We start from the raw sequence: 72089 nt of genomic DNA, 5'->3' as shown, positions 1-72089 counted from the left end.
AAATTTCTTTAAAAATTCAAAGATTGCCTTTATCATATATACAAACTATAATATTGCCACATGTGATTAATACTATAAAGCTAATATTACATTTATATAATATAAAATTTATTTTTTTTGTACGACAAATGTAATATTAGCCTAATAATATTGTTCAATACACACAAATTGGCATACCGAGGATGCAATATATTATATTATACATGCAATATTATAATAGAAGAAATAAGGAATAAAAAATTTCAACCTATCAGAAATCAGATACATTAGAGTACATAGTTTCTGATAGACTGAAATTTCTTACTTCTTATTCCTTCTATTGTGGCTGTCTAATGTAACTTGCTAGCAAGTGACAGTCATCATGTCATTGTTTAATATTTGTAGACAACAAGAATGATTTACTGTTATACTGTACTATATGTCTCTTGCTGAAAAGCACTCTAAAATTACAGTAAGTATATACTACACTTTGTTCATTATACATATAGATTTTCAATATTGGCAATGTATATTTGAATTCGATTCACGTACATCAAATTATATTCAGAAACAGTATACTTTTTTTGACTTGGAAAAAAATCTCTTGAATAAATATATCATTAAAATAAGAAATAAAATAATTGATTTTGAATATTTAAAGTATAACTAGAAAAAATGTAAAAATAACCTATAAAATGTCAAAAGTACGCTTCATCTTCTGTATTTCTTTTAATATTTAGATTTATAAAAAGTAAACCTTTCTTCTTACTGGTGTCATGTCTTACTTACCGATGACTCTGACGAGCCTCTTTCATACGGTTTAGACCTGCGATACCCACTACTGGTCGACGGTTCAGAGGGATCATTATAACCTTTATCTCCTTCTTGCTTAGACATTTTGTCTTTAATGATGAAAGCAGAAACCTATTAAATTTGAATATATTTGCAAAATAATTCCCCTGATTTATCACATAGTTTATCAATCTTACTTTAAACTAGGCAGGATCTTTTGGTAAAAAAAATGCTTGATTTAACATCAACTTTGGCTCTCACAAACATCAACGTTTCAATATTCACTGAAAATCTACACATCTATAGCACATATTATAAATTACTGGCAATAAACATTGGAATGTTCAAAAACTGGGCTCAGATAACTTAGGTAAATCTAATCTGCACTTGTGCTAAAATATACAATGTAGGACGGTTTTCATCTCCATCAATGTAACCTCAATTTTGACTTGAATTACTCTTCACCTTTTTCTAGTCCTAAATTAGAAAAAGATGAAGAGTAAATTGAACTAAAATTGAAGTTAATTTACATTGGTGGAAATGGATATCAGTGATGCAAGTCGGCACCGGTATCGTTATCTTTGTTACTTATGGAATGCCAAGATGGAATGACTACATTTGTGTTGATGAGTGTCACGAAATAAAAGGCACCCATAAACTATAGTCTAAAATTAAGAAATTAAAACTGCAGGAAGATATCACCGAAGATGTTTTGTAGTAATTGTTTAGTTAGTAGAAAATAAGATACTTAAAATTTATGATGGAAATTTACAATTTTATCGGATTATTCAGAGTATCTCGTAAATTTTCATTAAAAAATAATGCTATATTTCCAATGTATTAAAATTCGTCTCAAAATGTGGAGCATTTCGAAAAAAACGAGTACGTCGTGTTTTTACAAGACTCAGAAATGTACAATTAGTATACTCCGTATAGGAACATGTTATTATAAAATTATTATTAATACGATCTCTTTCGATGTAACTGAAGGTCAACATTCAAATTTCTCGATTCTATGTTTAATGTTACATAGCTAATATAAACGTAGCCATGATGTGTGGACATGTCAGTACCCGTTAATTAATCGCACAATATGTTTTTCATAGATGAATTAAAATGTACTTTTGTAAGTTACAGGTATTTGATATTTACGATTTTCTAAAGAGAGAAGGAAAATTCTAGGAATGAAAAAAGAAGCCCTAATACAGGCTTCTTCGCGTCGGTTGAAAACCGAAAATATTTTATTAAAAAACGAGATAAATACATATTAGAAAGTGAGAGGGGAGGGGGAGAGAGATTTCGAATACAAAAACTGTTAAGTACAAAAATCTGTTGACTGTGAGAAGACTCAGAGAAACACCAAGCTTTTCCTTTTATTTATTTAATTCGTGCTGATCCAAATTTCACTTCCTTCGTTAACGCGGCTAAAAATTTCCTGTTAAGCTCCGAGAATTTTAATACGGCCTTACTTTTATTTACCTCGTACTTACCTCTGCACGTGTCCAGATCAATTATTTTTCACAAAGCCACACGAACTCCACGCGACCACGCGTCGGAGGACTCTAGATAGACGAGTTCAAATCGAGATGACGAATGACGCCAAAATTTCTGAGAAATCAATATTAATCTACCGATGGCGCGCGGTACAAAATAACTTAACGGTTATTACAGTTGCGTCATTATAAGTTGCGTCTATCTATCCAATCACGATTTGCGTATGACACAGAAACGGCACGATTGGTCTCTCGTTTGAACGCCTGAAAAACCATGTGGTGCGTCCCTATTTACAGACTTTATATTACAAACGCCAACGCGGTCTCAAGAACCGAGTCGATTCACGTCGAGCACGATCGACGTCAGTTTTAGGATTTCAGGAAGTACAGATATCGGTACACCACAAAAATTAACGAGATGCGTCATGAAAAAATGCTGTCAATCGTATCAGCGACTCAACGTACAGAACTGAAGCCCGAACTGATTGAACTGATCGAAGATCGAAGGACTATAAAGAAACGACGCGGTAAAATGGTACGCTGTGGTACGCGAAACAAAACTCGAAACGGCCAATCAGGGAGTAACATTAGCATTCCCCTGGTAAGCGATATGTCTCCCTCTCTCACCCACGTGGTACGTCTTACTTAATGCTACTCGCTAGCAACCAAAGGCTGCGCATGAAAAATCATTTTATCCTTGTTTAACACGACAACTTTATCTTTATGCGCTTTATGCGTGACGAATTGCAGCGCTTCTATGTGGCTGCTATTAGCAACACTCATGAAATCACCACATCCTTGTTGCGTTTATCAAATGTTAAATAGGGATAAGTATAAATATTTACAAGATAAGCTTCTTGTTATCTGGCCGAATTTCCGATTCCTAAAACGCGGATCGTTTATCCTTGTTGCCCATCAAATATTAAACAAGGACAATCGATGCATTATGCGCATTTCTCAGCTGAATAAGGAACGTCCCTATAAAAAATGGCAACAATGCACCATTAATGTGGCAGCCTTGTACCCTGGAATGTCCGAGACATTGGATGCCTGGCAACCCTGTCAATTTCCAGGACGTCTCGGGAAGTCGGGAGAGAGCCGATGTTTTTATCGGGAATGTATGTTTTTTTGCTTGTCAGCATATTAGACTCTACGACACATTCCAGACGAGTCAACGACTATTCGAGCCCTCTCGAAACCATCCTACAATCAGTGTTATGAAATACGTTAATTATACGAGACAACAAATTTCGACAGGCACTGAAGTAGCGAAATTAAAAATTCTATTTTAACATGAATTTAGTAATTTTATTCTATAACACACTCTCTCTTTCTCTGAGTTATTTCGATCCAACTTTAATTGATTCACTCGATCGATAGAATCACGTCTTAAAATCTTTAATATACGATTCATTTTTCTTAATCTTTTTTTCGATATATTAAATCAATTTTGTTATATATCCCAGTATCCGGGAATGGATTGGATTTTGTCTATTCGAATTCGTATTTTAAATAGCGAATACTTTTTTGTGGGTTCAATTGAATTCAATTGGATTCAATTAGATTCAATTGGATACAACTGGATTGAAAAACTGCGTTTCCTATTCTAAACTATGAACTACTCACTAATAAGTATATTCAGGTATATATACTTCCGAGTCTAGCAGCTGGCTATTGTAAATACCTTACAGTATATCACCTGATACGAAATTTGTATATACTCTTCTCTATAGATCTACTGCTAATGCTATTATTCTAAACTGCACAGGCAATAAAATATAACAGATATTCGACAGAAATAAACAATAAAGAGAATAAACAAAGAAACCAGAGAATAGAGGAGATAATAACGGCCACTTTTTTTTAAGCAGTAACATTGACGATAATTTTATGTTTACATTGTGTGTATATATATATATATACACAATATATTCATAGAAACAAATAACAGTTTATATTGATAAAAAAACACATACTCATTTAGTTTCAATAGAATTTACAAAAACTTTGTGGAAAAATAATATGAATTACGTTATAATATTAAATTTTGTTAAATATATATAAATATGGTGGAGTAAGAGTACGCTTAAGAGAGATAATTATTATTTTCCGTCTATATAATTTTGTATTCTTTATTTTTACATTGTTTTGATTTGAGTTTTGGAATCGTGATTGAATTGATATTTAAATAACGTGTATCGAGACAGTTTCCATATAATTCCATGCTAATTAAAAGTAATTATATATATAAATTACTTTAATTCTTTTCTACTTATATTTATATATATTTATACAGATAACGTTAATTTCATTATATATACTTACTATATTTTTACTAAGAATTTCAGATTAGCCAAAGATCTATTACATGATACAAAATGCAGGAAAGCCTATATAAATAAACAATAATTACAAATAAAATTGGAAAATATGAAGAATAATCTTTTTACAGCTTCTTTATTAAAAAACAAAATATTAATTAAACTAATGTTAATATTTATGGGATTATAATTTATTGAAGTAAAATATAGATATGTGTGTGTTTGTGTGCATATACAGTGGTTTATTTGACCAAATTCACTAGACTAAAAATATCTTAAAATTTTTCAGTGAAAAATTGCTCGGTTATTAGAAGGAAAGAAAATAGCCTTAGTTTACTTTGAGATGTTCTCAGAATGGTAAGGATAAGGTTACCTAAAATTTTTTTAATGCAATCGTATACATTTTTTTTACATAATATAATTTCTCTAATTATTTTGCACATAAAAATATTAAAATAAAGCTGTCAAACATAGTTACGAGAAATTTTATATTTTATTCTGGCATATATATTGACATGAAATATTTAATATCTCGTAAATTGGTTTTCTAACATCTCTATACTTTAATACTTTAATGACTTCATCAAACATTGATATCGCCTTTTAATTGCTTAGTATTTAACTTAGTTATTCGTTTCTATGAAAATATATGTACAATATGTATAAACATAAAATTATCGTCGATGTTATTGCTTAGAAACAAACTGGCCGTTATTATCTCCTCTATTATATATATTCTCTGGTTTCTTTGTTTATTCTCTTCCCATTCCTGTCGAATATCTTTATATTTTATTGCCTGCAGCTTAGGATAATAACATTAGCAGGGCTGCGTTCAGAATCATCATCTGAGTGCACCCAAGTGTCGTGTTATCCTTGTTTATCATTCGTGAATAACAAAGATAAAACAACATCTGGGTGCATCCGGACGACGATTCTGAACACACCCCAGTAGATCTTGCATGATACAAATTAATAGCTTCTTTTGTATCATGCAATTTTCTTATGAATTTTTTTTAGATTTAAGGTGGTAGTTATTGAGATACCTTGTATATCTTAGGGATAATTCCAAATTTTAACTCTTCGTACCACTTTATAACGTGTCTTAAATTTTGTTCCAAATAAAGGACATGATTATAAATTATCTCTCTTTTAAGTGAAAAAATAATAAATAGGAAATAATAAATGAAAATAATAAGTGTGAAATATAATTTTCAATTAATATATAAAGAATTTTATGATTTTTTACTTACGAATACCCAATATTATTCTTTCATAAAACGCATTCAGTAGAAAGTATAAATAATTTTAAATAATAGAATGTAATCTTGCAACTTAAATAACACATTTATGTTGTATCTTTAATATATAAAGTATAAACGTCTTTTAGATATCTTATGCAACCTGCATGTTATATCTGGAAACTTGACGTAATTTTTGTTGTGATCTCATGTGATGTTATACATTAAGTTATTAATTATTTACAAATATAATATAATAATATAACATTGTTTGTGTTTTGTTAACAATCATTTTAAAAATATGATCTATTAAATTTTAATTACAATTATAATAATATTACATTTTTTAAATGTCTCTTTTCTTAAGGAGTTGTTTATCTTACTATATATATGTATAAATATATATGTATAAAGTTAAATTAATATAGGAAAATTAATAGTCGATTTAACATACACACGTATATTTCAAACATTAAGATACATCATCAGGATTAAAACGTCAGCAGAATATTGACACATCACAAATCAAAAACTAAAAATGAAATAAACTTTTTTTCGATGGATTTACTATTCAGAATAAGTATGTATGTGTATGTGTGATGCGCTATTGTGAGTATATTGTTATAATTGACACACTGCTATATACTAGAGACATACAATTTTTTACCGTTGAGTTTATTCCAGACATGTCATAAAAGGGAGTATTGTGTATGCGTGGTGTATACATGTATGCATTTGTGAACATCGCACATTTTCTCTCAATAATCAGTAACTTTATTGCCAAATCATTAATTATTTTTAACAATTTTATACTTACAGGACTAAAAATTGGAATTTTTAAATACATTTAATTTTTAAAAGAAATTATAACATAGGACTTTGCTACAATAATTTGAGAAAACTTGAGATATTTTAGATTATAATATTCAGAGAGAGAGAAAATATGCAATGGAATATTATATATATATATACATATATGTATAGTTTAGTTTAACAAATGTAAGAATGGATCGCAAATACTTAAAGTTAATTCTTAAAAATAGAAGGACACTGCGATATATAAAACAAAGAATGGCCCTATTAGGGATTAACATCGTATGGAAAATTTGCTTATGAAAATATGAAACTTCTATGAGTAAAAACCGCAATTCCTAGGAGATACTTTTTAATAACAAGTACATTGAAGAGATTTACTAAGCTAGTGAGATATTACTATCTTATGATATTAAACGGATAAAAGTGGTATCATAGAAGTTTACATAAAACTAATTGTTTTTAAAGCTATCGTTATATTTCCAAACACATTTATATTATAGTCTGTATTTATCGCAGGTTTAGGACCAGATATGGCTGTATGATTTTCAGCTCATGATATTAATGATATTATCTTGTGGGAGCAAAAAGGAACAAAAACTTTGAATCAGACGGCCATATTTTGTTCTGAACAAGACACCAGATAGAAATATAGATCAAATATTCTTTGTATATATTTTACCTTCTATATTTAAGCCAATAAATTCTTCCCCACAATTATTATATCAAATATTTTCTACAAGCACTTACTCCATTACTTACAAAATTTTTACTAGTATTATAAGAATGGGATGCAAAAAGGTATATTTTTTCTTCAGTTATATGAAGTTGATTGTATAAATAATGTATATACTATATGCACATATACATGTATAAAAATGCCAAATACTCATATATTTTATACATGTATAAAATATGTGAATATCTTATATTTTTGCATCCTTTCTTATAAATTCTTATTACAACAAATATTTCCAAAAAATAATGTTGAATTTAGGAAATTAAAATATGATAGTCTGCAAGAACAAAATGTCTTCTATATGGCTGCATTCAAAAAGCTATCAACAATGTCATTCTATCATTGTCGTTTATTAAATGTAAAACAAGGATAGAATAACTCTGCTAGCAATTATTTGAACGCAGTCTACGTATAACATGTAAAAATTGAGCGAGATATCGATTTTGGTAATTATAATTGAGCACAGAGCATATAAATACAGAATGATTCAGTTAAACCATAGGAGTCGGCACGTACATATTCCTCATGAAAAAGTGAGTTGAAAATATTAATTTTGTGTGTGTGTGTGTGTGTGTGTGTGTGTGTGTGTGTGCGCGCGTATGTGCCAAATTTGTGACCATACTTGCGAGTAACTTCGTCGCGTCTTCTGTAACTTTAATTATGCGATAGCTTTCAATTACGATAAAAGTTACTTTAGGGGGAGTATAAAGTGCGGTTCGTCTTTAAATTCATCGTTCACTTAATCGATTGGGTTATTCGGCAACTTACTCTTAATCAACAATGATCTCAATTGTTCTCTTAATTCAATTTGGGCGCCAGGCACGAGAGTGCGTACCGATTCCTACGGTTAAATTGAATCACCCCGTATATTCTATAATCCAGTTTAAATAAATGTTGTTTAAGTCTCATTGACTTGTATATAATAAATAAAACATCGTAAAATATAAATATAGAAATATACATATATTAAATTAAGCACATTTAATTTGATCGGTTTATAAGAAAACTATTAAAAATTTTCATTAGAGATATACTTAGAAAGACACATCTCATATGTTTCTAATATCATTTTAAAAATAAGGGATACATCTATATATGTCCAATTAAAAAATATCTAATATATTAGTATTATTTGAAAGGAATATGGCTGAGTTAAATACAATAAAGTGATAAAATATATACAGGTATGTACAAAAGGTTCGTGCACTCGGTTCACCAAAAATCCAAATTAAATTATGTATTGTAATCTGTAAGGGGATATGGTCATCCTCGAAGTACTCTTCCCCTGACAGAATGCACTTGGTCTAACGCTTCTTCCAATCCTGAAAGCAGTGTCTTTCTTTGTCAGTTCCTTTAAGAGCTTCATCGTTTCTCGTTTTATGATATTAACATCCACAAAAGTTCACCTCGTATGATATTTTTTACTTTAGGGAATAAGTAGAAGTCACAAATGCTATATTAGATGAATAGGAAGGGTGGTCCAGAAGGGCGGTAGCGATGTTGTTTTTGGCCAAAAACTCGCGCGTAACGAGCGCGGTGTCCGAAGATGCATTGTCTTGATGTAGGATTAATGCGTTCTCCGCCCACAATTCGGGTTGTATACGTCGTACATGTTCACGTAGACGCTCTTCAAGACTTCAACATAGAATTTTGCGTTAACTGGTTCACCTTCTTGAACCTGTTCATGATGAACAACTCCACGAGTACCGAAATAAACTAGGAGCATAGTCTTGATTTTTGAACGACTCTTGCGCGCTTTTCTGGTGCAAGACGAACCACTCCTTACTCTGCCTTATTTCGGGATCATACTCGTAAATCCAGGATTCGTCTCCAGTTATCACCTTTTTGAGAAAATTGGAATCTTGGGCACTCTCGATCTAGTCATTGTAACAGTCAACACATCTTCGAGTTTTTGCTCGTCAGTCAAAACTTTCGGAACAATTTTGCACACAGTTTTCGCATGTTCAAATCTTCTTTTAAAATTGTCTGAACACTACCGTTACTTATTTCAAGTTTTTTCCCAATCATTTAGTGATAATCCGATGGTCTGCCTTCACCAAATTGTAAACACGTTGAATGTTCTCATCGACACGTGATGTTGAAGGAAGTTTCCTTCTCGGTCTACCCATTTATACACAGTTCTACGCTTCATGGTAGACTCATCATACTCCATTTTTCAACATTTAAAGAATTTGCTGGCCGTTTTTGCCAAGTGAAATTTAATGTTGGTTCCAAAAGTATCAAAAGTACGTTAATAAAATAATATGAAAAACAAAGATCTCTTGACCATGATCAAACTTTTATTAAGAACACGTGAGACTTCCCCTAAGACGTTGCACAAGCTTACAGCGTTGTCCCGTGGACAGAATAAAATTCAGTGCACGAACTTTTTGTACATACTTCGTATAATATGTAATACAGAATCGCTTTCTTTATGTTACGTTATTTTTATTACATTTAACTGTATTATTTACAACAAAATCAAGATATGTCAATAATGAAACGAAGGAAGAAAATCGATACTGAATAAAAAAATAAAATGTTAGTTACATATGTTATACTTTACAATAAAATATATATCTAATTATACATATAATATAATATACATATAGATTGTATGTATATAAAATTAAAAACAATATTTATTGTACTTTTATATTACAAAACAAACAAGATTTTAAAACAAAACGCAGTTATGTTCTAATAACACTTATGATAAAGTATAATAATTATTATTTACTGGATGTATATTATGTAAAAGTTGTGGAAGAATATATTACTAATGTGAATAAACTTGAAGTTTCATTTTTTTTATCAGAATATTTTGTTGATGCCGTAAATATATAATATTTTCTTTGTGATATCAACGAAAATTATAAAAACTAAAAATCGAAGAAATTCGATTTATCAAATACATATTATGTTTATATATGATTTTGACTTTCCATGCGAACATGTCATATTATAATAAAAACTTGTATTACAATTATAATCGTTGTTATAAATGGACATTTTACTGTAACATCAATCTGGTATTATTAATTCAAAAGAAATTATGTAACTACATAATATCTCTATAATTTTTGTTATTTGTGTGTGTATGTGTGTGTGTGTGTGTATGTGTGTGTGTATATGTGTGTACCATGTAATATTTTTAATCTGATCGGTTGCTGCGTACATATATTTTAAATATACGTACATACATATATTTTAAGCTTTAACTCTATTATGTCAAAATTTGCAGGAAATGCTTTCTTAGGATATTTTTCACATTTTGTCTTGTATTCATGCCCATTTTATGTTTTGTTAAATTTTTTAAAAATCGTGTCTTTCCTTAATAGTAATATCGCTTCAATACTGTGTAACGATATCCTGATTAAGTTAGAGTTGATTGAAGATACAAAAGGCTTAAATGATTGAGAAGAGCCGATGTGCCCGAAATACTAATGTATTCTTGGTAGGAATTCTTTTTTAGAAATTTTATTATTAAAAAATTTATAAGATTTACTTTCTTTTTCTTGTCCTGGTGAAACAACGTACATATTTTTTTCATTCTTTACTCCTAATAATTTTTCAGTCTTGGGACATAACTGTATCCCTGTTTCATTCATGTTATAGATAAGAGAAGAGTCACTTTAAAATATCAGAAGTATTTTTTTTTCTAAATAGGCTCTTAATTCTGCAAACCAATAAAACCAGCTCTAGTAAATCTTGTTAGGAAATACTTGCATGTCTACTTGAAATTTCATTCTTGAAGAATTTGCATGTTAATATACCAGATAAAATGGCGTCCACTGCCTCTAAACAATTCTAGGTAGTCAAGTTTCTATTAATTATTTCGTACACATAACAATTTTATATTAAGGTATTTAAAAAGGAGCAATTTTTTATAAAAACAAAAATTGTATAATTAAAATATTAGAATAAAAAAACAACAGTTTTGTGATATGTATAACGATATTAGAGAAAAAGAAGAATACGTAACACACACTTAAAGACAAGTTAATTAAATAACTTTTATAGTTAAAAAATATTTCAGAAGTATTTTAGAAAAAGAAAAAAATTGCTTGATATTTTTTCTTAAATTGGTACCTAAAACTTCTATAAAACACTTTTATTTGATGTATTTATTTAAAACAAAAAAAAATGTTATTTAAACTTAACTTGTTTTAAGTTCAAAATTTAAACTCTTTCTCTCTTGCTCTATATTATTTCTATTATTAAACTGATTAGAGCTATATACATATTCTGGCAAGAAACAGTGAAGTGTATCAAAAAGTGCAATCATAAAAACAAACTCATTTTTTAAACTATCATATATACATATATATTTATTTCATTTAGAAAGAATTTCATATCACAAAACTACTGACATAAATGAATTATCTTTCATAAGACAATTCAAGAGTAATATATGTTTTTCACAAATTTCTTTCTTCCATAACTATAATATCTACATCTTATAAAACAAATATTTTAATAATGTAGTAGTGAAATTATGTATAAAACACAATTTCTTTTTTAACATCTATTCATTGATATTCAAACAAATAATTACAATTATTTCTTTAATAAAATATTCACAGCATGCAACAACTACTATATTGGTAACTTGCATAAAAAATTATTATAATAAAAAAAACTCATTATTCTTTCAATAGTAATCACTTATATGGCTTTTCATATTAAATCATATATATATATATTACTTAAATCAAAATAGCAAAGAGAAATATATGCAGTGCCGTAACTAGAGTGGTGCCGTCGCACCGGGCGTAAGCGTAATCAGGGCGGCACAATCGCGACCATGAATAATCTTTTTATGAAAAATAAATTTTTTTTAAACATAAAAAAAAATTTGTTTTAATTTGGGAAAAAATACTTGCCAACGTATATTTATTAAAATATATTTGCCAACGTATTTATATCTGTTCAGGATTACTTATACATCGCGATTAACGCGTTAAAAATGTCTGCAGGCGGTTCCGCCATTCGAATTCAAATTCGCACCAGTATCGCCGAATTGAGACGGGAATAAACGAGAGTCAGACGGTCATGTGGGATTCAAGTCTACGCATTAAGTTAAGCTTAACTACAAATTAACCAGATAATGAAAAACCGGGCCTTATTATGGCAAAATAATCTACATCTATTTATAATATTTAGGAGAATGGAAACCTAAGAAGGTGGGGAGAGGGCGCAAAATTTTGAACTCGCACCGGGCATAAAGATAGCTAGTTATGGCACTGAATATATGTCATACGTAAATGTAACGCTTCCCAGCAAACGAGAAATTTTTGAAATTTTTTCATTAAAGTAACGTCGAATCAAGTTTTGGAAATTTTAAAATCCATTTTTATCCGTAATTTGCTTCAATCAGTAATTATGGATTAGTTAATTGCTTTCTATATCTCACCCAATGTGCATAGAAATGAAATATGCTACCAATCTAGTTGAATCCGTAATTACGTATTGGTAATTTATTTTACCTAATAGTCAACGCAATGAATGTGCGACTTAATTTATTTGAATTTAACGTGAAGAATTAACAAGAGACCCACCAACTGCTAGCTGCTGATCAGCAAGTGATGTATCGTTGAAAAGCATGCACCAAAGTGATATACATAAAAATTAATAAAAAACAAAAGTTACGAGCCAATAAATACAATTACAAATTTTTTAACAAGAACTTGTTAAAAACAATTATATAAATAGATCTGCGAAACAAATGTATTTAATAACAAATTTTTAATTTTAAACAAAACAAACGTTACCTCACACGAGGTTGTTTTCAATGTGTTGTAACGTCAGAAAGAATTAAAATTATAACACATACAAAGAAAGAAGTTACTTGTAACTTGATGTATATGCAGAGCTAATTGTGTGATATTTTTTCGAGAACAGCAACATAGTATCATGTTCCTCTATTGGTGATTGTAGCGCAATAATCAGTAGATTGCGGTTAGTATTGTTGCGATGGTAGTGTGCATCTCAACTTTTTTATAAAAATCAAATCGTATGGAACATGACTAAGTATGTATTGTACACTATCTTCGCTTATTGTAATTGTAGATGTAATAAAATGAGCTACTTTACATTAGAGTGATACGTTATAAATGAGATGATACATAAATCGTTGCCTCTCGAATATACCTCAATGTGATATATAGTGTGCAACATTGCAGATCCACGACGACAAAGTAATTTCTAGACATAAACCTTGGTCACGATAGTGCAGATTATATCTGGGAATTATTCTATCGTCATAAATCTGTAATGTTATATACTTTATGTATAATATTGGGATTAGAGAAGAAATGATTCATATATCCGTGACCATCTCGGTGCGCGCTTTTCAATGATATATCATTTTTTGGGATAACTGATTAGCATATTTTCATTTCTGAATCTAATATATGAATCCACTAAAGTTCACATTATTATATTTAAAAATTACAAATGAGAAGTATAATAGCGATAAGAGTCAAGCACGATAATTAGAGCGCAAAATTAATTCCTTAGTGGTGCTTTATTTTAATTCAATATACAAACGTTTCGGCTTGTTTCTGAGCTATCTTCAGTGAGCAACCCCGATACAAATGTATTTCAATTTTTCAAGCTCCGATTTGGAAAAGTCTCGCACAATGGTTGCAAGATTGATTTTGAATCCTGCAACAAGACTCATCTAATTAGTATATTTTAAAAGATATTAATAAATAAACTTAGCAAATAGAGAGATTGTACTAAAAATTTCATAATTAATCGAATTACGAATTAAATAGACATTTGAGATAGTTAAGAATATTTTCTCACATACTCTCAACGTCGTGGTGATAGCATGTCGAATTTAACAGACCATTGTTAATTTTGTAAGTTTTATCTAAATCAACTTAATATTAAAGAAATTATTTAATTTTGACAAATTAAAACTTTTATTAATTTACAGGTGTTAAGTTAAATGTTTGATTTGAGTATTCTGTTAGATACGACAGACGAGCCTTGGATTAAGATCAAGAATTGAGAACATTTTGTCGCATGAATATCAGTGTGATGTCAACTAACCGATAGTTAGAGTCAAACTGATACATAAAATAGGTATTGTACCAAAATAAACTAATATTATATACGGATAAAAACTTGTTTATAATTATTTATCTAGACATAGAAACGAATTCTGTCTCTACAAAATTCAATATCTTTTTTGTGGATAACGCGGATTCAAAAACTTTTGGTTTATACAAATTTATCCAATCTGTTCTTCTCATTTGCTGGGTTTAAAACTTATATATCTTTTAGACGTTAAAATTATTTATTACGAATATGTTTTACCTCATTGCGAGATTTTCTCATAAAGAGGCTTTGAAATTACGTGAAAAGAACGATACAAAAGAATGTCAGGATTCATAAATCAATCGCTGATAATGAGGAAATATTTCCCATGTTGGCAAATGCAAACCAAATTCTAAAGCTACCAACACGGCAAACTCAGACGTAATTAAGTCCTTGCGATTTAATCGGAATACACCCTCAATTCTCTGTAAATAATAATAATAATAATTATTGTATAAAATCCACACAATTACATAACAGAAGATAAAGATACCTCGATGAGGGATTTAAGAATGTCACCCTTCACGTCATTCAATTTTGCTGCGAGGAGTAAACAAGCGCCAGCACATAACTTCCGTGTCTGTTTTGTCACGATATTTCGAAGAATAAGTTTTTCAAAATATACATAAGCCATTGCGACAGTGAGTAAATCAATGCCAAATTCTAATTTAGCTATTTTTCTCATTTCTCGTTTTAAACTGAAAGAAAAATTTGTAAAAATAATAGTACTAGAAATGAAAATATATATTATACATATATTGATACACTATACATAGACATACCTGCGAAGTTTACTGAGAGTGAGTTGAATATGTGGAAACTTTTCTTTAAATTTATCATTTAATTCTTTCTTCAAATCAGAAGGCCTTACATAATCAATAACAGATGCCTATGTGATTGTAAAATGTTAAGTTGTATTAATCAAAACTGTCTTAAAATAATTAATTAAAACAATTAGAATTAAAGGGACATAGGTACCTAGAAGAGTAAAAAAACCGAATGTTTTCAACTATAATTTTAAAGTTTAATATCTTAAAAATGTTTTTCTGTAAAGTATTAAATTAAATATACACACACACAGCCATCCAACCAAAAATGGAAAGCTACACACCGTTATAATCGAGCGCACCAAGCACGTTAGTCAGATGGACATATACCTGAAGGATCTTTCAAAATCCTACAGGTATAAAGAAGCGTCTTTCTTGTTTCTATTGTATTTACCGAATCTTCAAGCTGTATAACCCGAATATAATAACACGGTCGGTTTAGCAATAGTTAGTTTGGACGATTAACGTTTTCGTAGTATAAATTGAATGCAAAACATAAACTCATTTTTTTTCTCGAAGTAGTTTTCAAAACACGTGGCTACTATATCTTGAAGATTGTTTGACCGATTGACTTGCAATTTTACGAACTTTATCTAAAGACTAAAACTAGTTTTTGACGTAGGATTTTTTTATACTTCGTCTTATATACATATATGTAGCATATGTATTCATAATTTTTACACTTTTTATACATGTAACTAGTATTCCAGAAGTCTCATACATTTTTAAAAATATTAAATATTTTTCATAATTTAAAAATCCATGTTTTTAACGAAAATCGTTTTTTTTTTTTTTTCATAGTTTGAAAATCAAAATTTTTTTATCAAAAATTGATATTTAACTTTGACTAGCTGTTATTTTTATTTAAATTTATATTTCAATTTTATGAAACTCGTTTTGTTTTCGGATGAATTTTATAGAAGTGACACACCGCAAACAGTGATTATTAAAATAAGCTTTAACAAAAATGTTAATAACGTAGTTGTTAATTATTTTTTTAAAATAAAGTTTAAATAACAAAGAAGAAAAATACTTTTTACAATGAAACAAACCTATCTTTTCTCTTTTTATCTTTTTTCGTTTTTTTTTTCACAAAAGTTCACAAAATTAGATTTTATTTGACGCATCTAGGTACCTATACTGCCTCCTGATATATCATATATACCATATATGATGTAAATGTCAGCAATGTTCTATGTTTCCCAGCGATAAGTTCTGGATCATCCAATAAGTTTGGATTATACTGGGTAGATTGTTCATCCCAATCATAAACTGTAACAATATACATTATAATAATAACATAATATTAATATTGTACATTTGATTACAAATTTAGATTACATTTTTTGAAACTACCTTTGGAATCAACACTAAAAGACAATGGTGGAGACTCAGAAGTTATGTAATGAGCACGATTTGTAGCTGTATCATAGGAAAGACACCTAAAATTAAAAAAAGGAATTGTTATAAAATGTATATTATTTTATTTTATAGCATGCAGTATGCAATATTGAATTTGTTGTATATATCTCATTAATGATTATTAGAATTTAAAAAGTATAGTATTAAGAATTCTTTAAAATGTAGATATTCTTAATTTTTAAATCCTAGGTAAAAGAATATTATAATACAAATTATATTTGATAGTTAATAGATTATAAAAATTACGTATAGAATATATTTCAAAATTATAACAATAGGTTTTTGATCAATTCTCGTTAAAAATATGGACTTTTAAATCATGAAAAATATTTAATATTTTTTAAATGTATAAGACTTCTGTATAATACTAGTTACATGTATAAAAAGTGTAAAAATTATGAATACATATAAACACATGCTACATATATGTATATAATTTTAAAATACTTAATAACAGCAAGTATTTTTTCTTTATATATATTATCACAAGAACATAGTGTGAAACTATTCTGCGATGTGTGACATTTATTAAATATTTTAGTGAATCATATTAAAAAAATGTATGCGTGTAATTTTTATATGATACATATACACACACATATATATAAATAAGGATGATCAATGATATTACAATATATTTTTAATATAATTTAATATTATAAATTTTAGTATAATAAGCTTTAGAGGAAATATAAAAATTTCATATTCTAAATAGAACTATATTTTCTATTAAATTTTTATATCTTTTAGTGGAAGAAATAAATATGGTATTTAGTTAATTTGTTTATAAAATACTATATCGTTTTCATATATATTATAAAATGATTATGAATTATCTAATGAGTGATTTTTACAACACATCTTTTGCAGAATTAAATTTTAAGAAACATACTTGTTGTAGACCTTTGTATGTCTGTATGTCTTACATTAAATCTATCTAACATATAAATTTCTATAATTCATTACACATATATTGTACAATAATTTTTACCATTTTTTGTGATCCACATTCCAAGTAATTGTTTTTGTCCTGCAAAAAGATGGTTGATGTTTTGTTATAAAAACAAATATATGATATGTGAAACCATGTATGCATTACCTATGATATCGAAAGAGATAAAAAAGATGCCTAGGTAATACTGCAACTATGAATTACAAATGGTTGATAAAATGAAAAATGTTTTGTTAAATAGTTTACTTTTTTTTAGTATTTGTTTCACTATTAATAAGTGTTTGAAAAAAAATAATTATACTTGTTAATTTTAATGCAGTAGAAGCTAGACATCTCATATGTTAAAGAAAGTTAAGAGGTCAGATAATTTTTTTTAACTCTTATCTAAATTAACTAAATTTGATGTATAAAACACAGAAATAAAAACAATATGAAAAAAATAATGATACACGTATATCGTTTGTGTGCGTACATATATGTGTATACTTGTGTATATATACAGTACAATTGAATTGTGATGTCAAATTAAACATAAAGAAGAAATAAGGTATTCTAATAAACAGATTTGTTGCTATACCTTTGTACCACATGATGTTTATTAGGTATAAAATGTGTAAGTTCCATAGGTTCGTTTTCATTTAGATTCATTTTTTTATCCCTTTGAAATTGCCGAGATGGTACAAGTAGTTGCCCATAAGATATTTCCTACAACATTAATTGATAATTGAGGATTTAAAAATCGAAATTGGAGGAATAAAATAATATATTTGTAGTACTTGGCCATCCTTAGCATGCTCTATACCCAGCAATCTAAACGGATCAATACTGTCATTAATTGCTGATAAAGGTCTTTGAGATGACACATTTTTCCTTCGACATGTATCTTTACGTAATTCTGACCTGCAAATAATTATACAAAATGTTATTAAAGTACAAGTGTTACCAGTTTTTTACTAGTATTATACATTTTATAAAAATAGTATTAAATAAATTATATAAGATAAAGAAAGTATATATTTCAGAAAAGGATTTATATACAAGTTAAATATTCATACAAGCCTTACCAGCTGGAACGTTGTCCTTTATTGTATGGAATAGCAGAAAATATTACAAATGGCACATGTTGATTCGATACCAAAACCATTCTATCATCCCCAAATTTACAGCCATTCACAGGTCGTTGCATCAAACGCAATTCCTTTGTAATCTCTGGGATTATGCTACTATTTGTCGAAATAGGTTGCACATTGTTCACTGCCTTTGTCTTTGGTTTTGATTGTGCTTTTGAATGTATGGAGCCAATACTTTCGTTGCTACTATTGTATTGATGCTTAATATCTTCCGAAAGAGTAGATGTTTGATGACTTATGCGCTTCTTATATTGCAGAGAGCCCACACGTCTTTCTGGTAAGGAATAGTCGCTTCCAGTAGTTCCCGTTCTAAATTTTTCATTAAATAAAAGTTTCCATTAAATAAAACTTTAAAATATGAGCAAATATAATGTATGTATTATTATTCAGAAAAGATAAATTTATGATACCATTTTTTCTTTTTTCTGACTAAATGAAAGCCAATTTGTTAATAGAAATTAATTTAATCATATTTTCACAATTCCTGATCTTATATTCTGTGATCCTTAACGACATTGTGTTGATTTCGTTAAATCGTTTTTATCCAGCTTTTTTGCTCCATATATATAAAACCAGCGCGATGGTATTAACGATATCATTATTGTCATTTTATAAAATCAATAAATGTATATCTCTCATTTATAATTATTATTACTAAAAAAATTATAATTAATCTTACTTCATATGATAAAACTTGGGAAATTCCACATATAGACTCTACTATCGAATATAAAGAGTTTGAAAATCATCTCATTTAAAATAATAAAAGATAAGATCACATTTTATTTATCAAAATTAATTAAGAAATATTAATATTAAAATATGATTAATTTCATTTCTTATTGTATAAAATTGATCGGTTTATCTATTTATTTAAAAAAACCTATTTCCAAATCTATTAAAAATCAACAGATAAATAAAAAAATCATAATTGCACACAATATGTATGAATTATACGCTAAATATGTAAGTAATGTATGGATGGAATGCAATCAAGTTTCACGATGTTTTTGTTTGTGATACTGTAGACGCTTTTGATAATGTTATCTGAATCCATTAAGTGTCATTCAATCTTATCTGTACCAAGACAGTCTGAAATGGAATATTATAGCGCAGAAATTTTCATACGCATTTAATTACCAACATTATTTCTTATCAAAAGGATGTTTTGATGCGTGTAACTTAGAATATTTGAAACTTTATAAGATATATATGGCAGTTGTAGTAAGATAATATACTAGCAGTACTAGCTAACTGAATGCAGTTATCTACTAATAAATTATCTTACTACAGAATGTACATCTTTAAAGCTTATATTAAAATTTTCACAATTAACATAGTATAAATTTTCTAAAATGATATACATATAGTTGTTTACTTTATAACGTTCAAGCAATTTTATTATCATAGACTATCACGACCTATTTCTGCAACAAAGGCTTAAAAGATAAGATAAAAAATATATTGTTAATGTACTTATGATAAGCAGTATCTTTTCTTCAGAGAAAAAAAAATTCTAATGAAATTAATTTTCACATATTATTTATGATACAATAAATATCTTAGCTGACATAGAATAAAGAACTTAATATAATTATTCAACTTTTTGTTTACTTGAAGCAAACCATTACTTTCCTTTATATGATATAATACAGGTGAAATAACACACGTAATGGCAATTCGAAACAATTGACTAATAAATCAAATTTTGTTCTAAATTCAATTCTGTCCAATCTAATTTTGTTATATTATTTTTTGCATTCTTACAATAAATTCAGATTGGCTGTAACCAAATTATAACTTTTATTATGTTTCTTTGTATCAACATTGACAAATTGTATTGCTTTTAATATTTTGATACACTGCTGATATAATAGCTTTTTTGTATATTAGTCTTGTTCTGATCATATTGATTTCTTTTTTTTTATCTGTCTCAAGGTAGAAACCATTAATTTAATTACCACTACTATTACTGCTGCTGATAGCTTTCTCAAACATTGAGATGAAATAAAAGCTATGACATTAAGCCGTAAACATAGTAGATGTAGTAAGCCTTAAGAAATGAATCAATTACAGTCGCATATGAGAAGAATAATCGATGTGTGACCAATTTCTTAAAGCTTAAAATTTACTACTGAGTTACTCTACCTTTTGATAAACTTTCGATTCAGCTTACTGTCCTACTCTTTTATTGTTTTGATTATCCAGCAAGTAAATTACCACATAGTTTATCCAAAGAGAGAACTACTGACTTCTATTATATTTGCAGACTTAACTTAAGTGACCCAGGTTGACAGGTATAAATATTTACCGTTCTCTAAACGAACTATGCATGCCACAAGAAAACTGCAAGTGATTTCTCTCCTGTTCCAAGAACATGGTAACTGCTGCCTTGGCAGGAGTGAGTAGTCCATCTGAATCAGAACTGAAGGAGTTGTGATCGGTGGCTTTGTTCACCGGCTGCGGAGAGTTGTTCTCTATCGTCTCATTCTGCGAGAAGTCGTGCGTCTCCTCCGGGGGACAGACGTCTAGCACCTCCTCCATGGAGGCCTCGAAGTCAGCATTCCGGCATACCTCCAGGACCGCCTGCTGTTCAGACTGGCCATCGCTAAGTCTGCGCGTGTGACTCGGCCCGCTGCGTGACAGGACGGCGAACTTGGTGTCCCGGTGACTGCCGTCGAGGGAGATGTTGGAGAGGAAAGTGAGGGCGGCCAATCGTCTACGTGAGTGATTTTTCTTTAGGGCCGCTGCCATTCCACGACGGACCGTGTCGAGATACCGGTGCCAAATACCGAGATGAGTAACGACAACGCGCGCCCGATGACAACGGCGGCGGCAGCGGCAGCGCCGGTGGCAGCAACGACGACGACGTCGGCGACGTCGACGGCGACGACGACGGCGGCGACGACGGCCTCGACTTTTTCGTACAACGACAACTAAGATCACAATGCATTGTCACTGCTGATACACTTAGTTCTAAGTTCGCTAGACACAATCACGGCCATGCGCCACGCGTACAAGGGTAAACCGATACCGCTCATCATCATGCCGTTTCCTAGAACGGGGAGCCCTTCACGAACACGCGCTACCTTCCGCACACAACCGTACGACTTTACCTACTACGCAACAATCGCGCCGATCTTCTCCCATCAGCGTCGCTGAAATCCTGGAACGTGTGGGATTGCGCAGTAGCACTTAACACGAATACTCAACGAAATGTGTGGTATCGTTAGGCCCGAAGAGAAAATATCAGGTGACACGAAAATTTTTCTTACGATTTAAATCAATATGTGAAATATGAAAATTATCATAGATGGCAATAAATAAGATCTATAAATTTGCCGCGGCCAGTATTTTTATATGAATACTGATGATTAAAAAAATTAAAGTCTACATTGTTTTTATAAGATAAAATTTGTACAAACACTCGGGATGTGTCGCGTGTAATTTAAATATTGTAAATATTACGAGAAGGAATTTAAATCTTCACAAAATTACGTCGAAAAACTTCATTAAAAGTTTTACTTTAAACTTCGTTAGAAGTTTTGCTTATATATAATTAATTTTAGAAAATATATCGCAAGGAAGAAGAAGGATATTTATTCAAACAAAATGATTTTAATAACTGTGTAAGCGCAGAATAACAGGTGATATAAATAAACATGTTCTATAAATAAATATGTGGAAATTTTCTACGGGCGCCTGCGTTTAATTACGAGGCTGTCTGCCAGTCACATGGTTATCTACGCGCGCGAATCGCATGCGCGCGAAGTTGATAGAAAGAGAAACATGTATGCCAACATGCAGAAAATTGTATGTTTTGTCCAGATCAAAACTGTTGGTAACCCTACGTCATGGAACGCGTTCTAAAAGCTGATTTTTCATGTGCAGCACGCTGCGGGGCAGTAAAATGTCATGTGATACAAATTTTCGAGAACTGATTTGCTGGATTCACACTGCATCCGATTTTCGTCGTACGACGACTCTGCAACCAATCAGAAAAATCGTATCATCGATACGATGCAAAATTTTGTTTCCTGATTGGTTGCAGAGTCGTCGTATACGGCGAAAATCGGATGTAGGGTGAATCCAGCAAATCGATCATTGGGCGTGGAAATTTAAAAAAACAGATAAACTTTAGCCCGGATCCTCATGCAGACAACAGCACTTGACACCGAACGCTGATTGGTATAAACGGATGATAGGAATAATAATTTTACCCCCGCAATTGGTCATTCAGCGCTTGGTGTCAAAGTACAAAAAGTTCAGTTAAAAAGAGCCACTTGAAGAAAAATATATATATATATATGTATTTATCTTGTTTTCAATACAATAATTTTTTGGAATTTTAAGAAACAAGATTTAAATTTGGACGTTGAAGAGAAAGAAAGCAAAAATTTGTACTTTTTCCACCATGATTAAGTGCATAAAGTGCAAACAGCGCGAACAGATTTACTAGGCTTGTTCTTTTTGCCTGCACTGTCTGCACCTATTAAGTGCATAAAGTGCAAACAGCGCGAACAGATTTACTAGGCTTGTTCTTTTTGCCTGCACTCCTGCACTGTCTGCACCAGTTCATTAGTTCAGACAGTGCAGAAAAAAGAACAGGCCTACTGTATCGAAATTTATTTGTATCCAGTAGGAGTGTTTTTCAAAATATTTTTTATTTTTCAACAAAAAAGCTAAATCATTAACTGTAATCTGTACTGTGCTTGACTGTGCTCAACAAACAAGATGCACTTCTGTTCGTGATAATTAAGATTTTATAATCTCTTTGTCAAGACAGAAAAAGTGAAAATTGAAACATTAAATAATACTAGAAATTTCAGTATATATAAGTTTTTGTAAGAACATAAGAAGAAAAATGAGTACTGAATACAAATTCGAGAAAGAAATAGACTGCAAGCAAGGAGCCGTTAGATCTGTACGATTCAGTGGTAAGAAATTTTGTTTACTTTTAGTGTAATATAATTTCATGAAGTATATAAAAACGTGGTTTTGTATTTTAGTGGATGGTTCATATTGCATAACGTGCGGGTCAGATAGGAAGCTAAAGCTATGGAATCCGTACAAATCTGTTACATTGAAAACGTATGGTGGACACGGTGATGAGGTTATGGACGCTTGTGCATCCTGTGACAGCAGTCAGATTGTATCTTGCGGATTAGACAAATCTATAATTGTCTGGGATGTGTCAACAGGCATGTCTGTGCGTCGTTTCAGAGGACATGCAGGTCCTGTCACAACAGTCAGGTAAATATATTTATTATTGAATCTGAAGATGAATATTATATTTTATTCAATAATAGTTCATAAGAATTATTACAAACAGATTTATATCTGATTTCATCAATGTAAGTTTAATCCTGGCTTAATTGACTTTTTTTCTAATTCTATTAGAACAACATTATTTACTAAAAATATTAGAAAAAAAGTTATGAACTGGTTAAAATTAATCTTACATTGGTGGTGCCTAGGATTTAAAGATTTAAATATTTAGTATAAAAATGTAAAAGTGCTTTCTAGCCAAATTACGCCAATTAAAAATTCTACTTTAATTTAATATAATTAACTTTAATGACTTTACAACTTGAATATATACATGTAATGATTTTTATATATACATATAATGATGTTTAAACATGGTATTTTTTTAATATAAATTTTTTTATATTAATTTTATTGGATGCATATATTAAATAGATTAAATCTGTTATGCTACACTGATTTAATCTATGTTTAAAAGTAGAATACAAATATTTCATATTATTAAATATTATACATATTTTATTTAATAGCATAACAAAATTAAATATTTTATGGTTCAACTGATTTCTATATTTATAATAAGCACATTTTTATGTCAATCTGTATATAATGTGACTTTAATGTGCATTATTGTCCATTGAGTATGTCTAATTGAATTTGCTATTAGTTAAGCTTAATGTTTCTTGTTGTAATCACAGATTTAACGAAGAATCATCAATGATCATTTCTGGATCTCGTGATAACAGTGTTATGTGTTGGGATGGACGTTCCAAAGCACAAGAAGCAGTGCAATCTTTGAATGATGCCAAGGATTCTATTTCTAGCGTGAGAGTTTCAGATCATGAAATCTTATCTGGTTCTTTTGATGGCAAAGTACGCACATATGATATACGAGTAGGAGAACTTTGTGAAGATTATATGGGAGGTAAGAAATAACAGTGATTAATGTAACAAACGTAAAATTATTGATTAGAAAATAATACAATATAAACATTTTAGATGCAATTACATGCGCCAGTTTTACCAGAGATGGACAATGTCTACTTGTCAGTTGTACAGGCGATGTAATTAGATTAATCGACAAGGACTCAGGAGAATTACTCGGCGAATTCACAGGACATACTGGAAAGGATCTGTGTCTGGAATCTAGCGTAGATTATCAAGATACAAGAATTCTTTCTGGCTCGATGGATGGAAAATTATGGATTTGGGATCTTGTATCTCAAAAAGTGGTCGCAAAGCTCTCAGGTTTTAAGCCAACCAAGTATCCTACTGTATCTATAAGTGTCCATCCACAGAAGAATTGCTTTCTTGCTTCTAACGGATCTAATATTTTGATGTGGAGCATGCAGTCTCACACAGATAATGAATAATAGTGAAACTTGTTCCATTATTATCCCTTTGTGTACAAAGTAAGTTAAAGTCTGTGATTTTTACAATATAATTTTAGTTTTAATAATTTTTACAATTTTTCAAACTGAATGTTTATTATGACTATGTACATACCACTAATAATAATGATTATTTTCAAAGTCGAACTATTTAATAATTGATGTGATTACTTGTCCACGTGATAATTTTTTTGTAAAAATTGTACAAACATCCTATACTAATTACATAAGAAATTAAGTTTCGGTGAAATAAGTTTGTTTTCACAGCTTATAATGTAGTTAACTAAAGATCTATTATAATTGACAAAAGGTTCAGTAATGTATAGTTCTCGAGTTATATTAAGGAGATGCTCCGTTTTATACCTTGAATTACAATAATTCAAGAACTATCCATTACGAAGTCTTTTATCTGTTACATTTTTGTTCGTCACATTATAAGTTATAATATACATGAAAATATAGTTATTTCACATATGGGGACTCAGTTTTTTAAATACTTAGTATGGAGTCCTTTACCTCACATATTCCGCTAATTGAATACTTTTATCTTACATATTCATAATTAAATTATTGTTAAATATATATATTTTTAATATCAAATTAATTAACCATTATCGTCTTGAAGAATTAAGAAATTATATGTGAGGTAAAAAATAGTATTTTAAAAATACAATTCTGAATGAAATGTGATTTTAATTAAATTGCAAGGTTTAAATTTAGTAACTCATTGTGGGTAAAGGATATTAAAGAATATCACACAGAGAAAATCAATCTTAAACTTTGAAAATTGGATTCAAATCTTATTTCGTTCAGAATTGTATCATGTTTGAAATTGTATTACCTTACCCTACTATCATATATGTACATATGTGTATGTACAACTGTATTATCTACAATCAAATTTCTTATACATAGGCTGCGATTCATAGTCAGTCTTATATTCAAGATCATTTCAAGTTCAGTTTTGAGGTGTCACGAATCAATCAGAGGGTCGCTAGTGTCTTAAGACATTACTTTAAGACAGTTTTGAAATAAGAATCGACTATGAATACCAGCCATGAAACTCTATTATCAAGGTCTATCCACGTGTGATTTTGTGAAAATACTACGAGAGAGAAAGGTATACATAAGTTTTCCTTGTATATATTTCTCATTCTAACTTACACACAAATTTATACTATCTCACTCTGTAATCTTAATTGAAGTTATAGAGTGAAATAGCATAAGTTAGAACGAGATAATATACATATAGAGAAATTATATACATATCTTTCTCTTTTATAGAATTTTGACAAAATCGCTCGCGGCTAGACTATAATAGTCTCTGCTCGTTCATACAAGACATATTTGTAAAGCAAGTGTATATTCTCTCAGGCAGCCAAATATTGATGTTCGTGGCAAACGTAGAAGTCCTATTCGGCTGACAAACAAGAAAAAAGAAGTGAAAAAATTCCAGTCGGGAGTAATGTACATCTGATTCGCACACAGGTGCAGAGGTGCGTGCGTACGTGCGTGTTTCCGCTGATGCGGTGACTCGCGTGAATCAGCGTGAACGCAAAAATTTCACGTCGTCGCTACTCGTCCGTCTCTCCTTGCGGAAGAAGGAGGTGGTGGTGTTTGCCTTTCCGGGTTAAGCTGGGCCGCGTATCGTATGATCAGCCACGGTGCGCCGATTCGCACGCGTGCGACGCGACTTTCGAGCGTGTATGCTTTTTAACACCGCGGCGCCGGCTCGCGGGGCGAGCGGAAAAGGAGATCGTGGACGTGTAATAGAACGAGAGGAGCGAAACTGCGCGCGCAGGTGGCGCGATATCGGTGCGTCAGAGTCGCTGGTCGGTCGGCCCGTAGTCTCGGTCTCGCCCGGGAGAACACGCGAGGGAAAGAGAGATAGAGAGTGGCGTTACTCACTGGGTGATCGAGCGTGGCAGAGAGAAGCGACAGAGAGCGAAAGAAACCGGCGGAATCGCAGTGGCGGACGAAAAGACGCAGACGTTTCAACTAATTTCGAGATTTCTTATCGCTGGTAAACATTTTTTATTTGAGAAAGTGTCAAGGTGAGAGTGAGAGAGAACGAGTGACAGGAGAATTTATTTTGTTCGAGTATTATTTTGTTTAGTTATGTAATTGTTATAAACGGTAACTATAAAACTTTAAGAAAACTTACGAATTTATGTATATACATGTATAATATATACAAATGTATTTATGTATGTATATATATACGTATATATCAACATTTATTATAGCTGTACTTGGCGGCTCTTCACCTACTTAAGTGATATATTTGTATAATATATACATATCAGTCATATTCTGTTCTTATTTAAACAAATTTAAATATATTATTACACTTTCAATAGTTCTCTGAACATAAAAATCTCGAGGCGCGAGATGACTTCAATTTCCTCATCTGTACGAATTCGAAAATCTCGTGAGAGTTTTGAAACGGATGTGGGATACGATAACGATCTGTTATAATAGTTTTTTTATGGCTTGTGACAACGATCTAACGAGAATTGAAACGCGACGATGTGGGCTCTCTCGTGTGAACGTATAGCGGCCGAAACTAGCTCCAAGTTCGACGCGATTCAAAAATTTTAAATCCCCCACCTCCGCTTGGAGGATCGTCTGAGGAGGGTGATTATTTGCGATGGGATTTTTGCAGATGCGTAAGTCGGAGCATTCGCGTTGGAGATCCGCCCCGAGGCCCGAAATCGGAGGGCGCTGACGCCTCGGCGCGACAATCCGCCACTGTCGGATCGACGCAGCACTCAGCAGGGCCAGGAGGAACGGCGAGGGAGAAGGACGGAGAATACCTCGCGATACGCGCACACGGAGGTGGCCGCACACGGGGCGGGCCGGTCGGTCTCACTACTTCGTGGAGTGTATTTTTTTCTAGCTGCACGTAGTAACCGCCGAGGAGGAGAGTGACTGGTTGACAGACAGGCGAAGAAGGACGGGAGCAACGAGGGTGGCGAGTGTCGCGCTGTTAATGAGAGAAGACGTCCCATCGACGTGTGTTTTGAGAGGACACTGATGCCGAACGGTGGCTGGACCGCGTGGTCTTGCGAGGAGGCTCCGTCAGTGATCGCCGCAGTTCCGTCCGATAGCGCAGAGCGCACTGTTATTGTTATTGTTGTTGATCGATATTCGTAAGAGGAAGAGAAGAAGAGTGAGAGAGAAAGCTAGCTGGGGTGAACGGGAGACGGGGAGAAGAAACTGTCGCGGCAGGAAGCACCGAGAGGTTGGCAACGGTGGTGGTGCCCGCTGCCGTTGGGTGGTGGTGGTTCGCCGTGACACAAGTGGTGGAACGGAGGCGACGAAGGACACGACCGTGAGAAGAAAGAGGGTTGTTATGGGGCGAGAATCCCGTGGCGTGCTGCTGCTCGTCGCGCTGGCCGTGCTGGCAGTCGCGGACGCCTTCTCGACTGACAGTAAGTCCGCACTTTTTGTCAGAAACATATTTTCGCGTCAGAGCGACAACGAGCGATAGGGGTGCGCGCGTAGGGGAGGGAAGCGAGGGAGAAGCTGGTCCTCGATGCCTTGGCTCGTATACACCCAGCTGCATCCTCGGCGGAATCCGCGACTTGTCTCTCACGCTCGTTTCTAGGAATCTCCCCGAATGACGTCGTGACATTTCAATATATGTGAGAGATTTTCAGTTATAATCAATTTCCCCTTTACGCCGCTATCCTTCCCCTTTCCAGAAAAACGTCAATGAGATTCGCGTAGGGTTCTTTTCCCCTGTCGAGGGCGGATTATTTATCCCGCGTTATTGGTCGCAGCTAGATATCGGGAGGAGATAATCGATTTATTTACAATCGTACGCGCCACTATTGTCAGCGTCATCGCTATTTCGCATTGTCATCGATAATGCGAGACGCGTGTCAGAGATTAATTGCGCTGTGAAATCACGTATTATTTTGAAAGAAAGACAAAACCCTGACGAAACCTTTAAAAAACACACCGGCGAGGATGCGAGAGGGGATTTCATGGCGGCCGTTTCTCTCATCCCAAGTCCATCTCCGAAATTTCTGTTCTCATCCCGTCGAATATTAAATACACTTAGCGTGTAAACCGAGTTTTGAAAAATCACCATTACATCAAATTTGCAGAAATTATTAATATTAGTACTGTTATGTGTCAGATGTCTGTATTTTATAAAATTGAGACATTTTTACAAGAACCGTCCTAAAAAACGTCTAATGTCCATTTCTAGTATTTCTACCAATGGGAATTAACTTTAAACTGAATTTTTTCTTAAAACTAGAAAAAGTCAGTTTTTTTAAACCAAAATTAAAGTTAATCTACATTAATGGTTTACACATCTATTGCTGTTTCCATAGGCATTCTATTTTGAGATCATTCCTTTTTTCCTTTCGATTGATATAAAATATATTTTCTCTACATACACAAGAGAGACATTATCTGTTTTGGAAACAAATAATAATGCACAAATTATCTTAATTTTAAAGTATGTACTATGAACATTTTAATTTTCATCATTGATCTTGTCACGTAAAAAATATAGTTAACATTTATTTTATAGTTAATTTTATAATAATTAAAAAAAATAGATCTCTTTTTATAAATATCAGCGCACGATCTTCAGCATTTATTCCCTTTGGCTCGGATTTTTCTTGTTTGTAATCAAAGGAAATTTTACTACATTTTGTTTAAATTTTTAATCTACATTGGAGGGTAGAAATGCATACGAAAACGTTTCGTATTTCGATTGTGGATTAGATAGATACATATTCGTTCTTATTAATCCTGCCCAGAGAACACACCAAGTCAAGAAAAAATCAAAACGATGTACTTTGAATGACATAATTTGAGTGCTTATTGACTTTAAGACTTTGAAATAAAGTCATTTTGACTTTCTTTTGACCTGGTACACCTTTGGAAACTTCAATCTCGGTTCAACTTGCTTTTCATCTTTTTCTAGAAAGAGATAAACAGTTAGTTGAACCAAGATTAAAATTAAATTGCATTCGTAGAAACGAACATTAAACCATTTCCAAATTGACTGGTCAGAAATTGGAATAAGTGATACGTGTATTGAGGAGAACTTCACGTGTTCTCGTTCTGTCATGGCCAATCACTCGCAGCATCCCTCCGGATCGCGGAAAGACGAGCCCCTGAAAAAGCGCTTCGGTCGAGACGTTCGATTCAGCTGACGTAAAATCGCACATTATATAAGTCCGATAGGCCCGACTCGCACGGCGTCGTCCTATTTTGTTAATAATTGCGTACACTTGCTGTTTTTCATTGAGTATGTATATTTGTTTCGTTGAGATATATGTACACAAATGGAATATTAACGTTACTGTAGTCATTTAACGCTGAGTTGTTTGGATTTCTTCAATAACGATTTCTGCATGGCACACGATGTTCAAAATAACGAGTAAACAATGTTCAGTTTGTACGAGTTGAAAAGTTGATTTCTTTACAAATAAACCTCAGTGAACGTCAAATGCTGATTTTTCTCAAATTTTTTTATTTTTTCTTATGTTAAAGTATAAAGAAATGTTCAAAGTGTCTGTCATTAATTTTAGCTTAAATTAAGTCTTTTAATTAAGAAAAATTTATACACAAATACTCGAATGCTATATATTTAAATATGTTTAAAGCGTTTAACAAGTAAATAGTTTCTTAAACATTATTAACTATTATAATATTCTATATATATTGAGTTTCATAAAATTAAATGTACATTAATTCTTAAGAAATGTTGATTTAAACATATGTAAAATAGGATACTCGCATAAAATAAAAAAAAATAATTATGAAGATACATATGTAGGCAAAAAACGAGCATAACAAAATTATTGTATATAAAAAAATATTTATTAAGATGTTAATTCATCCTCAAAAAGAATTGAAAATTTCAATAAATTTAAATATATGGAATTAAAAAAACGTTTAATTAAAAAAATTTCAGCTAAAATTAATGACAGATTTATTCATACTTTGAGATTAAGTAATTGTAAAAAATTTGAGAAAAACCTGTATTGACATTATTTGAAGTTTACATGTCAGAGATAAAAACTAGTTCTAGTTTGTAACACTCCTTGCACGCGATAGGTAATTAAAACAGCGCGCGCGTCTTATTATATTATTATTTCAATATATGAGCATAAAAAAGATGATTTTGTTAAAGTATCTAAAAATTAACTAAATACAGACCTGAAAAATAATTTTATTGAACCATTAAAATAATTTTGTAGAAATTTCAAGCATGATGAACAATATTGTAAAAAAGTTTTAACATTGTAGCAGTTTGAGCTACATAATTATTTTGATGGTTCAATAAAATTACTATCAGATTTGTAGTTAGGTAAAATTTTAAATATTTTAACAAACGCGGTCTTTTCTCGAATGATTCCGAATTTTCCGTCTTCAACAATACGGATTAACTTAATTTAATCTTTTTAATTTTTTTTCTATTTACTCTTTATGTTTTTCTAGTTCTAAAAATTAAAAATAGATGAAAAGTGTAAATTGTAAACTGAAATTAAAGTTAATATATATATATATTGATAGCATTAATTTTATTAGTCTTATCGATTTTTATGAAACTTATTTTTGACGTAATAATTTTTAGTTTATTTATATTCGAGTATTTAAACTCTCGCTTATTAAATGATGCACGCATTTATGGAAATGTAGATTAAAAATTGAGATTTAGAATATTACAAGTCAAGCTTTAAAAAGAAGAGGAAAAGAAGAGAAAACACTTTATGCAACACATATGCTTTTTTTATCTCATATATTTGCGATTATTATGACCATTTAAAGAGATTAATCTATCCCGTCTTTCAATGAATTTAAATTCGTCTGATTAAGTGTTTGATTTATGAATAATATTTTTATAAGCATCGAAACGAGATCACAAGCCAATCTTTCGTTCACACGAATTGCGCATGTTTAAGAATAAAAATAAAGTTGCGTATTTCTCAAAAAGCGAAAATTGCTATTGAGTCTAACGAAGTAAAATTCTCTCGCTTTTTCCTGATTAAGGCTTTCAATTTGCCGTTTAATCTCCGAAGTCGTTGGAGTTTCGAACGAAGGAAAACTGTTTCGAACAAGAAAATGTGTCGACAAAATTGCGCTACTTTTCTGCCTGCGTTACATTAGAACTCATAGAATTATTCCACGAATATAAGTACCGGATCCAGCATATTCGCGAAATATGTTTTAGTATAACTTGCAGCCGAGATAATTGAGGCGCGCACATACTATAATTACAGATATGCGGGCGCAATTAGCGTAATGATTCTTCCGCAAATCCAGGCGCCACACAAGTCGATATAATACAGTACTCCGTTGATCGTGGACATTTATTTTATCGGTTTTGACCGCCCATACACAGCTACTTTGATGTTCACATCCCATATATAGGATTTCTCAATCGGCTCAGTGCTGGGCTATTACTGGTTGCCACTGTTCAATTACTGGTGCGGTATTGGCAAACTACTGGCGCAGTGCTGGCTAAGTACTGGATGGTAACTTGGATCTAGCAGATGGTACTTGCTCGGTTATTTTACCCAATCATTTACCAGTGATGGTCCAGTATTGATTCACAGATCTTAGCCGTCAATCGACAGTCGTAGTGTTGGTTAAGCTGATTTCGTTGTAATGATTGACGCGATCCTATATGGGATTGATGTACGTCCCGATTTCCAGCGACCTATTAGCATCGTCCAATAATTTCACCGAGGAATTCTTGAGGTAGCACAAAATGCAGTGGAAATAACCGGAGAGCACGTTCCACGTGATAAATCTGTGTCGGGTGATTCCCACTGGGAGTTGTTAAGGTGTTCTGCGGATCAATGCGCAGATCGTATGTGAATTCGCAAAAACTTCGATCTCAGATTGTCTGGACTCGGCTTGGATTACTGCCGTGTACCGTTCATGCTATTTCAGATCCGTTCGTCGGTATCACCGCAAGATATCTGATACCTTTATAGGAAACTCGCGTCCTACGATCGTTAAATAAATATTTTCCAGCGCGTCTACTGCAAAGACAAATCATATTGTTAATAGTAACGATAGTAAAACTATCAAATAATGCTAAAATATTGGCATGCATACAATAGGTTCACATGAATAATTGAGTAATGATACTGCATTTCGATCATTTGCGATATAATATGGCAGCGTTTAACAAAAAAAGTAGTAACTGTTGTAAGATTCTTTAATATGATTGGTTTATACATTTAAATCTAAATGAGAAACTAAAGGCAAAATCAATCGTATTAAAGAATTTCACGATAATTATGAAATTGCTTTGTCTGCTGAATACAGTCAATAACGATGTTATTAAAAAATTGTCATTTTTTTTATTATTTATAAAACGAAAACATAAAGAAAAATCATATTTTAAAAGAACATCATTGTATTTCCTTATAATTATAGTTGTTACACCAAAATTTTAATTTTTAGTACACGCGATGATTTTTCGATTTTCTACTATATTCAATGGGTATTCATGTCCTGAATTAATTTTCATCAATTTTACATGTATAAAGATATTATTAAGTCATTCTTACATATACTTAAACATTTTTAGAAAATGTTTATAAAGTCACTTATTTAAAAAAAAAAAAATGAAAAAGGACAGATCATTATTTAGCAAAGTATTTCAAAGAAAAGAAATACGAAAAAACACGATCTCTAATTATGAAATAGTAAAATTATATATAATGGTGTGTTACAAAACTTTATCGGCTTAAAACAATCAAATCTATTTTCTAAAAATATAATTTTTTTAAGTTATATAGTTGTTGTAACAAATAAGTGATATATAAGAGTAAAATATTGCAGGGTTTCTTCGCAACTCGTTTGCTCAATGAGCATATTAGATAGAGGTAAGTGTCTATCTAACGTGTCAGTGAGAATTGTGAGGTAACCTTGTCGACAGTTGATACGTAAATGAGCTACGAGAGATTACGTTTGATTTTATTACTGTTAGCTGCGTTTACGTTTTAGAACGAGGCACGTGTCGCGCTGGCATCCGTACTAGTCTTCTAACGACGAGTCACTTTAATTATAACCCGCTACAAATCTTGGCGTTATCTCAATTCGTTTATTTATCAGATTATATAATATTTATGAGAAGCTTCGCAAGGCGAAAAAAAAAATGTAAGCGACAAGCGATTTAAGCAAATGAATCGAGCGATCAAATATATATTGCAATTAAGTTAATTTTTTTAATTAAAAAAAATGTAACGATTGATCGATTTCATGTATGCTTAAGTTCCTTACGTTTCTTTATGCTGCTTGTTAAGTTTTGTTTTAACTAGTTGAGTTTTTCTCAGTGATTTTTTTTTCCTTTGGTTCTCAGGTAAGCTTGCTTGTCCTTTGAGGCTGTTCCGATGTGCCAATGGCAGATGCATACCAATCTCGTGGGTCTGCGATAAATCGGACGATTGTTCTGACAATTCCGACGAAAGCTCGGAGGAATGCAAAAGTAAGTCACGCGCAGAATTATACGAAATACGTCAAATCATATACATAACAGCGATGACGTCGCGCGCAATCTGTACGAACGAGTGTATTTGCGCACACACGTGTCTTTGACACGTCAAATTTGCATATGTATCAAAACGGATACATCATTTTATATAATAAATATTAGTGTTGCGTGATTAAACCATTAGTCATTTATGCGTGGAATTTTCTAAATTTTTCAATCCTCATAATGGTACATGCTTTAAAATTACGTTTGTAACTCTACATTTGCTCTTAAACGAAATGCCAAATCAGAATTACGGAATTATTTCATAAAGTTGTAAAGAGAATTTTTAATAACGATGTGAGATCGGAGAATGACATAAAATAATCATTTTGTTTTTATTGGAGAAATTTTTTTACGATAAAATGCAACCGCAGACTTACGTGTCGAAAATTCTCCGCGAGTATTTAAATATTTACGAATATATATTATTAGCCGTTTATGCGTGAAATTTTGTAAATTTTTTGGTTTTAATCATAACTGTACATGGTTCAAACTTTTTTTTATTCTACATTTTAAGCGAATGTCGCCAAATCGAAGTTTTACGAATTATTTTAAAGAGTTGTAGAGAGAGACAGAAAATTTTTAAATACCTATTTGGAGATCGCAGAATTAAATAATAAATCATCTTGATTTTATCCGAGAAGTTTTTTAATATAAATTTTTTAATATATAATTTTTCGCTAGTACTTAAGTATTTATGATTTCTATTTATAATTCACCTCGCGTTATTTACAACTTGATTTTATGACGTCGGGATAGCAGTAACATCTCAAGTGTAATTGCGTGCGTAAGAGTGACGCAGAGAGGAAATATGATAAGATGTTTCGGAAGTTTCGCGCTGTACTACTGTAGAAGTGTACGTCTACGCAACGTATATGCGCGCGTGTGCAGATGTAGTTGTTAATTAAATGAAGATCTGTTGACAAATAAGCCGTCCGCGTATTTGCTCGCGCGTTCTTGCCCCGTTTTATTGATCTCGAATGGGTATCAATGGAACGTCAAACTAATTTTCGCGATTGCGACTTAAAGCCATAGCAAACTTCGGCTCTGCAGCATTCGATCGATCGTACTTGGGAGATTTGTTTACGAGGCACTGTACGCCAAACAGATCACATCCTGATCGACTTACATAATAACGCTTAATAACTGCAATAATGCGACGTGGTGACTACGTTATTTACGCAGATTAGGTACGCTGCAAAAAATTTACTAAATCTTAATACATATTTCTTTGGGTAGAATTAAGTAAATATTTACTCAATAAGAAAATGATAATTAAATGAAATTAATGGTTTTTATATCAAAGTAAAAATACATATTTATATTTAGTAAATATTTACTTATGGAACAAATTCAAACAAATGTTTATTAAAATTTAGTATTTTTTTCAGTGTGTATAAAATAAATTCGCAAAACGTTTTGCGTGATTGATATTGAATTTATAAAATTCTAATCAAAATTTGAACTATGTCTTTTCATTGATTTATATCCGCATGTTTTCGCAATTCTCTTGAATGCTATATCGATTGTTTATTTGCCACAAGGAGGAAGTTGCGCAAACGACGTCGTCCAAAGATTCGTCCAAAATTATACGAGGAAGTAATCTCATTGACGCATTCATTGCGCCTGATTTATCTTACTGCAGTACGTCTTGTATTGATCTACATGATACTGTATTCTTGCGGTTTTAAGGCAGCTGCAGACGACATGGCCAATGTACGCCAACATTGCGTTCTGCAGCAAAAGCAGTTTTGTAACAGTTGTAAGATTCTTTAATAGGATTAGTTTGTATATCTAGATCCGTGAGGAACTAAAAGCAAGAACCAATTATATTAAAGAATCTTACAATAGTGCAAAGCTGTTTTTTCTACTGAATGCGCAGCCATTTACAAATATTACACATACATACACATACATGCACAATTATTACAGTGACTATATTTTCATAGAGAAAATAAAGAAGAAACCTGAAAACTTTTTTTACGACTTTTTATTTCTAAATATTTTTAAACTAATTTGTGACTATATGTTAGAAATGTGCGTATTAGTTTCTCTTGCGTAGTACACTTGAGGTAACTCCCAAATAAAGCACTCCAAGTAAATGACATCAAAATAGCTGCAAATTTGATTACGAAAGTCACTTTTCAATCAATCACAGTTCATTTTGACGTCATTTTTACGTTATTGTGTATTTGTCATTCTGTTTGGGCCAATATTGCCTTTGCATAAAACTAAATTTTAATAAAAATTCGATCATATTAATACATTAGACATTGCAATACTAATTAGAAAGGAATTTCTTTTTATTAATAAAAAAATTGAGTTTTAAAAAATTAATACGTTTAAAAAGCATTTGCTTGAGAAATAAAGGTTCTTTATAATAAAAAACATATACGGTCACAGAAATAATTATTTATATGAATATAATCCAATATTTAACAAATGTGCGTACAGTTGGCGTACTTTAGCCACATCACTAGAGCTGCTTTTTGAAGTATATTGATTGATTACGAGGAAAAGAGAAGTCTCGAGTCTTCAGAAATTCTCTATCTTGTAGAAAATTAACACATTTGAAAAATTTGTTTCACGACAAATGAAATATTAGCTTTACTCTCACTCTGACGGTCTTTTTTCGCATATAAGTATAATCATGAATAATCGGTGTAATTTTCACGTAATTGTTTCTTCGCAAGATATTATAATTTCTTCTTCGAAACAGACTAGTATTTTCGTTGATTTATTATTTCTTGATACGATGTATCAATATTCATCAATTCGTTTAGCAAAGTTTACAACGGCTTCATGAATGACCTTTAATTCTCAGAAATTGTATGGAATTTTATAGTGTATATTTATTTCTCGATTAATAATAGTGATCTCTTCGTGCTTTGGCGCTTTTTCAATTATTTGACTGACTTTTACTGTTTTCGTGAAGCACATATTAAAACGAGCAATGACGCTGTATGTGCAGTATGTAATTATTTTCGAACATCATATGTACATAGTTTATCTCTAAATTCTAATAGAAATGATTGAGGGAATGCGTTTCACCGCGATATGATTACAACTCGAGTTTGCATCATGAATATTTGCTTGATAGTATATGTATATAACGGAACATGAATATTTGCTTGATAGCACACACATATATATATATATATATATATATGTTGTATACATATATGTGTGTGCTCATTCACAAGAAAATCTGAAGCTTATAACGCAGTAATTTCTTGCCTTGTACTTGCTAATCCGGCGCCTCTCGTAATGAAAAGAAAAACAGATAAGGACAAGTAATTGCCATAATTTTATGAATATGTGATTATAGACACGACACGTGCAATTCTACAAAAATACTATAATATAAAAACTCGTTGTCCTTGTCAATGTTTATGGTTTTTTTTCGATTGAAAATTGGCGCGAGCAAGATGCAGCTTCTTGTTAATCTTGCATCAGACAGAGTGATCTAATCTGCTCTCCTCTATTAGAGAAAACAAAACTACAGCGTATGATCGTATGTTTATCTCATTTGTCCATTAAATCATTGAGCTACTTACAATGTAGAAAGTCTTGAATGATAAGAGAAATAACGAAAGTATAATAATATCTGACAATGTTTGAAAGAGGTATTTTCAAAAACAGTTGTAATATATTATAACGTTGATTCAATATTATTTTTGAAACATTTAATATGTAATCATTTAATATACTTTAATATTAATTTTTAATATATATTAATATATTATATATTTAATATACATTAAAAATTACTATTTAATAGATATATAAATATTGTAGATCTTAATATTGTGATGTAAAAAAATAATTATTTTTTTGACGTTATGAATTTTCAAGGAACACTTGTACGCTCATATTGTTAATAAGTATATCTATATTACCAACCACTCTCTTAAACGCATAAACATCGCGTGTACATCATGACGTGGTATTTTCGTCTTTCCTTTAGTTATATTTCTCAAATTAGTCTGTGTAGTTTTACACCATGCTCTCCCCGTATTACAACGTAATTGTAGTTTTGTAGAGCGTTTAATTTTCCGTAGAAAGATTCCCTCTCTCGCATTCGTATAAATTGGTTCCACAGGCTGCGGGAACGCAAATAAACAAGCGGCTAAATAAGCAACTAAATAGACAAACTGCGGCACGATAGCGCAACGACGTGAAATAATAAGATAGAAAAGGCAAAGGAAAAGACCACGGGGGAAAAAGAGTGTTATCTAACGAGCGAAAAAGGGCAATAAAAACGAACGAGAACTGCCAAACGAACCGAACCGACATTGCCCTTTGTCGTTTCCCAGAACATTCGCAGAGGGCTTGCACTTTGCACGCAGATTTTACAGTGTGATGATTATTTCTTCTTTTTTTTCTTTCTTTCTCTTTTCCTTAGTCGGTTTCTTGCGTGTGGACTGTCATTTTGACTCAATATCTCGAATCCCACTTATTCTGTCGATTTTCTCTCACTTGTCCGTACCGTTTCAACCGTGCCGCTGATTTCAACAGTTGGTAATCAGTTTCGACCCTCGAGCGGGCCATTTCCTCGAACGATCAAATTTCATCTTTAATTAGAATCGTGAACGGGACTCGTTATGAATCTCGATAGAGAGAAACAGAGTGGAGCTGTAGATTTTCATGGAGCACATACATCAATGTCTTACGAACTGATATAGAAGCGAATCAATTATTTCAGAAATGTTAATCTCACGTTAGTCACTCAGGATTTTCCGTTAAATTGTTCCGACGAAAGGCAGTCCCGTAAATGTATAGACACAATTAAACGAAAGAGATCGTAGATTCATCAATTAATCTTGATCACCGGCACGGTGCAATGCCATCATTCTGACACGGTCACAAGGTCCAGACGACATTGCATCAGGCGCCGAGAGCGTTTCTTTTTTTCTCCTCGTTTCTCGTACTTCTTTCACGTTGAACTCTTTCGCCTGATCAGCCGCGGTTCTTCCTCCATTCTTTTTTATCCAGTGAATTCTACGTATTGCAATACCCAGGAATTAGCCACAACCTGCATTATACGTGAAATGTAATATTGTTAAGGCTTTGAGCAACAAAATTCGGACTGCACTGACAATGAGAACAATTTATTATATCTTAATAAAAATTTATTTGAAAATTTGTAAGTAAATATTTACTGAATGTATTAACATATATTTATTTAATACAAGAATCATTAATTTGATTTAACTATCATTATTTATTATTGAGTAAATTTTTATTTACGAACTCCCGGCCGAGGTAATATTTTTCGCAATGAAAATTAATTATTTACAGGTTTTAATATGTCATTCAACATTATTAAGATGCGCAAAGAGTATAAAAAATTGTTAAATTGTTAATCAATTTAACTCGTGATATTACTGCGGTAGTTTAGTAGAGTTTGCGTTTTAAGTCTGAAAAAATTTGGCACGCAATTAAAAAATCTATATACGTAGTATATAAATTCAAATTATATATTAGAAGCACTCAAGATCATAGCTTGATCGTTTCGGCTTGTTCTCATCGGTTTCTCATTGGTTTTTATTTACAAATATTCAAAAAAATAATATAATTAAGATGTAACAATAAATTTTTTTTGTGTAAAGCAACAAATTAGCAAATAAAGTAGCACTAAATTTTTTACTAGATCCTATTTTAATTCACAATGATAAGAGATTCAATAATAGTGTAATACTGACTAACAGAGCGAAAAATATTTAAATGCAGCTTTATATCCAGAAGCAGAATAGAATAAAACTTGCAAAAAACCTATAGCTTGAGAGAATAATATATAACATAGCTTATCAACCCAAAGTAAATAGGAATAAAGCAAGAATAAGCAGACAAACATAAGTAACATATAATATAATGTTTAAAACTATCACAGAGAAACACACAGTCGTATAAGTCGGATGAGTAAATAAGAATCTACGTACAAATTAGAAGTAGAAAATTAAGAAATCGGTGTAAAAAACCGGACTAAGCATTAGCTGCAACATAAATCAAGATACCTAGCCTCAGCGATGCACATAAATCTTCTTTCATTTGACCTGCCTCTGTTCATTTAAGGTCGATGCAGGTCGATGCATTTTGTAACGCAAGGTCCGCGTCGGTTGCATCAGTCAACGAGACGACGAAGAGAGCCGATTCGGCGACTGCCAACGCACCATATAATTATGGTGAAAGCCAGTCGCGACGACATGGTGTGTATAAGCTCACATGATTTGCTCGCTCGTCGACTTCGCCCATTGGCGGCCGCATCGATCGCTTCCTTGAGATTTTGCAATGTATATGGAAATTCATAAAAAAATCTCATTTGTACTAGCGAGATTACCATAAAACTGGAAATCAAGGAAGTCAGGGAATTTTGCAAAATTTTAGAGAAAATTAAAATTCTCGACTTTTTAAAAAAAATGCGTATATCATATATCTCTCTCTCTCTATGCTGTATCAACTTAACAATTAAACACAAACAGCAATATTAATAGTAATTTATATTGCTACATTAAATTGTTCTATCAATAAGATATTTGACAGTTTCTAAATTAGAACAAAAATATAAAAAACTTCAAAATTGAAAGCATTAGGGAATCTTGAAATTGTATCTGGGCATATCAAGGAAAAGGTATGAAATTTTAGGATGAGAAATTTGTGGTAACTCCGAATAGATAAATTATATGAGCTTGAATTTATTTAACTGAAGCCGTTCTTACATTAATGTCCATTTCCGTCTGTAAACGTCTTGTAGAACAACTTTAATCTGGATTAAACTTACTCTTTTTCTAGTTCTACGAACATCTTTTCTTAGTTCTAAGAATTAGAGAAAGATGAAAAGTAGTTGAACCAAGATTAACCCTCCACCGGCAATGTGAAATTTTTACCTTTTGTCAATCTGAGTCTTCACAAACTTCAATGTAGATTTTTATATTATTTCGAACTTTTGTTATCATAGAAGTTGGATTGTATTTTAATTATTTTTGACAGAATTAAATTTATCTACTAGAACTAGAATGTTCACAATCATAAAATCGACTTTAAAGTCCAACATTGTCGATGTACAGTTAAAGTTCATTGACATTAAAATAAATATATAACATGTATATTTTTAAGGACCTTTCCTTAGGGTATTTTCTTCAGAATGGCCAAAGGGTTTATGGATTATCGCTGTGTCGTGATACATTGTTAATGCTAGCATAACCCGTAAATCCTTTAACATCTCATAATGTATGTATATTTATAAAATTATATATACGTTTATAATGCTTATTCGTTTAACTTGGAAAAAAAAAAGCGGAAATATCTTCCCTAAATCTAACAAAATAATATGTTTACGATTCACAAGCTCTATCGTGGGAGTCTCCGAACTTCGTCCTATGCTTTCGTATTTAGACATCAATTGGTGCTTAACGATTTCTAACTCAATTGAAATCAATCGGTTGGTCTGCGTCACTGAAGCAACGCCAAGGAAATCGTTGGTCATTGTTCAGTGTCATCCCAAGTGAATCCATTTTTATTGCACGTTGTTAACAAATATATTTTGCAAATTTACAATTGCAAAATTGAAATTGGAAGCTGTTAACTGCCTAACCAACATTTGCTCTTTCGAAATTATCAACAATCAAAATTTGCGAACGCAAAAATACAACGCTCTCGGATTAATTATTCGCATACAAATTAACATAACGTATAACGATCGTGAAATTGTAATAAGAGAAGTTATAGTTTTGAATTTCCAATTTTAGCCGAACGTATACATTAAACGGATACGCAGCATATTTCATGAGAAATCATACATGTATGAGTGTTTTCCCATCAATTCCGGAATACACTGCATTCGATTGTCCTCTGCTTGCGAATGATACTTTTACGAGATACGTTGATTTCGAAATGCCAGAAACAATAAGTATGTCAGATGTGATATTTTTAATTCAAGATGAATTAGTCTTAATAAAATTATAATTGACTCCTGGAGGCTAAGCGAAGAATAGATAAAACTTGCATGATATATAATAATTGTAATAATGCTCCGAGGCAGCAAATATTGATCGCGATTATGTGTGAAAAGCGATATTCGTAGGAAGTATTGTATATAGCGCCAACGCATTTCGTGGCAAATACATAATGCACATAATCGTCGACAGTGCCGAGCATAATACTATTCGATTTATCAGCTTTTCAAGTTGTTGAATAGCGAATGTAACATTTGCGTTTTTCTGTTATTCGCGAATCGGTAACATGCGAAATGACACTCACAAGAGAGATAGTGCATGTAGCGTTTTAATAAAATTTAAATTTTTCGATTCTCTTGGAAAGAAAATCTCGTGCGAAAAAATTTTATTCCACGTTCTCGATTTATTTTTGCATAATAGAATCATCCGTTCGATTGTCTTACTAACTGTAACATCGATATATCTGCATGCATTTTGTGCACCATACTATGTAACCATGTTACAAGTCAATATCCGCGAAAGAGGATACATCGATCTTAGAAGAAGATATTCCCGGAACGAATTTAAATATTTTAAAGCAGATGCTTAATGGACTAGTTATCTTATTAATTACAGTATAATTATTAGAAATGTCAATTTTATTTTCTTAAAATAGTCTAATGGTTTTCCCGATGGATTGTATCCGACACCAGAGTGATATTGACTTGTGACAAAGTTATATAAATCTTATATGATCCATAATTGAAAGGTACTGAGGGGAATTTTACTTTTGAATTTTAATATTTAAGCAATTTTGTTCTCAAGATCTCGAAAGTTAACGTTACATATTTAAGATTACTTGGGAGCTTCGTAACTTCGCTCGAATCTATGCAAATCAATGCAAATCAGTTCCCTCATGAATCGGATATGTGCGGTAAGAGCAAAACAAGAAGTTTCTATGCCACACGACGCGAAAATACGGAATTATTTATTTAGAATTCTAAATAAAAGAAGCGCGGTAATTTGCACGCTCACACATGTCGAGATATGATAAATATCTTCACCGTTAATATCTAATATTACCTGCTCGGAAATTCATGGATTATTTTGTGACAACAGCCCGTGGCGTAATAACCACCACGTAATTTGATACAATAATTACATGACGTTCATTAATTAATTATTTGTGCGTTTAACTCTTGTGAAGCCATCCGCGAAATATTCTGCGTTCTCATCAGATATAATGCATGTCGGATGCGGCCAATAAAACTCGATGAGAATAATATCGCCTTTCATTCATCTTTTATAATCATTATTGCAACTTTCAACTTTGTATCAAAGCCGAAGAACTATACCTGTCTCTGATGAATTATATAAATGCTGTTCGATTCTTTTTTTTTTTCTTTTTACAAGAACAGAAGTATCGGATGGGACTTTTTCATCAGTCGGTCGCGTAATCGATCGGAAAATACTGGCGCTGGAAAACGCTAGACTTCTCTCCACTGTTATATTAAATTTAAACGCCGCGCTGTGTGCGCAGCACGAAATCCAATAAATTAGTTCGCATGAATACATTGGGCAGTCTCGCGACACGTAGTTTCAATTAATCCGCTCATAGCTTCTTGCCATTACGAAATATATAGGGTGTCTTTCTTAACTGCCACGAAATAACAGGATAATAAATTCTACGTGAAAAAAATAAATTGGAAAAATAAAATAAAATTTTTTACGCGAAAAAATTCTAGTTTTAATAGTTTGCAAGCTCTTCTTTTTTTTGTTAAATTTCGATAAAAATGGTTTCAATTTTAAATGGCCGGCTTTCGTGAACAGTATCGAAACTACTAGTAATGTTAATAGCGTTTGAATATAAATAATCTCATTATTCATTAAGATATTTCAATATTGCATTAAGAATAAGATTCTCGGGAACGGATCGATTGACTCGCGGTAATATCTTGAACATGCGACGACCGAGATATCACTGATAGAGTGATCTAGTCACGGGGACAGAAAGTTAAACGCGTGAAATAATGACGATCATGGCTATTCTTAATCAGAGTCGCAATACGGGACAAGATTCTTACGACCAGAAAACTGGTCGCGATCCCGTATACGTCTGGGTAGCATATACATATATATATATATATATATATATATATATATATATATACAGTGAATCGTAAATTCTTCTCAATTGTCGTATTCTCAATCGATATTTTTTTATATATTGTGTACGGAAAATTGTATAGCATCTCTCAATGAATTTTTAAACAAATAAACGGAGACACATGTGCATGTGTGCGTGTATTGTCGAAAAGAACCAACGAATTCAGTCGAGACCTATGGCATGCATATACACCGTTTGCATATTCTATAAATCTGTATTGAATATTGCATTTGATTTTAGCGTATATTGATTATTCATTGAACGACGACAATTCATCATTCATTCGGTGCCGAAAACTTTAGATGCAAATATCTCAGAATTATATTTCTGCAATCGAAGTGCCAGTCAGCTTTATGACAGTTTATAATTGTTCGATAAAAACATTTTTATCACTTATTAATCCATGTGAAATACTATAAATGTATCAAATTTTAAAGCGAGATTTTTGATAAATATTTTTTAGTGGAAATATTAATTTTAACAATATTTTCCAATTATTATTAATATTAATCTTGCTTTTTTTTTATTTATTTGTGTGTGTAATTCTAGTTTATTGTAAAAATATAATAATTTTGTAACTATATACGTATATGTATATATTACGAGTAATGTTTTAAATTTTTTAATATATACATATCACATATTTGAAAATTTTACGTTTTCAAAATAATTTTACAATATTAAATGTATTTATATAATGTTGAAACATTATACAAACCAAACAATTTAAACGTATTTGTACAATACAAGGAAAAACAAATATACATATATTATTTAACTAAAATTTTATTATAACATGTGTAAACTTAAATTTATTATAATACAATTCATGTTAATAAATTTATTTTAATTTGTATTGAAACTAAATTTATATGAAAAATAATGAAACGGCAAAATTACATGTATCTATAATTAAATCTTAAATAAATTTTGCAGTAAAGTAAAATTTATTTAAAATTATTGATATGAAAGTTTATCTTTGCTTCTTTAGAACTTGACTCGTGAAAACTTTTTATCATTCTTTAATCCATTAGCTAATATCTTAAAAACTGTCCTTACATTTTCATTGAAATAATATTTTTATTTTTTAAGAACCCCTATTTAGCAAAAATTATTTCCAAGCAATCAATTATAAAATGATCTGTTTCTCTCTTATTAAACATTATCTATATATATGTTATTGTGTATGTAAAATTTATAATAAAATATTTAAGAATATAAACAAGAGAACACAATGATCTATTTACGATCATTACTGTTATGAAATCATTACAGGAAAAATACTATAAATAATTTATTAGATAAGATATATATACAGAGTGTCCTATTTTAAATGATCCAGCCAAATATCTCGAAAACTAAACCCAGTAAACAAAAATGTTTCAGACAAAAGTTGTTTGACTCGGAGGGGGACATAAGATAAATGTAATTCATTTATTCTTTTTAATTATTAAATTCTATTTAATTATTAAATTGTGTAAAGTAATTACTATGATAATCATAGCCAAATCATCATATTCCAAAATACTATAATTAAGTTACTTTTCGTTAAGTACTAGTTAAGTTATAACAGTGAAAAAGAATAAATATCATCTAAACTTTAGGGAATAAATATTAATATTTCTAAAAATAATGTTATTTATTTCTTTATGAATTATAAGAAATAGGGTTCCTAATAAAGTAAATGGTTGTATGTGCTATGATTATCATAGTAATTACTTTACACAATTTAATAATTAAATAGAATTTAATAATTAAAAAGAATAAATGAATTACATTTATCTTATGTCCTCCTTCGAGTCAAACAACTTTTGTCTAAAACATTTTTGTCTACTGGGTTTAGTTTTCGAGATATTTGGTTGGATCATTTAAAATGGAACACACTGAATATGTAATATATATATATAAACGTCAGGCCGTAAAATTTAATCAATATTAATATTTAATCAATTGTATACTTCCGTTCATTTATTGTTCCGATAGCTATATCTGAAGCCTATTACTATCTTCCGTGCTGCTTTCCGTATTTTTATATCATCTGATGACCTCATTATTGATACTTACTTTTGTATTATCATTATCGCAAATGATGTTCCAAGAAGTTGATAAATTTATAAAGAATCTTAAATTTATAGACGAACGTATATTTAGGAAATGGCATCTTTGATTAAATCCTTAGCACAATTCTCCGACAATCTAACAGTAAGTAGTAAAAGAAGTGAGATTTAATTGGAAATTTAATGTATATATTTTTATGTCGATAGATAGTCATATTTTGCGAAAAATATCCGAAAAATTAGATCTTTAAAATGCAAGATAATTTTTCTTCGCAATTTTTATACCTAATTTTCTTGTAGTATGCATATCATGAATTTTACGTGTTGTATGAAAGGAGAGATGTTTAGCGCTCTCCTAAACAGAGATGAATAAACAGATGTAATAGGCACTGTCGTCTGTTGACGGCATTTACCATGTCATGAATTCTACATATATAAAAATATTTTATTGTAACGGCGATATTGTAAATTTATGATCTATATAAAAAGTAAAGTTAGTCATTCTTTTATACTACGTACATATACTATTTAAAATAAAGCATTTATGCACGCGCGCGCGCGCACGCGCACACACACACACACACACACACACACACACACGGCAGCAGGTTTGCTCTCTACAAATATCTTGAATCTTATAATAAATTATCCAAAATTTAGTAAATGAAAGATGAAAGGTACAATACAGATTTGTTAGTATTATTTTATTATTGTACAAAAAAAACATAAATTTTGAACAGTGATAGAGACAGTTTTTTTCTAAAATTAATTACTAAAATATTATAAATTTTAAAAAGACATTAGATTCAAGTTAACATTAATCAGTCAAATTAACAATAGGAAAGAATCTTTATTTTAAATATAGATAGGAAATAAAAAGGTATTTTACATACATAGGAAAGAATTTTATGGATTAATTATTTTTTATTCTTCTTTATGACTAGCCTGTCCAATTTTAGCTCCGAAGCCATTAATGTGAAAGAATCAATATGGATATGATTTCGAGAACAGTAAAGTGCTCTGATATGCATCTGAGCGATGTTTATCAACATTTTACAGTCTCCGAAATCTCATTCATATCGAATTTCTTTGCATCGATGGCTTTGCATTTTAGCTGCGGAGTTAAAAGTGGACAGAGCTGCTTCATGAACTTTTTCATGAAGAAGAAAACGAATTAGATCTATCAGGGTTCGGAACTCCGATAATCCACAGATTGTATATGACATACGTCTACGTGATTTAGAAAACTAAGAAACGCACTATGTGATTCGCAACAATCCGCAGGATTAGCGATAGGACTCTGATTCGCTTCTCTCCTCCTGCCACTGCAGCTGCTGTCGCGTGTGTGTGAGTGCCATAGCCCATATATAGATGCCCCTTTGCCGGGCTGCAGCCTTATAGAATTCGAGGCTACCACCGTGAGTACATCGTCGCGTCAGGTGCATCTCGAAGCTCGTATCCCTTTACTCTACGTTCGCTCGCGTGAAAGCTGAAACTGAGACGCATCTCACTCGACATCCGAATAGTGTCGAATTCCTCCTCTCTCTCTCTCTCTCTCTGCGAGTGTTCTGATAATTCCGAAATATCGCGAGAGGGGAATTAAAAAAGTATTACACAACAAATATACAATTTATATTTATCGGATGATTTACGTCAGTAATAAGATTTCATCAGCAACATCCAGTGATAGACTCGCAGTGGACGTTGTACGACGCGTTATAATGATGCGCAGAAATTGATTGATCTTTGATTGAAACGCCGAGTTCTCTTCAAGTGCGCCGTACGAATCGTATACGTAGTGCATCGAGCGGCTTTGCGCGGTGCAGTTTATATATGGACGTTAGACAACAAACAGGCGTTTACTCTCGCGCGATCATGCAGCTTGACAACAGGAGTTCGACGCGGCCCACGGACGTTTCCTGGTGCACGTGCATCCTGTTGCTGCTCGCGTGCGCGATTGTCCCTTCGATCGATGCTATCGTTCATTCCTATACGAACATTTCAGACCTGGAATGCAAGGACACGGACTTCAAGTGCAGTAACGGCAGATGCATACCTAATATATGGCATTGCGACGGCGATCGAGATTGCCCGGACGGGATTGACGAGGACCCCGCTCTTTGCAGTAAGTTGTTATTTTTTTTTTATAATGCATGTAATATGTATAAATATTGTGACGTAAAATTACTTAATTTGCGTTAAAATTCATCGAGATTACTGAGAGAAATATGGGTCGAAAAAAAAAAATATGGTTAGTTTGTAAAAAGAAGTCGAATTTAATGAGGCAAGAGAAAAAGAAATCCAAGATAATATTCGAATCGACAGTTTTATCTTGTTAATTTTTTTAAAACTTAATCGAATTTGTCTGAATCGTGAGATGTTAACACATACAAGCTATGTATAATATAAAAAATTGATATAATTTGGGTAGTTAATAAATTTTTTTAATGATACAAGAACGAGAGTCTTGATTTTAATACTTATTTCTTATTTATTTAAGAAATTAATATGTAAAAACAAATTCGAGAATTTTTGAAATTTATAAAATTAATATATATAGTTTTAACAGTTTTTTTTTTTTGACAATCAAATCCATCAAATGAATCGCTTTATGATTACGAATGAGCCGAATATGAAAAGTTTTAATTAGTTTTATAGCAGATTAAGAAAAATTTTTAATAATTAAATTTTGAAAGTTAATTACTGGTATATTTAAAAGCCAATTCAATCGCAGATTAAATATTTGCCGAGGTAAGGTAAACGTGAAATTAATATCTCTCCACTACTACCAATAAAGTATATTTATTAGCATTTACCTTTGAGAGAGATTGCCTTGTATACTTACATATGTATGCGGAATGCGAAATTCGTGATTAATGCGTCTGTAATGTAAAAATCTATTAATTTTATAAACGCTTTATAAATTTCACTTTTACAAAAGCAAAGGTGCACTTTGTACAGAGCAGAGACAACGAAGAGATCTTTGCATATTTCATAATAGAAAATTTATACACGCTATCCGTACAGTGTTAGCATCATTTTTTCATCAAGGCATAACTCAGAATACCGATAAAACTTAAAAGTTGACTGACTTTCTTATGAACGACGTTATTGCATTGTCGTGTCAAATGATTGAATGAATATTTAACCGAATATAGTGCATCCGAATATAGTTTGTAAAAGGTCCCGGTATGTGAAAGTACAACTTTGGAGACCGGTTTTTCAGGCAGGTGAAGCGTACTGACATACAGGGTGTCCCTCACTAACGAGGTTATTTTCTATTTTGAGAATATTTGATTCTAGTATTCTAGATTCCAGTATTATGGTTTGACTGTTTGGTGAAATCTCGCGCCAATGTCAAAATGTATTTTTTTAATTAAAATTGTAAATCACCTAATATTCTCCAATTAATTACTAGATCATACGTATTTGCATATATATATATATCCACTCTCGACGTACAATATGTATCGTGAGGCAGAAATTGATGCTAATCGATTAGTTTAATCGAATCTCATCGATCCTTGAAGGTCGCAACGGCGATCGTAATTACATAGTGGAATGCGCATTTAATATTAATTAGTGCACACGCTGACGCAAAGCCCTTTTGACCGATATAATTACGCGTGCATTTAATCATTTCAATTATGATGTAAATTGCACTTTAGATCATTAAAAATCCTCTTAAATTATAAAGTAGAGAAATACGATTGAGTTTTATCGTCGCACATTTCAATTTTCATGGAAAACGTAGAAACGCGATAATCTTTCTGATATATAAACTATCCACTTCTGTTATTTGTTCGTAACTATATGTATAATATATAGTTATATATATATATATATAGCGTTGAATTATTTCATCATTGTCTATGTATTTAACAAATGGACTATATATAACGAATTATTTTATTCTGAATAAATTTGAGACTTTTTGTTAATTAATAGACATGTCAAGTGAATGACAACAACATTTTTCGGATAATTTTAAACAGAATGTTTTATGAAGTATAGTCAACTTTTAAGTTTTATAAAAATATACAACATCAAAAAGTAGAAAATTGCGATTAATTTTTATTATCCAGAAGGAGATGCCTTTAATAAGAAAGCATTCTATACATTTATTATACAACGTTCCTTGATATTCGCGCAGTATTATTTCATAAAAGAGATACTTCACGTTTTGTTACAAAGAAATGATCGTATAGGCATTTAGGTCTTTTATTCGAACTTGAATCTGAAAACACAATGACATGCTAATAATTGAATGTCAAAGGTTAGCGACTACTTCGTTTGCCTATATAATCAAGACATGTTTTATACATGATAATATCGAAATATCTATACTAAGCGTTTGGCGTTCAATATTCTTAACATCGACATCTTATTCGTCATACGAATGAAGTATTGACATTTATAGACAAACTGAAGTCTTAATTACTTCTATAATTCACAGTAAATTTCTGGGCCAATTTAGAATTCCCCACATTTATAATTTTTGTTATACATTTTAATATCACGTTTAATATATATATACGTGCATTTTAATAATTTAATGTTGGTTTTATATATGTATGTATTATAATCTTCTTTTGAAATATTTATTATTATTATATATAAAATTGACGTATGAAATTATAAAATTCTATTCTAAGTTCTTACAAAAGGTTGAATCATCTAAAGTAAGCTTTAAAGAACATTGTCGGTCGCTTAATAAGCATAAAATACGAATTAAATAAAAGAAAAACGGATATAGGAATTAAGATTCAAAACTTAGGCCTTCTGAATTGCACATATAAAGATTATCGTCTTAACTAAAGCATTTTTAATGAAAGGTAATAATTTATATTAAATAAATATATAAATCGTATCATAAAGATGTTCAAAAAATATCTTTTAGATTTTTTAGACAACGTTTAAATGTTTTTCAGAAATTTGAGAAAATATTGCCTATGTTGTAGCAATATTGAAAGTATGACTTTAAGATTATTTAAGTCTTAAAAAGATAATTAATCGAGAATATTGAATCGAACAAAAGGGTCGATACCGTGCAACGAAAGGGAGTTTGAATGCAGTCCGGGCGAGTGCATTCCGAAGACGTGGCAGTGCGATCATCAGGCAGATTGCTCCAACGGTCTGGACGAGAAGGATTGTTACAGTAAGTCGCGCGGATAAGTACTTTAGCGTAGGTGTTACCGGAAAGCAGCCAAGGAGGGACGAGATCAGCCGGAAAGCTACGGAACAAATGACAAAGCGCAAATTGCAGAATCTCAGATTGCATCCTCGCACTCTCAATACATTCTACCGCAGCTTGCGACTTGCAAGAAAGTTGTGTTCTCAGTCTATTAATTGCATGTATTGAAACAGGAAATAATGGCAAATAACTTATTCAATACAAAATAATTTGGGGAAATCGATAAAGTGATAACAGGCATAATAATCGGTGAAATCAATAACAATTAATGCAATTTTTACATTACAGGCATAATCACTATTTTTGTTTAACTTAATAACTAATAAAGTAAAATTTTCAATATTTTTGTAGAACGTTATTTTTGTGCATGCTATTTATTAATATATAATAAATCTTCAAATGACATTCTATGTGGTGATCTAATAATAATAGATGATATAAGCTTTCACAAATAATAAAATAATAAATTAACAATGTAGATATAGCTAAGAAGTAATAAAGCCAATTTTATATGTCAATCAGCTATAAAGAGCGGAATATTTTTGTTCAGAATTTGACTTTTTTATATTGGCTCCTTAGATTGAAAAGGTATTTAAACAAATCTTAATTTTCTTGGTCAGAGTTCTGGGAGTGTGTGTTTAAGTCTACTTTGGTCTACTTTACAGTTTACTCTTATATAAACGGGGTATTATTTCAAACTTCTGCATACGCTTTCGAATCTGCACCCCTTATGCGAGGATGCAATCTATCTTTCTTAGTTTATCGCGAAACCGACCGTCAATCGCAGTATCCACTTTGTCGGGGCTCGCGCCCTGCGCCGTATAATCGCGTACAAATTCAGTACAATGCAATTGTCATCTTGTAGAGAACAAGACCTGTACACCGGAACAATTCACGTGCCATTCGGGAAATGGCGAGTGCGTGCCATTAACATGGATGTGCGACGGCAGACCTGACTGTTCGGACAAATCAGACGAGGCTGAATGCAGTAAGCTTCTGCACGTGGGCTACTTTTTCCATACGCTTGTATACTTTCTTCTCTCGATTTTTTTTAAATCTGTTTTTTTATCTGTGCCTTCTCGTGTATTGCACGTTACATTTCGAAAGTAAATAGCCGAAATTTTTTGGTATACATGTATTGACTAGTTTTTGCATGAAACTCTTTAAAATACATTGTGCATCTTGAAAACTCTAAGCGGTATATCGCGACTATTTTTAGAAAAAAATATTTCAATTGTCCATTTTTAAATAGAGCTTTAATTATAAATCTATATGAAGTTTAAGATGCAAGTATATATCTATATATTGAAACTTTGGTTACGTTTACATGGTCACCATTAAATCTGGTTTAATAACATTCATAGTTACGAAACTGACCAACTATAACTATTTCTCTGAAGAATGGAATGACTGTGATTGGCCAAATTCTAACTATAATTATTAAACTTGATTAATAGTATTGTAAACGTAGTCACTGTAGATAGCTTTCTACAATTATACATTAAAAATATATAAATTTTATATCAAATATATAATTTTAATATCATTAATGTAAACGTAGATATACGTAGTTATCGATGTCTGAGATAAATTGTATCGATGTTTTTAGTCGAAAACAATCATAGTTGAGAGTTGGTGATGGGATAGTGTTTCCTTGGGACAAGCCAAAATCTTTGATTGGTGAAGGTTGCTTATGTAAGGAAATTGTGATGATTATCGTGAATCTATAAGAAAAAGAATCTTAAATATGGTAACACACACAAAATGATTGTAATTTGAAATCGTTAATAATTGCTTTGAACTACTTCTCAAATGCATACACTTTATAAGTAAATTGCTCGTTTTACATCGTATCTCACATTTTATAAAAGGCTTACACAAATTACATTATTTATATTTTTATTAGCTGTAATTATCAGTGCGTTGATTCATTGACGATGTTCCTGTAATGCGCTGATTTTCGTCGATTTTTCTTTCCTTGCTACTTTGCCGGCCAATAGCGTTAAGATTTGCAAGAATTAATTGTGGGTAGAAAGTGACTCAAAAAATTTATTAAAAATTTTATTTGAAACCGAGAAGTCTATTTAAATATCATATACATATATACATATATATGTTTAAATGAATTTATGATATCTTTGTCGCTGTCCATTTATTCATGGTTATTATATATAAATTAGCACTAAAGTGATTTTATTTAAATAAAAAAGATTGAATTGGAAATTGACTACCCATGACTTAATTATTGTACTTAATAATTGATTATATTTTTTATTTTCTTCATATATCTTTGGAGTCATTGTAAGTATATTATACACTTATTATCTCTTGTGTCTCTCAATTGGAGAATTTCCGATCGTAATAATTGAGAGTGCAATTTAATATGTAGCTTTTTTCGTAAAATGTTAGATAAAGTTGTGTCGCAGATACCGCTTGCTAGAGAAGCAGATAATTATTCTGCTTGAAATTACGAATGACTGCCGGGAACCTCTAATTTCCTTGTGGAACTTGTCTCTTTGAAAGTGCAAATGTTTGCGATTACAGAATACGTAACGGTGTGTAGTGAGAGAAAAAAAAAAACAGATTTTCTGCTATATAAAAACAATTAATAAACATGTTGCTCCCTAGGACGGTATTTGCGCACGAGTCATTACGTTAAAGCTATTTATGTCAGTCTTATCATAAGTAGGTCTTCGTACTTTTGTCTAAATTATATGTCGATACGTGAAAGCTGTGCAATTTATTTATGTTCTACTTCTCTATATTACGATTTTGACCTAACAATAATGCATAACTATAATTCCCAATATGGCTTGCATGCGTGCGTAAGATTCAAGAGTTTTTTTATAGTTCTAAATCTAAAAAATAATAGTATTTGTATTTTTAATTATATGTGAAATATGTAAGTGAAGTGTAATTTATATTTTATCATAAATACGTAATTTATATTTTATCATAAATACGTAAATACTATTTATTATAAATTATATATGCTTGTATACTAGAAGATAAATGACATTTCTTTTCCTTATAAAAAACTTTTTTTCTTAAGTTTGGCAGTTATTGCAGTAAAATAAAGCGTATTTATACAAAATTGATTATTTAAGAATAGATTAAATTTAATGATCATATTAATAGACATTTATCAAATTACAAATTAATTATTATAAGAGGAAAAAAACTAGTAGAGAATAAGGTGCAAATGTGAAAACGTTCTCTAAACGTATAATCTCCTGTTACAAAAACATTTATAACTACTGCGAAACTAGACAAAAACACGTCATCGTGAAAGGTTATCAGATACTACGTTTTAGTTTACGTCATAGTATAGTTTATCAATTGTAAAGAGAATCATTACAAATGATATCGAGATTCCCTAAGTCATATTGGGTATAAGTTATGTCTCAATGTAAGAACACATTGCTTTATATTATAATTATTGGCATAATGTTTTTTTTTAATTATACATTACATGTGTGTATTTATTAGGGGTGTGCGAGTAACCCGAAAATGACGGGTACTCAAGTCTCGGGTTCGAGACAGGAACTATTTTCGGGATCGGGTTGAGACCCGAATGTTTGTAATGTTCTTGTACCCGAATTTAAAATCGGGTCGGGCAGTGATCATAGATTTAAAAATTTTTTAATGGCATAAATGTTATGCTTCTTTATGATTTTTTATTCGAGTTTTTCACTAAAAGTTTTTAATTTCGCTAAAAGTTTATAAGTGAAAAACACGAATAAAAAATCATGAAGAAGTATCACTTAAAATTATTTTTAACGATATAATGTTTGTAATGTTCTGATACCCATAAATTTCGGGTACTCGTTTTTAAATTCGGGTGCCCGGAAATTTACGGGTACCCGAATATTACAAATATTCGGATCTTGATTCAATCTCGAAAAAAATTTCCGATCCGACCCGAACCCGAAATCTCCTACATCTCTAGTATTTACTATTTTAGCTAACAATTTTATTTTGGTTTTTTTATTATTTGTAATATTTTTTTCATGAATTATATGAAATAACATAATTTTAATATACAATTTATTATACATTTAAAAGGCTGACATTTTAAATATTCAAAATATTATTAATACATTAAAAATATTAATACAAGCATTTAAATATTAAATATTTGCATTAATAGATTAACATACTAGTCGTAGAAAATTGTTTTAAAAAGACTTTACGTTTGTACGCTAATCAAATGTCAATCTCTGTTAAAATAAACAATAGCTGTGCGAGAGAATTTCTATTACTAGTAAATAAAATGTCGTTCCACTTTTCTCACATGAGAAATCTTTTGCCTCAGACGACACTTGCCGGTCCGATGAGTTTACCTGCGCGAACAAACACTGTATCCAGCAACTGTGGGTTTGTGACAACGACAACGATTGCGGAGACAACAGCGACGAGAAGGGTTGTGGACCGATAACGTGTCATCCTGGCACTGATTTTGCGTGTTCAGAGAATTATTGCATAACATCGCGATGGAGATGCGACGGTGCCTACGATTGTCCAGATCAATCCGATGAGATGGGATGCAAGGTATTTCATCTTCATAGTCTCGTCAAGTACCGAATAATTGAAAATGTTTACGCGATGTTAAGAACATAGAAACTTGAGAAGAAAATAATAGGATACAATTTACATAATATCGCATTGCACACAGATCTGACATTTCTTGAAATTTCTTTTAAATTCATCCCTTTTAGGATATTGAGAATGGGAAGAAGATAAGCCACTGTGAGAACAAGGAGTTCGATTGCGACGATGGTGTTACTTGCATCCATCAGACTTGGGTATGCGACGGCGAAAAAGACTGTCCCAATGGTGCGGATGAATCCCCACAGAGATGCCACAATGTAACTTGCAGACCCGATCAATTTCAGTGCGAAGATCGACGTTCGTGCATCTCAGGTACTAACTGCATATTTAAAGATGTAATATTTCTGTAAACTATTCAAAATTGTCATTATGTTAAACATAAAATTACAATGAATTATGTGATAACATAAACGATAAAATGATAAATTAATGAAAAATCTTGTTTTTTTGTTAATAAATAATAGTATATTTTATGTAAATAGAAGACGGCTGTAAGATTAAATTTAATGTTTATGTTACGTTGAGATTTAAAAAATCAATATGTTATAAAAACATGTAATAAAAAACAATTAATATGTTATAGAAATAGTGTACATAATTTTTTATCATGTCAGTTTTAAATAAAGAATTTATCGTTTTACATGATAGTCGTACAAATCTTTCTGTACATTTCGGATTTTCAACGATTTATGATATATGTTTAGGTCATCTGTATTGCAACGGTAAAGCCGAATGCTCCGATGGAAGCGACGAGAAGAATTGTACAAGCAAAATCGTAAGCTGCGATCCACGAATTCAGTTTGAGTGCAGCGAGGGCTCATGTATTCCTCTAGAAAACGTCTGCAACAAAAACCCAGATTGCATCGGCTGGGAGGATGAGAGTGCCGAGCTCTGCGACGTGAATGAATGTGCAAAAAATAACGGTGGATGTTCGCAGATTTGTGTCGATTTGCCTATTGGTTACCGATGTGACTGCCGTACGGGTTATAGACTTATCGACAATCGCACGTGCGATGGTATGAACAAAGTTGCATTTCTAAATGTTAATACAATATTTCCTTAAGGTTTCTTTTATCGCACCTCTTAGCTCTACATTAAAGCTGTTAAGAGATTACTTTATTTTTTAGATATTGATGAATGCTTGGAACCGGGTAGCTGTTCTCAATTTTGCCATAATGAAAAAGGTGGTTTTAAATGCAGCTGCGCTAGCGGTTATCTTAAAGATCCGCGAAATTTAACACGTTGTAAAGCCGCGGAGGGTCACGCAAGTTTGTTATTTGCTCGTCGACATGATATTCGAAAAGTAGCTCTAGACCGTCAAGAGATGACTGCTATCGTTAATAATACTAAAATGGCAACAGCTTTGGATTTTGTCTTTCGCACTGGAATGATTTTCTGGAGCGACATCAGTGAAAAGAAAATTTACAAGTTTGTTATAATTTTCTTATGACTAGAAAAAAGTCTCTGTTATTAAGTTTCAAATATTAAGAGATACATTGATAAAATGACATATTTTTTTAGAGCTCCAATAGATGAAGGAAATGAGCGCACAGTCGTTATCGAAAACGATTTTACCACATCAGATGGATTGGCAGTTGACTGGATTTACAGTCACATTTATTGGACAGACTCTGGAAAAGATACTATCGAATTGGCCAATTTCGAAGGAAATATGAGGAAGACTCTGATACGAGATCGCATTCAAGAACCTAGAGCGATAGCATTGAATCCATTGGAAGGTTGGATGTTTTGGACAGACTGGAGCGACGAGGCTCGTATTGAACGAGCCGGCATGGATGGCACTCATCGATCGGTAGGAAACGGAAATATTGGAAATGATATTAATTAAAAACTAGCGTTATTCTTTCTCTCTTTCTCTCTCTCACTATTATTGGAGAGTATATGTGTCAGCTGAAAAATAATGCACAGTTTCACGTAACTCGTAAACACAAAAGTGTAATTTATTGGTTACAAAAACGTACTATTACTTTTCAACGTAGCCATTTACACATTTACAGCTACACATTTCTCCTAACGGTGGATCAGTATTCTCATCCGGGTAATATAAAATTTTTATGGTCTTTGCCTGATATACAACTTCACTGCGTCCTTCACTTCATCATCTGTGATAAAATAAATTTCCTTAAGGTTTCTCTTTAAATTTAGAAAGAAGTAAAAATTGCAAGGCGCTTAATCCATCAGTTCCTCTCCACGAGATTTTATTGCACCTTATTCACAGTATTTCAATTAATAATTTCATTATTATAAACGACTTGTAAATGACGATGAATGTCACTAAAATTTTTCGGATGATAAAATGAAAGACACAATGAAGTTATGGATCAAGAAAAGATCACCAGAATTCTTCATTGACTGAATGAATAAACTAGTTCACCGTTGGGAAAAATATATATCTGTGACCATGTTGGAAAGTCTTGTAATCAATAAAATGCATTTTTATGTTTTATTTTAATATCTCTTTTTGTTTACGAGTTACGTATGGACTTTATATTACTTTTCGGCTGATCCGCGTATATTATTTAATAAGCATCATAGAATTAAAAAATTTTTTTTAATTCAATTACTATCTCTTGTTTTAACGTGTATGCATGCACATGTGCATTTGACGATGAAGAACTTAAGTAACAATTTACAATTGCAATTAAATGATTACTTATATTTATTTTAAATTGCTTTTTTCTGGAGTTGCGGATTTTTTCTAACTGGTGTCTCTATAAATCAGTTTGAAAAAAGCAATTATGAATCATTAATAAAGCACACAAATAATTATGTTTTTTTGATCAATTTATCTTGACTTTTAACAAGAGTTTATTGCAGGTGATTGTCGGTAATGATGTCAAGTGGCCTAATGGGTTAGCTTTAGACTTGATTGGCAAGAGAGTATATTGGGTAGACGCAAAATTGAACATCATAGGTTCCTGTAATTACGACGGTACCGGTAGACGAACAGTACTATACTCTCCCGAAAGTCTTAGGCATCCCTTCAGTATAACAACCTTCGAAGATTACGTATACTGGACCGATTGGGATAAGGAAACAATTTTTAAAGCTAACAAATTCACCGGCAAAGAAGTAGAAGCCGTTACGTCAATCAGAACGCTTCAGCATCCGATGGTAGTCCATGTATATCATCCTTACAGACAGCCTGATGGAATGAATCAATGTCAAGCTGTCAATGGACATTGCAGTCATCTATGTTTGCCCGCGCCTAAAATCAACTCTAGATCACCACTATTATCGTGCGCCTGTCCGGACGGTTTACGATTATTACCTGATGGATTGATGTGTGTGGAAAATGGTGAGTCAGTCACGAGGATATTACAATTGACGAATAACCTTCCAACACTGAATTACTACGCAATTTTCAACTGCTTCGTCATAGCAACAAATTTATAAGAGACAAAGTACAAATTATTTATAATTTAATCATATTTCTTTAGCATAATAGTCTTTTAAATTAAAAAGACTAGATGTTTTTAAATTATACAATATTAAAAGTCATTTTTTTAATATTTTGGTAACAGACGTTATATATCACAAATCAAAATCTTTTTTTTAAAAGAATAATAGACAATTATGGAAAGCTGTTCGTCAATTTATGATAAATCTGTTATGGATCTTTACAATATAGCATATTATGAGAAAGAAATCTATATTTTTGGATAGCATTGCATGTCGTTGGTGCATTTTAATTTATTAATGCTTATTATGCAAAAAAATGCTCAAAATGTCATTTTTTTTTGTTTAAAGTCCTCTATATTCGGTAGTTATTATGCTCATATGCAGACAACACGCATCTAATTAGTAACATTGATATCTCATATAACAATTGTCACGTAATGATAAATCACGTAGTGATAAATCATTTTGCATGATCATTTTTATAAAAAAATGTATGAAAAGAAATTTATATGAAGTATAATATGAGAACGTGCAAGTGCTCGGATGCGAAAAAATTGCGAAAAAGCGTGTGTATTTTTAGTGCACAAAATAAATTATTTCGGATGCATAAAAATTTAATTTTTTTATTAACGTTCAATAATTGCTAAAATGTTATGCGCTCATTATTTACGTTGTTTCATTTATTTGCCTTCGTGTTGCATGAATTTGGGATATTCCAGTTACTAGGACCATAGCGCCGTCCACGCAAACACCCATGATGCCGTTCCAGAGGCTCAAACCTCTGAATGTTACTACGACTGCCAGTAAGTTTAGTTGAATGATATTTCATTAATATTCACAGATCTTTTGGGGATATGTTAGCTTTTATGTAACTATCATAAAATTAATTAATCATTTGAACATCTATTAATTTATGGTGATTCATTTTGAAATACATTTTAGATTGGGCTTCTTAAAACCACTAATTAAAATATATTAGCGTAACTTCATTATTTAAAATTAAAATATTGAATGCTGAATCAGAGACTTCTTTATTTTTGAGAAAATAGATATTATTGCATTAAGTCTAATATATGTCAAATCTACATCATAATTTTTTTAGTATGTAGTATTATTACAAATTTCAAATCTATATATATTTTTATTGAATCGATTTGTAACTAAATTGAAGTACGAGTAAATTTCTTCCGAAATAATACATAAAAAAATATTTTTTAAGTTTTTTCTCAGAGTTTTCTAGAAATTAAACTTCATAGAAATACAGAAACTATATTTCATTTTTTCCTTATTTTAAATAAATTTTAATAAATCAGTGATATAAATATACGTGGAAAATAGGAAATCTAAAATAAATAAAGATTTTTCATATTTTTATTAAGGAAACATTAATTTTGTTTATTAAAAAATCCATAAATAAAAAGTTATTTGCTATATCTAAAGTAATATATTGAATTAATATTTATTATTTATCTAGAAAAATAGATTGATTACAATCGATTATTTAATTATTCATATCATACAATTTTATATATCATACATATATAACTTATTTATAATCTTCTATAATATTAAATTGTAGAAAGATTATTAGATATATTAATATTACCCTGCTTGTATAATATGAATGTGCATGTATTTTTTTCTTAAAAATGTGCAATCTACATACTAAATGGCTTAGTTAGTATTGTTTAGATTTTTACTGTATTTTTATAATTATGACCATTGTATACACTACAAAAATGTATTTATTAAGTTTTTACTAATTAATTGTATTAATTCTGCTACAGTAATGAATGCGCTGGAATGGGAAAAGATTTTTGGGACTCTTTACATTTGAATATCAAATTTATGTTTTGGAATTTTCACATTGAATATGCTATTTCTAGATCCATTATCATCAGGAGATGCAGATGGAAAAGGAAACTCAATAACTGAATCTACAGATCCTGGTTTAGTCGCTGGCATCGTGATAGGTGTAGTGTCCTTAGGACTGTTATTACTTGCACTTGTTGCAGTGCTGTGCTACAGGCATTATCTTCATCGTAATGTTACTAGTATGAACTTCGATAATCCCGTCTATAGAAAGACTACAGAAGATCAATTTAGTCTTGAGAAAAACAGATTCCCACTCCCTGCAGCTACAGTTGGAGAAGAGGTAAAAGTTTCGAACTCTTATAGTTATTTGAATTAATTTTTATCTAAAAGATGTTAAAAAGCAATTTTTATGAATTATGATATTGAAAGAAATAAAATTTCAAAATGTTTTTTTAATAAAAAAAATGGTATATTTGTTTCAGGCTCAAGAACCATTGACAAGTCCTGGAACAAATGATTATGTTTAAGACTCAGTCTGTCAATATATAAAAGATTCAACAGGCTACAGAAGCACTATATCGACCAAGTGATAAAATGTAAAGAAAGACAAGGTATTTGCGTTAAAAGAGCCTGTCCAAACGCATCATGCCTGCGCTCGCTCGCAAGCCTGCCAACAAACTGTGATTATGTTAATTTTTTTTGTATCTCTATTTCTTTACAAACTTTAGCACTTTGTCACTCAAATATATGTATATTATGCGTGCAACATTTAGATTTGCTCTAGGACGTAAAGGGAGAAATATCTAGAGAAACTGTTGCCAAATAATCTATCTTTATGTAGCCAAATAGTTTAATGACAACTTAACTCTTATATCGCCTTTTTGGTATGGCATATCCAGCTTTTCTTCTAATATTCTTTTTTTTAATGCTTTTTCCATTGCTTATAACTTTTTTTTATTAATAAAGATATATTTGCTTGATACTATTACGTTGATTGAAAAAAAATTGTTTCTTTATTTTTATGAAAGTTATAAACAATCGAATTGGATTGGGTATGCGATACTTAAGTGTATTGTTCCCGTAATGTGGCGTTTAAGAGTTAAAATTCCTACTTAACATTTTCTCTATTTAGTTAAGTAATATATAATTTGTAATATAGAAATTTTTAGAGCGATTTAGCATGGCCTGGCGCACATAGCGTATGATTTTACATGCGCTATGTATATGTAAGAATATCAACTTGTTTAATTATTTATTCAGAAATATACACAATGGACGTTTTTTGAATATAATTTTTAAGTACTCAAGATATTACTTTTTTGAGTAATATCTTATAGAAGTCATATGTAAATAATGCGAAAAATCTCAATCATATATTATTAAAATTATTTAAAAATTACATGATGTTAAAATGAAAGTTGTAACGTTAAATGTATGCTGTGAAACAAACTATCACTCAATTAAAGTGGAATAAGAGGCTATAATTATTATTTTCTTTTATTTTGAGTTATTCTCTTTCTTTTGTTATGAGAAAGAAAGACCTCTCTCTTCCTATAAAAGACATATTTATATGTATATAAATAGCAAAATGTTATAGCAATTTACTGACAGATTGGTAACAAATTTCATCAGATTCCCATTGTAAATCCATAGTCTTCTGTGTCTGCATTAAGCTCGGGATAAAGCTTGCTGATATACTATGTTAGCAGATTGTTAGCAGAAATTGAGCAGGATCTGCGAGCAATTTGGCAGCAGACTAGTAGCGGAAACCGAGCAAATATATTCTTGCTTGATTTCTGCTTTCAATGATTGCATAGCATATCAACTGGCTTCGTTATATTTCGAGTTTGTTGACATTGTCAAGTTTTAGACGTTGTGAAATTTGTTGTCTTTCTGCCATCAAAAATTGATTACATACTCTGCTCAAATCTGTCTCTGCAGGTTTGATTACCTAATCAAATCTGCACAGACAGATAATATTACATCCTTTTTTAATTTTATTACATGTTTTAATCTCTTCTCTATAATTTATATTTAACAATATATTTATACATAATCAGCTTCGTGTATTAATTAAACAAACAGAAAGTTAAAAAGCGCGAATTATAATGAGAAATAGTGTATGTTCAGAAGAAATTTCTCCTTTTATGTCTGTTTAATGCGTACAATGCCATAGACATATGTGACATATGTCAGGACTTTCCAGCAGTTGTCTGTATATTGATGGGCGGTCCATATCACTTGAAAAAAATTGCTCTATTTACAAATATTATACTATCGTTTATGTAGTAAAACGCGGAAAGAGCATTGTTGTAACGACTTGAGCTCAATGACAGTAAGTGTGACTGTGCGTTTGTTAAAAGAAACTGTTGTCAAGTACTTCAATCTATTAAAGAAATCAGTGTATTTGTATAGAATTATTGCATCGGGCTTAAGAATTTTATTTACTATATAAATATTATATAATATGTATGTGTATGTATGTGTGTGTGTATACATATGTATATGTATGTACACACACACACGCGCACGCACACACACACATGTACAAAGTGTAGCAAAAATTGAGTATAAAAGTGCTGCAATGGAAAGTGAGCGAGACTATGGAAATGAATTTCTCTTTATGTTAAAATTATAGTTAAAATACTGAGAAAATCACAATGAAATCGCGATATTTGTAATCACGAAAATCATCTGTAGACTATGGGAAAAATATTTGTTCTACTATCTTATTCGATTTGTACTATAGTACAGTTGGATAATTTTATATTATAATATTTTAAACAATTTAGATAAGTCAAATTGTAAAATTCGACTCTATTGTATAAGCCTTTATAGCTTCACAACAAAAGAAATGAAAAGGTCTCGTGATGCAATATTATTGCTAGGAGATAAAATATTAGCATGAAGATACATTCCTTATGAACAAAAAAAAAAGTCTTATTGATTACAATTATTTAAGAATTAAATTACGAAATTTGGCTTTGTAAGAACTTTCATAATTTCATAAAAAAGAGAACCAAAAAGATCTCATGAGAAAATACTTCTACGAGAATATAGAAGAATACAGAAACTCTATAAATGAGGTGCAGAGAATTGGCCTGTCATTCCTGTTGACCTTTAAGGAGTCATTACATTGATATTAAATAAAATATGCTATCCAGAATTCACAAGAAATTATTAATATAAATAATATATTATATGACTCTTTCTCTCTCTCTCTATTTAATCACAATTTATAATTGCCAAATTTCAAATTATTGGGTCAATTCTAATCAAACTCGTAAGGCTCGTAACTTGTTCTCGTAAGATTTGTAAGAACTTAAGATTGGAATTGTAATTCTACATGTATCGTAAAGTATACGATTGTTCGTAAATACTTACAATTTCTCGTAAATCTTACGGCTAGCAAAAAGTTATCTATAAAAACTTATGTAAAGTTATAAGCATTACAGTTTGTGATTTTACGATTTAACGATACGTTTAGAATTGACCCATATGTATTTAATCAATTTTTAAAAACTGTTGTTTTATTATTTAATTTTTGCAAACAACTTCTGTAGTACATTTATACTTAACTTTTATAACACTTTGTATATATGTGAAGGATGTTCTAGTAAAAATATGTATCAGTACTGTAAGAAATCTTACAACGATAATAACAATTTATTTAAAACTTTGTTATAATTTACTTGTAATATATTTTATGTTTTAAAATTTACGTACGACTTTTTGTTTTGTTTTTTCACTTCGGTTGTCAATAAATTATTTTCGTTGTTTTTACTAATCATGCACCTACATATTCTTCTAACTCCATAGTCTCTACTTTTGTCAGACATGATGACTTCTTCTGCATATCCGCTTATATATAAAACTTACAGTTTTTAACGGTTTTACAAGTTTTTTATGAAATAATGACGATCGTAAATCCAATGAATGTAACTTTTTGAACTATTTTTATTGTACTCTTTTATGAATTCCTAAAAAATTATAGAATTATAGAAAAAAAGATATTAAAGAAGTAGCGCAGAATTTTCTATTTTATCTGGATGTGTCATCATGTCATATGATAAATTTTTCTTTTATTTATTCGTTTTACTAAGAAATATCAGTCTATAATATTTAAAATCAATACATTAGTTATAAAACGTAAAATTTTTACTTTAGAAGTGTGAATCAATTTAGGAACTAATTTTTAATCGCAATGTTACATTAATAAATTATACTATTGGAATTAGAAGAGGTTGTTATGATAAAGATACTCTCGATAATTTGCTTTCCGAAAAGTAACGATCAAATAAAGTTGTCTCATTCATGTTCTGGATTACTTTGAATTGGATTCTTGGTAGAGAAAATAGATGCGTAACTCTACGCCACGATCGCCACACATATGTACTCACTCACGTACATGTATTTATAAAAAAAGTATTGATTAGAATTTATCACAAATATTTTTAGAACATTCCAAACATTCTTCATATAAAAATCTAATATAAATAGAAAAAAAGAATAGGAAGTTATATATAATGAATACAATTACACAGCGTGTCTCATAATTATTATAATGTTAAAATTATATTTTTAATAAAAATTGGAATAGTGCGGGGGTATTTAATAAGTTATTACTTTTAATTTTTCAATTTAATTAACTTGTTAAATTTTGAAAATTTCCAAAAAGAACATTGTCTTAAAATATTGCTGAGTCATATCTTTCTTTGGAATGTCCTACATATATATATGCGTAATATATTATTTATAATATATTATAATATACTATATTAAAAATGATTAAATGTGAAAAAAAATTTTATTAGATAAGATTATTAAAAGATATAATATTAGATTGATAAAGAAAGCTATGTGTACGTTGACAGATAGCGGATTGTTCTTTCAAAAAAATGTGCCAATAAATTCATGCTTTTGCTGAAGCAAAGTGATTTACAAGTCAATAATTTATACGCACTTTATCTGGTCTTGTTTCTATGGGACCAAGGTACACTTTTTACAGGAGATATAAATAGCGCGCGGTTCTACTTTTCTTTACAGGAAAATAACGTCAAATAATTGCCAAATATGAAAGGAAATAAAAGCTTAGATTGAGAATGCATGCAGAAGTATGCATAATCTCACATTCTTTTGTAAGAAAATTTATGTACCTATATTTATAACTCGATAATTTAATTCCTATATTGATTAATGAATATCTTTATATGTCACACATGCTAAACTATTGCTACCGATCTTCCACGACCGGCTGTCTGTTAACGGGGGCATGGTGTAATTGTAAGCGCAAGAAAGCAAAGTCCAAAATTAAGATATAGAGGCTTGGTGGTAATTTTAATCAAAATATAGGAGTGTGTGTGTGGTGAAAGTTGCAGTTAACTGTGTAAATCGTATAACTTGTCATAACTTAATCGCCAAAACCGTGTCAAATACATTATTTCTATGCAACGTATGTACATGTACATATATGTATGTACAATGAGATTCTGAAATAGGTCATCAAATTTTGTAGTTTATTCTTGGATCACTTAAAATCAATTTTTTTGTCAGAAATATCCAGATGTATGTGATAGTATAATTCTTGATTTATTAAATCTAAAAGCTTTTACGTAAAAGCTTTTAGATTCAACAAAAAGGATTTATTAGATAAAAAGCTTTTTCTAAATTAAACTTTCAAGACAAGAGATGGAAATAAAGGAGACTCTACACTCTCCGTTTAATTTAAAATATAATTTAAATTAATTAAATTTAAATTTTCCTAAGTGAGAATTACAAATTACATATAATAATTTACATTTTTTACAAAAAAGAAATGTAAAGAGTAATACATATTTAATTAAATATCTTTTAAAGAAAAATTAATTTCTAATTTATTAAAAAAAGAATGTGTCACAAAATTTGAAAATTTATTTTAGAATTATTCTGTATATGTATACAGGGTGAATCAATGCTTGCATCTGAAAAATATCTTTAATATGTTTGAAGATATATGATAACTTTTCTATATATTTTTTTATTTTACTTTTTCAGAATGATAAGAAAAATTTATATAAAAGATAGATGTGCCACAGAATAATTAAAATAATTCTTATATGCTGTAAAAAATATAGTAACAGCAATTTTAATCTTAAGAATTCTCGTTTTTTTTTTTAGATGGTAAAATTATTTCAGATGCAAATATTTATTTAAAAAAAGGAATCACTTTATATACATATATGGGCACACTTGCGTGTGTGTGCGTAGATATATTATACTTTAAAAGAAATATACATATAATTTATTATGATTGTATAAATAAAGTATACAAACTGAATTGCAGTAATGCTACATACGTTATTATCACACCTACGGAAGATTGTGAAATGTAAAATTTGTAAATAAGCCTATTTGAAAATATAAATAGTGAATCATTTTTCTATTGAGTTATGAATTTCCCTAAGTCCTTAAAAGAGAGATCGATTCAATAATAGTGTATTGGAATATTTTGTATAGTTTCATTAAACCCCAAATAAATATAAATCCCTGTCCCTTATATATATATAATATGTGTATAACATCCACCCGCGGCGCAAATGAGTTTTAAAAAATCTATCTTTTAATATCCTTATTTATATTTGTTATAATATTTACTTTTCTATCTTTCTAATGCATTTTTACAAAAGCGCGCATAAATTATAGAGTATTTTATTAGATAAATGTGATAAATCTCCAGATACTGACAATAAAGATATTGCTTGATTTTTAAAAGATATCCTAGGCAACAAAAAGTATGTGAAATCGGGTTATATATAAGACGCTTTTGTGTTTAAAAGACATCTTTTATGTCACAATTTTAGACTTTATTGTGTTGTTTGGAATTTTTCTAATATAACATTTATTTGCTTATACATTTTAGTAAAAGTGCCAACAAAAATCATATAATATTATTATTATTAATAATATTAATCAGAGAAGCGTTTGTGTTCGCGTTACACGATGCTACAGTTAGGTTAGGTTATACACAATATATATTCAGGAATGTTGCTGATAAATCAATACGATGATTCTGTAGTTATTAAATTATATATAACAATACAATTAACACAATAATTTAATATAAATATCCTGATGTTTTAAAATTAACAAAAATGCGGTCTCAAATCGTTATTTTATAGACATCTCAGTGCGCATAAATTTATTATCTTTCGCGTAAATTACATTTGAACACAAATATAATCAATAATTGTGTTAATAATTAAACAAATTGAAATAGAACATTCTTATTCGAATTACTAATTAAAAGTAGAATATTAATTACGCATCTGGACGATCAAAAACTTGTAAAAATAAATGGAGTGGTAAATTCGGATGATGATAAGATAGGCCGAGAATAAGGTTTCTCTCAGTTTCTCGGTGTCGAGAATCTCGAAAATCGCCTGAAATATTAGCGAAGCAGAATAACCGAGGAGGTTGGCGGTAAGAGTAGTGGGAGTTCCGTTGCTACGTCAGAGACAGTAGAATACCTCCGGCAACCTTCTCACTCAATATGCGCTCCTGTTACCTCAGATGTATTTTCCTCAGATTTTCGACGTTGAGAAACCCGATTCTCATCTATCTTCACCATTTAAATTTATCAAATTTATTAATTTACATATTTCTGTAAGTTCGAGCGTTTATATACGATGTGTAATCAAATTTCTGCTTTTGTTTAATTATTTAAGATAAATCTGTTCTACTATATATTTAATTATTAATATATTTTAATTAGATTTGGGTTCAAACTGATATATGTATAACTGCAATCGGCCGAGTCAGTAAGCAGAGATTAGTGCGCGTTCTGATTAATTAATTTAATTTAAATTAAATAATTAATCGAAACATTAAATCTCAAGATAGCTATTTCTTTTAACAATTTAAGAAGTTTATATTGAGAAATAATAGTTTTAGCGTTTTTTGCCCTATCCCGGATTAGCACCATTTGCATCAACCCGGGTTACATTAATAGCGTTTCGTGCTTTCCTAATGATAGAACATGTAACATCAACGTATTAATCCACTCCAAATTGGTATAAACTCGATCGAACAGAAAACGCTAATTGGATTGATGAGAGCGGCAGATCTGTGTAATTCGATTTTAGGAGAGCAGTAATCTTGAAATACTTATTCATTTCTTTAACAATCTCTCTACGAAACTTGTTAATTTTCTTTATGCCATTAGTGACTGATATTTTAATAATATGTTTATTAATGGATACTTGAATTAATTATAATTTCGCATCTCATATATACATATACATATGTATATATATACATATAATACATATATATAGGTACTATAGAAATAAAAATTGTTTTAAAAAACTTGAAATTGAAATTCAAACAATTAAGTTAACGCGAACTTTGTTTTATAATATGCGTCTATATAAAAATGGAAGTTACGTTTTTTTATGCAGATATTCAGTCCGCTTTTATATATAATTATTTTCATATTTATTGCATAATAATTGTTATAATTATTATAATAATTATTACATAATAATTGTTTTCATTAAAATTATTTTATAACAGTATTGCACAAAAACTCCCTATTAACCGCAACTAAGCCCAGATCCTCATACGGACAACAGCGCTTTGACACCGGACGCTGATTGGTGAAAAACGGGTTATAGGGGTAAATTTTACCCTCGCCACCGGTTTTTCACCAATCAGCGTTTGGTGTCAAAGCGCTGTTGCCCGTATGAGGATCCGGGCTAACGCTCTTGCGAATCTACGGTGCAAGTACGAAAATTGGTTGTGTGCCAATATATTAAAAATTCTATTATTTTTATTCATTTGTATTACAAACAGGTAATTGATTAGATAATAAGCAATTGACGTAACGAAAAGTCATACTAGTAATTTTATATTCGCTTATTCGTAACGACATATTTGCATTAATAGATATCTTTGTCTTACAATTAGATACAGGGTTATAATATTCAGAGTTATAATTCTCTTAATATAAACGTGCACGACATTGTTTCGATTCAAAATTTTCGATTCATTTTCACAATGTAATAACTTATTTCCGAAAATTTTAGGAAATGAAAAAGTCACGAGTTTATACCTATATATTATTTTATCGTGTAAAAAAATGCAAAATTAAAAAAAAATTAATTCGAAGAAAAATAGAAGGAAAAATTTGCCTACGATCAAATTAATCTTAAAAATCATCAAATAAATCTAAGTTTTTATGAGAATTTTTAAAAAAAAATTAAACATGTCATACTTTAAAAAATTAATAATTTTTTACATTAAATTAAAAAAAAATTAAAAAACAATTTTGAAACTTTTCTTGATATTTTTTTTGAAAACTAGAGAAAAAAAACACAATTTTAAAAAAAAAGTTTTTTTTTTATTATTTTTCGAAAAGTTATAGGCATTTGAAAATTGCGAATTTTGAAAAATATGTGTTTTTTAAAAAATTCATATCTCATGACTATGTTGATAAAAAAATTCAAAAAAAATTATGGTAGCTTCTTGCGATGGGTACTATAATATATCAAAATTTCAGCCAAATCAAAAATCCAAAAGTTTTTGAGTGGCCGATTTGGCGTGGAATGCCCCATACATATATATGTCACTAGTAGTGACACTAATAGTACTTTTTTAGTCATATTTACGTCTCCCTGACGTAATCAAATGACGTCAATAAGATGTGACATAATCACGTGATATATACGTCAGAATAACGTTACTTTTATGTCATAATTGACGTTATTTGTATCAAAAATTCACGTCATTATCACGTGACCTTGCTAGCTGGGATATTAACGTCTACTACATAAAACACTTTATCGAAGTTATCAACTTCAATTCGAATCGACACATCGTGTCACAAATAAAGTAAATTATAAATATCTTGGGAC

The 72089-nt window shown here is 30.8% G+C and overlaps 4 protein-coding genes across 7 annotated transcripts in view; 2 read left to right on the top strand and 2 right to left on the bottom strand.

The window, feature by feature from the left end:
* Window positions 1-2354, bottom strand: part of LOC108773814 (protein aubergine-like) — an 11767-nt gene extending 9413 nt beyond the window's left edge. Inside the window, exons 1-2 of the mRNA XM_018539748.1 lie at window positions 2262-2354; window positions 769-903 (exon numbers count right to left, since the gene is read on the bottom strand). Of these exons, the coding sequence (XP_018395250.1) occupies window positions 769-876 (108 nt within the window). The 5' untranslated portion in view covers window positions 877-903; window positions 2262-2354. The remainder of the gene's footprint in view (window positions 1-768; window positions 904-2261) is intronic.
* A 12309-nt stretch (window positions 2355-14663) lies between these two features.
* LOC108773823 (CDK5 and ABL1 enzyme substrate 2) lies at window positions 14664-21585 on the bottom strand. The gene is made up of 10 exons (XM_018539762.1): window positions 21128-21585; window positions 18751-19125; window positions 18463-18586; window positions 18264-18391; window positions 17726-17764; window positions 16669-16754; window positions 16478-16584; window positions 15268-15374; window positions 14979-15183; window positions 14664-14910 (listed from the first exon to the last, which is right to left on the bottom strand). The coding sequence occupies exons 1-10, from the start codon at window positions 21568-21570 to the stop codon at window positions 14770-14772; spliced, it is 1755 nt and encodes a 584-aa protein (XP_018395264.1). The 5' UTR covers window positions 21571-21585; the 3' UTR covers window positions 14664-14769.
* A 2095-nt stretch (window positions 21586-23680) lies between these two features.
* On the top strand, window positions 23681-25471 carry LOC108773824 (WD repeat domain-containing protein 83). The gene is made up of 4 exons (XM_018539763.1): window positions 23681-23753; window positions 23826-24069; window positions 24783-25009; window positions 25084-25471. Exons 1-4 carry the CDS (start codon window positions 23681-23683, stop codon window positions 25455-25457), a joined length of 918 nt encoding a protein of 305 aa, XP_018395265.1. The 3' UTR covers window positions 25458-25471.
* Window positions 25472-26904: 1433 nt separating this feature from the next.
* On the top strand, window positions 26905-63093 carry LOC108773845 (very low-density lipoprotein receptor). 4 transcript variants are annotated; one of them, XM_018539789.1, is made up of 14 exons: window positions 26905-26971; window positions 28141-28909; window positions 34825-34950; window positions 49162-49281; window positions 53216-53338; window positions 56666-56901; window positions 57069-57273; window positions 57666-57977; window positions 58089-58389; window positions 58483-58774; window positions 59800-60280; window positions 61104-61187; window positions 62271-62539; window positions 62682-63093. In XM_018539789.1, the coding sequence occupies exons 2-14, from the start codon at window positions 28831-28833 to the stop codon at window positions 62724-62726; spliced, it is 2673 nt and encodes an 890-aa protein (XP_018395291.1). In that variant the 5' UTR covers window positions 26905-26971; window positions 28141-28830; the 3' UTR covers window positions 62727-63093. The 4 variants fall into 4 exon arrangements, with proteins under 4 accessions (XP_018395291.1, XP_018395290.1, XP_018395292.1 ...); XM_018539788.1 differs by lacking the exon at window positions 26905-26971 and adding an exon at window positions 27233-27498; XM_018539790.1 differs by lacking the exons at window positions 26905-26971; window positions 53216-53338 and adding exons at window positions 27233-27498; window positions 52195-52314.
* The last annotated feature ends 8996 nt before the right edge of the window (window positions 63094-72089 follow it).

The sequence above is a fragment of the Cyphomyrmex costatus genome, unplaced genomic scaffold, assembly GCF_001594065.2.
Source record: "Cyphomyrmex costatus isolate MS0001 unplaced genomic scaffold, Ccosl1.0 scaffold222, whole genome shotgun sequence".
NCBI lineage: Eukaryota > Metazoa > Arthropoda > Insecta > Hymenoptera > Formicidae > Cyphomyrmex > Cyphomyrmex costatus.
Note: the sequence above shows the minus strand (reverse complement) of the source record. Positions and strands in the feature narration are given on the sequence as shown.

Excerpts from the sequence above, each read along its gene's own strand:
- LOC108773823 (XM_018539762.1), bottom strand. The coding sequence starts at position 21,570 with ATGGCAGCGGCCCTAAAGAAAAATCACTCACGTAGACGATTGGCCGCC. Across the intron at positions 18,392-18,462 it reads AGCATGCTAAGGATGGCCAA|GAAATATCTTATGGGCAACT; the intron begins GTACTACAAATA and ends TTAATGTTGTAG. Across the intron at positions 16,585-16,668 it reads TTTTAGTGTTGATTCCAAAG|TTTATGATTGGGATGAACAA; the intron begins GTAGTTTCAAAA and ends ATATTGTTACAG.
- LOC108773824 (XM_018539763.1), top strand. The coding sequence starts at position 23,681 with ATGAGTACTGAATACAAATTCGAGAAAGAAATAGACTGCAAGCAAGGA. Across the intron at positions 23,754-23,825 it reads TAGATCTGTACGATTCAGTG|TGGATGGTTCATATTGCATA; the intron begins GTAAGAAATTTT and ends TTTGTATTTTAG. Across the intron at positions 25,010-25,083 it reads TTGTGAAGATTATATGGGAG|ATGCAATTACATGCGCCAGT; the intron begins GTAAGAAATAAC and ends TAAACATTTTAG.
- LOC108773845 (XM_018539789.1), top strand. The coding sequence starts at position 28,831 with ATGGGGCGAGAATCCCGTGGCGTGCTGCTGCTCGTCGCGCTGGCCGTG. Across the intron at positions 49,282-53,215 it reads CGAGGACCCCGCTCTTTGCA|AGAACAAGACCTGTACACCG; the intron begins GTAAGTTGTTAT and ends GTCATCTTGTAG. Across the intron at positions 57,978-58,088 it reads CGACAATCGCACGTGCGATG|ATATTGATGAATGCTTGGAA; the intron begins GTATGAACAAAG and ends TTTATTTTTTAG.